The sequence below is a fragment of the Vigna angularis genome, chromosome 8 (assembly GCF_016808095.1).
Source record: "Vigna angularis cultivar LongXiaoDou No.4 chromosome 8, ASM1680809v1, whole genome shotgun sequence".
Lineage (NCBI taxonomy): Eukaryota > Viridiplantae > Streptophyta > Magnoliopsida > Fabales > Fabaceae > Vigna > Vigna angularis.
In genome coordinates this window covers 23,806,814-23,859,600 of record NC_068977.1, presented here as the reverse complement: position 1 = coordinate 23,859,600, position 52,787 = coordinate 23,806,814, and the positions used below count along the sequence as shown (strand labels likewise).

Below are 52,787 nucleotides of genomic sequence, written 5' to 3'. Positions count from 1 at the left end.
GTCCTGATTAATGTTACATCCTTAGTATATTTTATTTTAGTTTCGAGTCAAGTATGATAATACTTACGACTATTTGATTTGAAAAAAATTCAATTTGTTATTTATTATGTTAATAGTTGGATACCAAATTAAAATTATCTATAAAATTTTAAAAAACATACGAATATTTATGGATATTTAAATTTTAGTATAGATTTTTAAAATACAATTTTAAAAAGTTTCCAAAAAATATAAAATTTAATATAATTTAAATTGAAAATGCATTAGTTTTAATTATAATTATAATTAAATATAATGTAATAAAATTTAAATTTAATATTTTCATTAACGGATGTAAAAAAAATAATATAATATTTACATCAAACTTCTTTATAAATAAATATTAAAATATGTATTATTTATTATTTATAAATACTAAATATTCACATATTTTATCTACCGTACTTATTACATTAGTATTTTTATCATTCCATTATGAAAGTGACAAAGGATAAAGAAAAGTAATTAAAATTTTTTAATTTATTTTTTATTTAATATTTGCTAAGTATTTTTATCATTCCATCATGAAAGTGACAAAGGATAAAGAAAAGTAATTAAAATTTTTTAATTTATTTTTTATTTAATATTTGTTAAGTCATTTTTAATATAGTGGCTTGTAAATGTTAATTTAAAAAAAAAACTAAACGATGTTCTATGATAAAGTCTTCCATTAGAGTATCTAAGGTTAATTTGCTTTGCTGCTGCAACTTACATCTTTAAACAACTTTTTTTAAAACATTTTATCCTACAAAGGAAAATATTTTAAACATTAACATTTAAGTTAATTGTAAAATTTATAAAAATAAATAGCAATTTTAATATTAATGTCAAATTTTTGTGTAAAATATTTAAATTTATCTGACATGTAATATCACGAAATTAGATTAAGAAATTTATTTAAACAAGTGAATAATATAAGAAAGTTCGTTTTTTTTTTAATAATCTAATAGCATGTAATCACCACCATTAACTCTTTTCTATAATATGTCATTTACTCGATATCACTGTATTAAAAACTAAACAATACATTAAATATATTAATTTAGTATTTAATATATTTTATTAAATGTTTTAAATTTTAATTAATTATGAAATAGTTTTTGTGTTTTCAGTTGATTACGTTATTATTAAATTTTTTTTGTCTTGGTTAGCATTTATGACTTGCATGATGTAAAAAATAATTTAAATTTTAAATCACCTCCATGATGTAAAAAATAATTTAAATTTTAAATAACATATTTTAAAGTGAAAAAGAGAATCAGTAATCTCATTATCGTTTTTAGATTTTTTTAATGTTAAGTAATATAACGAAGGTACTTGATGTCGATTGTAGAACACAAAAATAAAAGTTTTATGTAAAAAAAAAAAGGAAAATACAACAAATAAATGAAAATATAATTAAAATATTTTAACGGCATGAAAAAGAAGAAGAGCAACTTAGACTGGTTACCAAAACAAACTGAATTATTTAATACTATAGAAGTAAATGAGAGTGTGTGATATAAAAAAGATATAGAAGAGAGAGGAAAAGCTGGGATATGGTAGAAAAAGCAAAGGAGAGAGAAGAAACAATACTAATTTTATAGCCACGTCAGTGATAATGCTAAATTTTATCATATTTTAAGCATCATTTTAGTAGCAAAATCAATTCCTTCCTAACTTATAACTTGCTTAATCCTCTTGTTTTGTCTTGTTTTCTAAATAATTGTGTTTTTGGCTACTTTGATGAACTTTCATCAATAATCCCTTATTTTGTAGCTAAAAATGAGCTTGGAAGACTCTCCAACAATGTATAAAACGAGACCAAGAAGCAAGCACATGCAGAAATGCGCAGCGCAAGAACGCTCGTCGCACGCCAGAAACGCTCGTCGCCAGAAAGAGGACGCTCGTCCAGGACGTTTAGAGGGAACGTTTGTCCAGAAAAAGAGAAAAGAGGACGCTCGTCCAAGAGCTCATGGAGGACGTTCGTCTAGAGAGTTAAGAGGATGCTCGTCCAGCGAAGACGTCCAGCGAGACACGCAGTGGACGCTCGTCCAGCTAGGCAGAAGTGGACTCTCGTCCAGCCAGGCAGAAGAGGACGCTCGTCCTGAGAGATGCGCAGTGGACGTTCGTCCAGCTAAGAGAGCAGAGGACGCTCGTCCAGCGAGAGAAGAGGCGCTCGTCCAGAGAGGCGCTCTGTGACGCTCGGCAACGAGAAGGGACGTTCGTCCATTTTCAGTGGACGCTCGTCCACTTTCAATTTTTCCAGAGAGTCTCGCGCCCGGGCGCGAAAATGGGGCGCCCAGGCGTGACTTTCCAGTGAGTCTCGCGCCCGGGCGCGAGACAGAAGGACGCCGGGCGCGACTTTTTCTGATGTGGCAGACCAGTCTATTTAACCCAGAAACGCGAAGGGGAAACGGTCTTTGGTTCTTTGGAGGTGCGATTTCACGGCTGGAGCTCATGGAGGGCGTGAGGAGCTTGTGGGAACATCTCCTCCTCTTCCTTTGGATCTTCTTCTTCTTCCATCTTCCATGTTTGTAAGCTTTAGGGTTCTCCATAGAAATGGAGAACCAAACCCATCTTTGTTGGGATTAGTTGTAGCCTTTGAATCTTATGTAATTGTTGAATGATTTGATTATATATATATGCCTTTTCTATCAATTGCTAGTATTCTTGTTTCCAATCTTAAAGCTTGCATGTAATGGGGACGTTCATGACTTGATTTTGGGGTTTTATGGATTATGGGGACGTAAGATGAAACCTAGAACTGAAATAGGAGTCCTTGTGGTTCATTGATTCTAGGGATGGAAGATGATTCACATGTTGTCTTAGATCCTAGCTCTTTAATGCGGGTTTGCTTGTTAGATTGTCCAAGGGATTGGAGTTTGATAAGGAAAACCTAGGCTCTTTCACCTAAGGGATTAGGGCTAGAGTGTTTTAGTGGATTGACTTTAGTAAATTGATAGAGAGGAGATAAAATTGGTCATACACAAGAGTGCATTGGTGAAAACTAACCTTAACAATGTCATTTCATACCATTTCTAGTCTTTTCCATTTCCAAGTGTCTTCAATACCAAAGTCCAACCTTGTAATTATGTATGAATTTATATTTCTGCACTTGTTCTGTAAATTGATGTTATGTTATTGAGTCTATATGAGTTGTTAATCGCACAATTCTCTAGTATTACGAGTCTCTTGGGAAAACGATACCCGGTCTTACCGGTTTATTACTTGAAACGATTCGGTGCACTTGCCGAAATCGAGCCCAACAAGGTTTTGGACTAACAAGTTTTTGGCGCCGTTGTCGGGGATTTGGGGATTGAACCCGAGTCCTAGCAACGACTAACAAGTTTTGGGTTATCAGTCAGCACATCGTTTCTACCAATTTAACGAAAGGGACATGATTCATACATTTTTTATAATTTTGGAATCCAATGTATGCACTTTTAAAACGGGGTACTAAACTGAAAAAAACCACTTAACATAGGGACCAAGTAAGCAATTAAGCCTAATTATTTTAATTTTGATGATTATTTAGATTTTTTAAGTGAGATTATTATGATACTTACATTCTTCTGTGTAACATCCCATTTTAATAGTATAATACTACAAAACTAAAACGTTACAAAGATGATGATAGAACAATTATATAAAACTAAAGCTTCCACAAAGACAAGATCTACACTTGTAGAACCATTTGACTTGCAATATGTTTTACTCTCACCTCTCGCTTGAGCAACTCAAAATAACTTTCCCTAAGATCACACCATATAGGAGATCATCGCAAAAGAGAAAACAACACATAGTTAGACAACAAAAAGCAAGGGTAAGCTAATGGTAAAACAATTCATCTTAATCAAATAAAATTCCATCATACATTATTTTACACAAACAAAATAAATATTCATCTTAAACCTGCCACATACTTAGACTTGACCATCCGGATATATAATATAAATGTCAAATTACGATGGTTCCTGCACTTGTAGTAGTAATACGGTTGGCTCAATCCAAGCTACCACACAAGGTTAATCCTTACAAAAGTCTTTGACCAAGGTAAAGTGTTACCAATAAGGAGTATTGGTAAATCTTGAAGAAATTTGTTTTGATGATGCTGCAAGAAGTTTTAGTTGAAGAAGATATTAGAATTTGTTAAAAGCAATTTGTAGAGATTAAATGTAGTAGGAAATTCTTGTAAACTTTGTAAACTTGCATTTTTAACTGCAATAATCGATTATGGAATGACAATAATCGATTATCACAGAGTCATACAGGAATAATCGATTATCACATCATATAATCGATTATCACTTTTTTGTAAACCCCATAACGGACACAAATAATCGATTATCACTTTTGATAATCGATTATCAGTGGCAGTTGGGAGATGTCTTTTCAGTTTTTGACCATGCACGAAACTAGGCTTATAAATAGATGTCTTCACAGCTCTTAGACAGAACTTTTCAATTGAGAGTATTAGAGCTTTGTGCCTAAGGGAAGCTCTCTGTGAGTGAAAAGGATATATGCCATTTTGAGAATACAGTTTGTCTGAGGAAGTTCTCAAAGTGATAGAGTGCTCTTGCCTGGTCTTGTGAATAGGAGAAGCTCGCGTTTTGTGTGTCAAAGGTCGGAGCGGTTCTCTTCAAGTTGGCTGAGCAGGTTCTTCCGTTCGTTTGTCGAAGGAAAGTGTTTTCTATTCTTTGCTTATTTTGATTATCTGATTGTAATTTGCAAACCATATTTTAGTGAAAAAAGGTTAATCACTATTCATAGTGATTAACGACTGGACGTAGAATCTTTTGATTCGAACCAGGATAAAAATTCTGTGTTGATTTTCTTGATCCCTAAACTCTTAGCATATATTTTAACTTGTGTTGTGATCGTTACATGCTTTCCGCTATCTATATTTTATTCCGCTGCCGCGACTCTATAACGGTACCGATTGTTCCGACAATTGGTATCAGAGCTTGCTTTGATAGTTTTTCAAATTTTTCGAAAATGGGCGGTCTTAACCAAGTTTATGCTGAGGGTGCTTCTATTGATAGACCTCCTTTGTTTACGGGGGAAAATTATGCGTTTTGGAAAATAAGAATGCAAATATTTTTGGAGTCTATTGACAGGGGTATTTGGGAAGTTGTTATGAATGGACCAATTGTTCCCACTATTTTTGTAAATGATATGCAGGTAGAAAAACCATTTTTACAGTGGACTATGGATGAAAATAGAATGGCACAATATGATGTTAGGGCTAGGAACATAATTTTATCTGCACTAACCCTTGATGATTTTTTCAAAGTTTCTGTTTATGAAAGTGCTCAGGAAATGTGGGAATTTTTAAGAGTTACTCATGATAAAGTCACAGATGTTGTTAAGTTGACGTTGTCTGATTCAAGCTCCTCAAGCTCAAACAATTCAAATAAGCAAGAAAATCTATGCTTAATGGCCAGCAATGAATCATCTAAAAGCCAACTCTTGAAGAAAAAGAAGGACAATCAAGGTTCCTCATCAAGCTTTAAATGTTATGGATGTGGTGAAAGAGGCCATATAAAAGTCGTTTGTCCAATTATCAAGAAATTTCACAAAAAGAAGAAGGTTCACATTGCTTGGGTTGATAATGACTCAAGTAGTTCAAGTGATTCTGTTGAAGAAACAAACTTATGTTTGACAGCTAATGTTGATGACACTGCAAGCCAAGTAAGTTGTTCTAATTCTGAATGTAGTGAATTTGATTTGCAAAAAGCTTTTCTTGAATTGCTTGATGAATCTGAAAAATTGAATGTTGCTCATAAAAATTTGAAAAAGGAATTTAAAGAATTGCGAATTAAATATGAGAAGGCATTAGATGAGGAAATAAGTTTGAGAAATAAAATTTGCAACTTGGAAATGAAAGAGTCTTCAAATGTTGAACATCCTGTTGAATGTCTTTCATGTAAGAGTTATATGCTTGATATTGATATTCTTGAAAATCTTCTTGAAGTTGAAACTAGAAATAATAATATTGAAATGCCTATAACTGTTAGAAAGGTTTATAAAAACAAAAGTGTTTTTAAAAGTAAGAACAAAATTAAAAGAACCCGTAGGGTATGGGTTGAAAAAGGAACTGTGTCTTATAGAAACCAAAATGTTGTCACATGCTTTTATTGTATGAAAAAGGGGCACACTTCTAACAAATGTAGAATTAAACATTTTGATGTTCCAAATGGAAAATATGTTTGGATTCCTCTTATAAAGTAAATTGTCTCTAACCTTAAAGGACCCAAATGAGATTATGGGGACCAAAACTCTATTGTTTGGTTTTGCAGGTTAATTTTTCAAAAGGAAAAGAAGACTCTATGGTATCCTGGTATTTTTTTAAGAGCTTTGAAATAATTTATGAATGTTAGATGTGTCTTAGGTTGAAAATTTGGCCCAAATTTGTGTTTTTCGGAAATTAACGTAAATAATCGATTACCAAGGGTAATAATCGATTATCTCATCCTCAAAAATTTGGATTTTGACAATTTGGTTCGCACATAATCGATTATTTAAAGTAATAATCGATTATCTTAAGTCACGGCGTAAAAAAAAAAAAAAAAACTTTTTAAATTTTTTTTTAGTCTTTTTTTAAAAGGGGATTATTACATTCAGGGGAAGATATATGAGTTTGTTAGATATCTTTTTTTTATCTCTATTATGGATTAATTAATATTGTTTGTACTTCTTAATTAGAGTTGAATTTCTGTTTTTCTTATATTCCATGAGGTATTCTATTCTTTCATGTTATGAAATTTCAATTTTATTTCTGTTTTGAAATGCATCAATTCTTTTGTTGAGGGGGAGAAAAATTTGAGGGGGAGTTTTTCCACTTTTTTACTTTTTGTTTATGATCAAAAAGGGGGAGAAAACTTCTAATTTAAGTAGTGCAGTTATTACTAACATGTTTGTAAGTATGAAATCTGTGCAGGAAATTAGAAATGCTTTTAACAAGAAGGTATTTTTTGATCATCATCAAAAAGGGGGAGATTGTTACCAATAAGGAGTATTGGTAAATCTTGAAGAAATTTGTTTTGATGATGCTGCAAGAAGTTTTAGTTGAAGAAGATATTAGAATTTGTTAAAAGCAATTTGTAGAGATTAAATGTAGTAGGAAATTCTTGTAAACTTTGTAAACTTGCATTTTTAACTGCAATAATCGATTATGGAATGACAATAATCGATTATCACAGAGTCATACAGGAATAATCGATTATCACATCATATAATCGATTATCACTTTTTTGTAAACCCCATAACGGACACAAATAATCGATTATCACTTTTGATAATCGATTATCAGTGGCAGTTGGGAGATGTCTTTTCAGTTTTTGACCATGCACGAAACTAGGCTTATAAATAGATGTCTTCACAGCTCTTAGACAGAACTTTTCAATTGAGAGTATTAGAGCTTTGTGCCTAAGGGAAGCTCTCTGTGAGTGAAAAGGATATATGCCATTTTGAGAATACAGTTTGTCTGAGGAAGTTCTCAAAGTGATAGAGTGCTCTTGCCTGGTCTTGTGAATAGGAGAAGCTCGCGTTTTGTGTGTCAAAGGTCGGAGCGGTTCTCTTCAAGTTGGCTGAGCAGGTTCTTCCGTTCGTTTGTCGAAGGAAAGTGTTTTCTATTCTTTGCTTATTTTGATTATCTGATTGTAATTTGCAAACCATATTTTAGTGAAAAAAGGTTAATCACTATTCATAGTGATTAACGACTGGACGTAGAATCTTTTGATTCGAACCAGGATAAAAATTCTGTGTTGATTTTCTTGATCCCTAAACTCTTAGCATATATTTTAACTTGTGTTGTGATCGTTACACGCTTTCCGCTATCTATATTTTATTCCGCTGCCGCGACTCTATGACGGTACCGATTGTTCCGACATAAAGTCCCTAGACTAGGACTTCCTACTACTCTCCACGACATAACCATTCATCTCTACTTAAGATTACGGTTATTGAGAGCGTCAGGATAAACTCCCAACTTAACTCTGACAATACTAACAACACTATAGGACACCCCTATGCAACCCCTCCATAAAGATCATGGAATTACGTCCATCAATCCCATTCACATTATTAATCACTTATTCATCATCATCATATATCCCACATACATATACATATATATACATATACATATACATATACATATATATATATATATATACATATATATATATATATACATATATATATATATACATATATATATATATATATATATATATATATACACACGCACTTCTTATAACATATCAAAACTCATATAAAACCATTTTAAATCCATCAAGGAAACCAAAACAGTGCATCAGAAAACACAGGACAAAACCAAGACTTAAAAACCCAGTGGCGCTTTGAGGGTGATCAAGGGCACTCGAGCGAGTTCTTCATGGAAAAAGAGGGACTCAGGGGGCGTTCAAGCCCAAAGTGGGCGCAAAAAGGGAGCTTAGGGGGCACTCAAGTCCCATGACAACAAACAACACACTTCGAAACTTGCCTTTGATGCACTTGAGCTTTGTTCTAATGATCAAATACATTCCTTACACCCTATAATCGATGAAAATCACATTTAAAATTAAAGAAAAGTACTCCTTTAATCATTAGACTCAAAACTAGGTGCACTCATTCATTTGATAACTCCAAAAGTGCAAAACTCGGATTTACACCTTCTACACCTTGTTTTCACAACCTAACAACTTGAACAAGTCCTAATAGACTCAAACACAAATTAAAAACCATCACCTTTAGCCTAAACCTTCTAATTCAAAATCGCATTACTACAAACCTCAAATTTTGCATTTAAAACTATCCAAAACACCAATAACGAACTATCCCTTAGTGTTAGGTCAAATTTCAACTAATTCCTACTTCTATCAAGTCTTAAATAAGATATACTCAAACCTGAAACATAAAGTTTCTAAATAAAAATCCTATCTCACAAATTTGCCTATTAAAACCTCTATTTTCAACCACAAAACCTATGTATTTGATAGCTTGATAATGCTAAATTTTACCATTATTTAAGCATCATTTTAGTAGCAAAATCAACTCCTTTCTAACTTATAACTTATTAAATCCTCTTCTTTTGTCTTGTTTTCTAAATAATTGTGTTTTTGGCTACTTTGATGTACTTTCATCAATAATCCCTTATTTTGTAGCTAAAAGTCAGAGTCTCCAACAAATTATAGAGATAAACCAACCACAAGGCACGCAGAAACGCTCGTCGCACACCAGAAACGCTCGTCGCCAGCAAGAGGACGCTCGTCCAGGACGTTTAGAGGGGACGCTCGTCCAGAAGAGAAAAGAGGACGCTCGTCCAGGAGCTCATGGAGGACGTTCGTCCAGAGAGTTAAGAGGACGCTCGTCCAGCGAAGACGTCCAGCGAGACACACAGTGGACGCTAGTCCAGAAGGCAGAAGAGCGGACGCTCGTCCAGCCAGGCAGAAGTGGACGCTCGTCCAGCCAGGCAGAAGAGGACGCTCGTCCTGAGAGATGCGCAATGCACGCTCGTCCAGCGAAGAAACGAGAGGACGCTCGTCCATGCAGAAGAGGACGTTCATCCAGCGAGCAAAAGAGGACGCTCGTCCAAGGAGGCGCTGACACTCGGCAGCGAGAAGTGGACGTTCGTCCACTTTCAGCTTCCAGAGAGTTTCACGCCCGGGCGTGAGAAATGGGGCGCCCGGGCGTGACTTTCCAGTGAGTCTCGCGCCCGGGCGCGAAACAGAGGGGCGCCGGGCGCGATTTTTACTGATGTGGCTGACAACTTATTTAACCCAGAAACACAAAGGAGAAACGGTCTTTGGTTCTTTGGAGGTGCGATTTCACGGCTGGAGCTCATGGAGGGCGTGAGGAGCTTGTGGGAACATCTCCTCCTCTTCCTTTGGGTCTCCTTCTTCTTCCATCTTCCATGTTTGTAAGCTTTAGGGTTCTCCATGGAAATGGAGAACCAAACCCATCTTGTTGGGATTAGTTGTAGCCTTTGAATTCTTGTGTAATTGTTGAATGATTTGATTATATATATGCCTTTTCTATCAATTGCTAGTATTCTTGTTTCCGATCTTAAAGCTTGCATGTAATGGGGACGTTCATGACTTGATTTTTTGGTTTTATGGATTATGGGGACGTAAGATGAAACCCAGAACTGAAATAGGAGTCCTTGTGGTTCATTGATTCTAGGGATAGAAGATGATTCACATGTTGTCTTAGATCCTAGCTCTTTAATGCGGGTTTGCTTGTTAGATTGTACAAGGGATTGGAGTTTGATAAGGAAAACCTAGGCTCTCTCACCTAAGGGATTAGGGCTAGAGTGTTTTAGTGGATTGACTTTAGTAAATTGATAGAGAGGAGATGAAATTGGTTATACACAAGAGTGCATTGGTGAAAACTAACCTTAACAATGTCATTTCATACCATTTCTAGTATTTTCCATTTCCAAGTACCTTCAATACCAAAGTCCAACCTTGTAATTACTTGTGAATTTATCTTTTTGCACATATTCTTAAATTGTTGTTATGTTCTTGAGTCTATATGAGTTGTTAATCGCACAATTCTCTAGTATTACGAGTCTCTTGGGAAAACGATACCCGGTCTTACCGATTTATTACTTGAAACGATTCGGTACACTTGTCGAAATCACGCCCAACAAGTTTTTGAGGCTAACATAGCTCCTTACTCCTTACCCTAACATCCAATTCCAATCATCAGATACAAATTAATAACATACAATTCACACATTCAATAATCATCAAAATCACATCACGTCAAACATTACATCAACATACCATAAACTAACATCATGCAAACACAATAAATACTATAACATATATCACAATTTCAATTAAATCATACTATTATCCAAATAATCACAAATTATACTTATAAATTAACAGTTAGTAATAAACACTAGCTTCCATTACCTTTTAGGAGCTCAAACCAGCTTCTAGAGAACCCTACTTTGCTCTCTCAGTTCAAAGAGACCAAAGAACACCTATAGACAACGAAAACATGATCGGGGTACACCATTAGAACCATTGATCAGTAGAGAATTGAAGGAAAGGCTCGAATCATACATCCGATAAAGAGAAACCTTACATGCATTGAAGAACATGAAACCAGAGAAAAAGTAAAAGGCTGACTTATTCTATTTGAGAAACTGATTGGGTAGACTTGAAGATCTCACCGTGAGGATCACACAGGCGGTCTCTGATCATCAAACAGATGAATAGGGTACAAGAACTCTTAGAGAGAAGGCAGGAGACTCTAGAAAAGTGGTTTCAAGAGAGATTGTATGTTTTAAAATAATGAAACTCGTTTATAAGAAAACTATTTCCAATAAAACCATTTAATATTAAAATAATTTAGTCTCCCTATTTTTACACTACCACCATTTCTAAAATGTCATTTTCTAGGTCTTCACATTCTCCCCAACAAGAAAAATTTTCGTCCTCGAAAATTCACTGATCAAGTAGAACAAAAACCTATTCTCCTCATTTTCTCTATCATAACCACATAACTTAACCTCTAACATGAAAACCTTGCCTCTATGTTAAAATACTCTAATGTTCACTGGTGTAGATTGGTCTAGCCATTATTCTCCAAAGAAATTCTCCCTCTAAACCTTAGTTTTGAAGGATTTTTTCCACATGATCGACCAAACAACATCTACCAAACTGAAAACCTACCCATCTATCTTCCACTGCCTCTTGTGAATTTCTTCTAAAACTTTCCACTAGCCTTGACTTTAGATCAACCTTTGACTAATATCCCTTGACCTTCTTTTGATTCCTCTAAGAAACACCCTACAACCGACTTGATTACTCATGACTTCAAACTTAACTACCAACTGTTATGCTCTTGATCCCTTTAAACACACCCATTCTAATGATTCCACATTGCTTTACTTATCTCCATTGAGTAACATAGTTTCCAACTATGCTATCCCATTATTAAGGTATAATTCTCCATCTTCACTTCTTTAACCCACCAATTGGATCCATTTTCATTTCTTGACCATTAGCTCGTAAACACGCATAAATATATATCCTTCACTACTTGAAATCTCTAGCTTGATCAATACCTAGCCATTTTATGATACATTTCAAATTAAGATTTTCCAAACTTCCTTTTCTCAACTATTTTGAGAAAGTCACTAGTTATAGTTTTTCAACTATACTAATGAAATCTTTTTACAACTTTACCTCAGACCCTACTCTTCCTAGTCTTAAACCAACTCTTACTCAATCCATACCAAACCAAGAACTTGAATCTTCTTTTTGTTTCTAGTCATAGTTAACACTTCCTCACCTCAAGATTCTGACCTCACTTGAAACCAAAACTCAGTTAATTTTCTTTGTCTCCTTGACCCACTTTCCCTGTTCAGCGTCCTATAACTCTTTATCACTCCAAATATGACACTACAGCTTGAAACTGTAGACTCACTTTATCCTCTCTATCTCATACCTATTTTCCCATTAATAATCTCATTTCTAGCTTTTGAAGGCATTGAACACTCCCAATCTATCCTCAAATAACAACATCACTACCTTCTTAAAGAAGTTCACTCTTCACAAACCACCAATCCATGATTATGAAAGCTCTTCACACATGCCACTTATTGATAAGAACATGCCCACTATCATCCGTTGCGCTACTCTGATTCCCATACTTCCTTATGAATCGTTTTTATTGAGAAGGACATTTTCTTCATAACAACTAGAACCTGATAACTAACACCTTTGAAAAACCTTCTTAAAAACTTCTATGATCTTACAAAAACTCTGAGAATTATTCTGTTCTATGATAACCTTGTCATTCTGTTTTCTTAAAACTGTTTTTATTCCTAGAAAATGGACATGCTAAAAGCCACTCCTAGCAGCCCATACTTATACTAAACGGTTTCAATCTGTCCTATACTTTTCTTTTGAGAAATATCAAACTTGTAGTTTTTCTTACGATTACACTGAGTTCAAACCACGACTTCTTCAACCAACCCATCACCTGCCTCATATACTCCACACCTTCCACAGGAATTACAAAAAAAAAAAGAAATTGTTACCACTATCTCTGTTTCAACACCACCAAAAACCCTTACACCACACAAAACCTGATCTTCTCTTCTTCACATATCCATGTTAAACTCTTTTGGTTCTCACAACCCTTTTTCTCCACTTTCTAACTTGATCCACAATTGATGTATAACCACTGACCTTCCTTCTTGAAACATGAAACTTCTCTAGAAGACCATAAACCACTAGAGAACGATTTGAAAACAACCAAACCTCCCTTGTGATCACACCCTAAACTTATGAAAGAACAACATCGTCTCTTCTTCACTAGTGTTTATCAGACATCCTGGATTCCCATAACACCAATTCTCATCTTTTGTTTAATCCCCACTTAATGTACCACCATTGTTTTCTTTCCCTTAAAACTAGAAATACTTTTGAAAGATCAAAATCCATTAGAACAAGACTTATAGACGACCCATTATCTCATAAGGTTAAGCTTCAACCTGCTAAGAGTTTACTCCACATAAACCTCCAATTTAAGCACTTTGATTACCTCGTCAAATGCCACATAACTTAGAAATCTTCACGGAACCACTACCACAACAAACCTTATCAACTTACCCTCAAACTTTCTTCAAGAATTTACCTTTTCAAATCTTAACCTTAGGATTTAGGGTTTAGGGTTTGGGTTTAGGGTTTAAGGTTTAGGGTCACTATATTCTATAACACAACATCCAACAACTACTTCTCTTTTGATTAAACTCAGTTGATCACTCAACACCCCCACATAACTACAACCGATGAAAATTGACTCTAACACAACCTGCAACTTCATATCTCTGAACATCTCTACCAACCTAAACTCCTTGACCATTTTAGATAACCACTTCAGTAACTTATATTGTAGACACCCCCTTTTTATCTATTTCAAGACCTTTCTTCTCCTTTTCTCATTCATAGTGCTCTTAATTCTCTAGCCTTACCTTTACTTACACAATTAACACTTTGATGTGCTTCTTCCTTTGTTACTTGAATTTTTTTATCTCAGCCCATGGTCAAACCTTTCTTCTATAAGAACCATTAATCTTAGAACATCATTCTAAACTTGAGTCTACAGTATCTACTTGTTGATAAAACTTAACCATCTCTTTCTGATTAGATACTTAACTTAAGACCGTTACAATACTTCATTTTTCTCAAAGACTTTATTTTCTTTCAACTTAGAAACTCGACCCTACACAACTACTCAACTTCTTCTTAACCTTATTCTTTTTTTTATAAAGATTGTTTCCCCTTGGCCCACTTCAAAATTCTTATTTATTTCTTAGACTAAACCTTAAACTTTCCACTACTTGTCTTCTTCAAATCTCAACATCGCTGATGTATCAAACCATGTTGCCTCCTCAAACATTGCCATACCAGTGCACACCAACACCTCCACTTCTTCTGACCTCTAACATTATTGGTATCTAAAACTAAGTTGATTTCTCAAACCTTACTATACTAATGCTTACAACAAAACTCCTCTTATTCTGACCTTTAAACTCAATTCTTCTTATTATATCTGATTCTCTTGACTTTGTTCTTGAAAACTCCCTTATAGAAAACATTACTTATGAACTCCAACATCTTAATCCATCCTTTGAACTCAAAAGTCCTAGTCTTCAAACACATTATCTTCGAGGCAAGAATTTTTCTTAAAGGCTTTAACGAATTCTAAATAAAGGCTTTAATAAGATGAGCGTCACTATAAACATCAACCTTTCTTTTCCAAAACCTTCAGAGTTAAGAAAGGAAAATCATCTTTGATATCAAGCCATGAGTGTGCACCCTCATTAGCTTTTAATTTTCTAGAATTAAGATAAAATAGTATAAATAGGATAAAAATAGGTTTTTGATAGAAATAATGTTAATTTTCCCTTTTCAGTTACATATATAGGTATTTTCCCATTTAGTAAAAATATTAAGAAAAATAAATAAAAACTTCTTTTTGCTTTTATAGGCTTTTAATTTGGTCAAAATAGGAGTTGGGCTGGTAATGGCTGGCTAATGATATCTTGGCTGAATTGAGATGGTCCATTATGGAGCTGGAAGTGCAACGTTTTGGGCTGAAGCTTAATGACGCTGCGCGTTGCTCCCTCCACCACCACCAACCGCTCCCTGCACCTCCCCATACCTTATTTGCCCTTCTATAAACGGATGTCAACATCCGTTTCACCTTCAACGGATGTTGACATCCGAAACATCCATTTACATATTTTATATTTTAGTTTATTATTTTTATTTAAAAAAAAACTTCAACGAATGTGGCCACATCCGTTTAATAGATTTTTAAAAAGTTTTTTATTTATTATTTAAATAATAATATATAAATTAAAATAATAATTATTATTTTATTAAATAAAATAAAATTAATTTATAAATAATTAAATAATAATTTTTAAAAAATTAAATAATATTTATATATTAATTTAAAATATAAAAAATTAAAAAACTAAAAACTAAAAAATAAAAAAAGGCAACGGATGTCGCCAGTTCCGTTTTAATATATTTATAACAAATTTTTTAATTATTATTTAAATAATAATACATAAATTAAAATTAATAATAATTATTTTATTAAATAAAAGAAAAATAATTTATAAATAATTAAGTAATAATTTTAAAATAATTAAATTATATTTATATATTAATTTAAAACAAAAAAATAAAAAAATTAAACTAGAAAACAAAAAAAGTAATGGATGTCGCCACATCCATTTTAATATATTTATAATAAATTTTTGAATTATTATTTAAAAAATAATACATAAATTAAAATTAATAATAATTATTTTATTAAATAAAATAAAATTAATTTATAAATAATTAAGTAATAATTTTAAAATAATTAAATAATATTTATATATTAATTTAAAATAAAAAAAATAAAAAAAAACTAAAAACTAAAAAACAAAAAAAGGCAACGGATGTCGCCACATCCATTAACGAATGTAGCACGTCCGTGGAAGAATTTTTTCTTCAATGGATGTTGACATCCGTTGAAGAAAATGGATGAGGTGTAGGATATTTTAAAATATGAAAGATAGTTTTAGAATTTTAAAGAAATGTAGTGGTACAGAGAGCAAAGTGGGATGGTACAGAGAGTAATCTTTTAGTAGAAAGGAAAGGAAACTCTATAAGAGTGATATTGGGCCAATGTTTAGGCATGGACTGAAGCCCTTTTGGTGGTTTAATGAAACGTAGTTTCATACTGCGTTGAGGCAAAGCAGATGGGGGTTTGCTACTTCATGCTTCATTCATGCAATAGAGAGGGCTTCTTTCCCCAAATTCTCTCATCCCTCAACCTAGGGTTCTTCAAGAACAGAAGAAGAGAAGTTTTGACGCAAGCTCCATGGGTCAAACCGGAAGCTCCAAGGCCCAAAGGAAGTAGGCCCAAAAACTAATCGGCTAGGAGAATGATCAGTCCGATGAAGCGTGCTGAGCTGGAAGCAAAGCAGTTTAGAGTTAGTTAGAGAAGAGGAACTCGAGAAGCTTCCAAAGTTAGTTTGTGATTCCTCCCCCTTTTCCCCTTTCTTTCTTTTTCGGTTTCTGACTTTCCCTATATAAGGGGAAGTCTTGTAAAGTGTAAATACGGGTAGTGGGTGTCAGACACTACTTAGACTAGGTTTTCTATTTCTCAGTTTCATGATTTCGTTTAGACTTTAAGCTTTCGTAGAAGTAGATATAATCTTTGCTTCAATGGAGTTCTTGGATCATTTCCATTGGGTGACAGGTAGTGGGATTATGAGAAACTCTGGTATCTTGTATTTCCATTTTCATGTTCTTGCAATGAGAATTCCAAATTTGATTCAGTTTACAGCCTTATTTTTTCATTAATTCCATTTACATTTCCTGCATTTGCGTTTACTGTTCTAGCACTTTCATTTTGCTAATTCTACATTACGAGTTCATATCTTTGTTTCTTGTTATGATTTCTAAACATTGTTTTTAAGTTTTTAGCATTTTATTACATTTAAGTTTCTAAACATTGTTTTTAACATGGTGATTCTGAATTTGATATTGTGTTAAAGTTGTCTCTTTCCTTTTATGTGTTAGAGTTAGGTTCCTATTAAGTAGATAATAATCATACTATGCTACAGTGTTTAGATGTTTTAATTTTAGCAAATTTTAGGTTGATTGCTTATTTTGTTTGGTAGTATGAATGAGAATCTGCAATATTCAGTCTCTATATTAGAGTCCACAAGACCCCAAAGTGGGCTTGTTTAACTAAGATGTCTTCTTGAGAGACAAATTGAGATTCACTCTCATCAAATAGATTATCAATCACTTATGCATCTTCATTATCAATATCACTCACATTATCAATCACTTATTCATCATCATTAAATATCCTACATAATCACACACACATATATATATATATATATATATATATATATATATATATCATTTAACATATAAAAACTCATATAAACCATTTCACATTCATCAAGAAAACAAAAATAGTGCATCAGAAAACACATGACACACCAAGACTTAAAATGCAAAAATTGGCTAGGGGACATTCAAACCCCAAAAAGGGGCGCCTAAGCTCCAAACTCACTAGAATAGGTGTCTAGAGGGCGCTCAGGAGCCCTCTAGCGAGTTCTTAATGAAAAAGGGAGCCCAGGGGCGGTCAAGCCTAAAGCTAGTGCAAAAAAGGGGATTAGAGGGTGCTCAAACCCTGTGACAACAAACAACAAACTTCGAAACTAGCCTTTGATGTACTTGAGCTTTGTTCTAATGATCAAATGGATTCCTTACACCCTATAATTGATGGAAAATCACATATAGAATTAAAGCAAAGTACTCCTTTAATCATTAGACTCAAAACTATGTGCACTCAACCATTTGACAACACGAAAAGTGCCTAAACTCGGATTTAGACCTTCTACACCTAGTTTCTACAACGTAACAACTTGAACAAGTCCTAATATATTCAAGCATAGATTAAAAACCATCACCTTTAGCACAAACCTACTAATTCAAAATCTCAGTACTCCAAACCTCAAATTTTGCACTTTAAACTATCCAAAACACTAACAAGGATTATCCATTAGTGCTAGATCAGATTTCAACTAATTCATACTTCTAACAAGTCTCAAATAACATATATTCAAACCTAAAATATCAGGTTTCTAAATCAAAACCCTATCTCAGAATTTTTCCTATTAATCACATACAATTCATACATTCAATAATCATCAAAATCACATCAAGTCAAACATTACATCAACATACCATCAACTAACATCATGCAAACGCTATAAATACTATAACATATATCACAATTTCAATTAAATCATATTATCATCCAAGTAATCATAAATCATACATAGAAATTAACAATTAGTAAGAAACATTAGCTTCCCTAATCTTTTAGGAGCTCAATCCAACTCTAGAGAACTCTACTCTACTCTCTCAACTCAAAGAGACCAAAAAACACCTACAGACAACGAAAACATAATCAAGGTATACCATTAAAACCACTGAGCAATAGAGCACTGAAGGGAAGGATCATATTATACATTCAATAGAGAGAAACCTCACATGCACTGAAGAATGTGAAAGTAGAGAAATAGTAGCAAATGAACTTACTCTATTTAAGATACTGATTAGATAGACTTGAAGATCTCACTGCAAAGATTACATAAGCGGTCTCTAATCTTCAAACAGATGAATAGGGTACAAGAACCCTTAGAGAGAAGATAAAAGACTCTAGAAAAGTGATTTCTAGAGAGATGGTGTGTTTTAAAATAATGAAACTCGTTTATAACAAAACTATTTACAATAAAATCATTTAATATTAAAATAATCGAGTTTTCGTATTTTTTACACCACCACCCGTTCTAAAATGTCATTTTATAGGTCTTCATATTTTGTATACATATAGTTTAAAGTCTCTTATATGTTTTTTAGTGTTTTTTTTAAGAAAATTGTTATACTCAGAAAATTTAACTTTTATTATTAAAAACTAATATAACTAATTTACTGTATGTGTTTGTTTAGATTTTTTCTAAATAGATATGTTTTGCATATTTTCAGTGTTATTTTTAGTTTAATAATTATTCATGTAATAATAAATAAATTGATGAATTTTGGATATAAAATTCATAACTATGACTAAGTTTATTTGAAAATAATTTTTTTTATTGATGTCATAAATTATATTTACTTCGGCCAAACTTGCAAAATAAATTTAGATATGCTTTCATAATTTTTGAAATTTGGAATGATTTTAATTTGGCTTAAATATGTTGTTGGTCCTTAAATTATCACCTCTTTTTAGTTTTCATCTCTTTTTCAAAATTTGATTAATTTTTGTCTCTCTTCTTTTAGAAAGTCATGTATTTAATCCTCATTGGTCATTGCCATTGATTTTTTCCTAATGTGACAAACAGTGAGTCATGTCTCGAATTTGTTTAAGACATATGTATTGTATCCCAAGGTCGACAAGATAACTCGGTAGCAAACAATGAGTCACATTCCCATCCCGATAAGGTAAGCAAGACACGAGCCCTATGCAGCGAAACGACAATGGTTATTTTGGACTTATGGCAACGATTTTAGAACTGAAGCATATTAAGGCGAAATAAAAAAAAGAAGGCTTTTAGCCTTCATTCAAAATCAAAGCCAAAAGTTGAAGATTCTCCTTCGGTTATAAGAAAATCGAAGCAGTAAAGAGAAAAAAATTAAAAAAAATGAAATAATTTTGGGTTTATGCTAGCGATTTCAACAACAACTACTACTATAGACCCTATTCTACTTTGGTTCCTAGATGCGCTGCCATATGTCCAATTTAATTTAAAATATTTGTTTAATGTAAAGGTTTATGGCCTTGGTTTGAGCTAAAATCGATGCCATATACCATTTTCTGCATCGATTTTTACTATAATCGTTGTCTAAGATCTATTCTCTTTTTTAGATGTGGTTTTGTTTTTGTGACATCCTACATCACAAAAATCACATAAACACCTGCATAATATATAAAATACGTACATCACAAATACATACTAAAATATATTTTTCAATAAAGTAAAGAGTTATAACCATATATATAGAAAGTCAATTTTCCCATATTCTAATATATAATATTATAACCTAACAACTACATACTATTGTACAAATATATGATATATTTTTCAAGGGTCTTCCTTATGAAATTAATGGACATGTTGGAAAGTGGAACAAGAGTCTTGAATCTTTGCATATAACACAATGAATTCAATTAGTATATATGATTTTCAAACGATGTACAAGTTTCTTTTACTAAATGAAAATATTATCGTTTCTCAGCCACTTGTAATATAGGCACAAATAGTTGTCGTCATCCAATTCATTATATAGTAATCGCGCTCATATAAGTCGGTTTGTCTATTAAACTACAATCTATCATGACAATAACAATTAATTAGTAAACATAGCTGGACAAAAAATTATAAGAAAGTATGGCCAAAGTATCGAACCTTGAGGGCCAACTGTCCAAGCTGTTTAACATTAGCACTTGATTTCCCTAACATCATATGCACTGCAAATGAATTATGAAAAAAAGAATGTTTTAGGATACACTTATATAACAAATAAAGTTCATAACATTAAGGTTCTTACCAATCTACTACTTAATTGAGATTTTGAAAGGAGACTTATGTAATGAGCAAAACCATGCAACAACGTTATCCGGTAGAGAAACCACAAGTAGCTGCCAATGTCGTTGGAAATAGATAATAACTAAATTGTTAAGTCTTAAAATCACAAATGAAACTTTCAAGTTAACAAACTACACTTACCCAACAAAATAAAGGACACAATATATCTTCTTGCCCCGTCCAAAGTAGTTGGTGATGTATTGTTGGATGTCACCAAATTTATTGCCTTCATGAGTGAGTTGGGGGTCAATGAATCCATAAACATCATTGAACCCCAAATTGTTACTGACACCAAACATATACATAAAAACAAAAATATTATTTCATATAAGTACCTACATAAATCAATTTTATATAAAGAATGGTTCCTAAACTTACATCATCCACAACTAAATCAGGGTAATATTCAATTCGTATTTCCTCAATGCAAATACAATGGGATGTCAGAGTGTCTATCAAATACAGTAGATCCCACGTAGTCGTCATTGACTCGTCTACAATGATGTTAATAAGTTGGTGTAATGCACCAAAAGGGTCGTCCTCAGATAAATGAACCTTCTTGTGTGTAGGAATTTCCTTTTCAAGCGTCTCTTGTAACATGGAAAAATATTTAAGTCTAAACATCAATAACATGTAAAGCTCAAAATTGAGAAGTGTTTAATGAGAGTCCATACCGTGGGGGGGGGGGGGAGGGGGGGGGGGGGGGGGGGGGGGGGGGGGGGGTCAGAAATAGAACCCACCAATAGTCTAAGTCAAGCGACAAAAGATTGAAATCCTTATGCCACAGTAAATATCTCATGTATAGGCACAAGAACTACCGTGACCTTGACTCATCATCCGATATCTCCATGCCATGTACAATAATGACTGCCTCAAACACTTTTCCATAAGCCACTAGTGTCTTCCCGGTACCTTCCAAAACATATAGCTGACATGGACGAGTGTAGTCCATGCGTCCCTTGGGACGACTGAAGTTGAATAACTACCTTTACCGTTTCTACCTGTTACACCCAATGTTAGCTTATATAAAGAAAACATAATGAATTTCATAAGTTTGCATAAAATTATTATTAATTTTACTTATGTGAAAAACAACATGTTCTCTTGGAGGAGATGCTTGCAGACGGATGCTATAACTATCAAATTGTTGTTGGAACTGACGTATACCCTTTCAGTCACTTAAAAATGACTTCATCATATATCTACGCCCTAACCTTCTTAGTGATCTCCTACGACAGCCTTTCTTCATAGTCAAACAATGTGAGAGTGGTAAAGTCCTCGCATTCGAGGAGCTCCCAAAATAATGTCAAATGCCAACGTCGATTCCAACAATATGCACTCTTTCAGGATGCTCCGGTCGTCCAATTGTTGTAGCAAGGATATCCTAACGACTTTTTGGAGTGAATTGGTTTCTCCTCAACCAAGGATAACTTGTAACATAAGAAAAAAACATTATTATTTAAAATAACATCTAATATGTATAATGACAATATTAACATTATAAGGAAAATGATATCTTACCATTCTTTCTAATAACTCTTTGTAGTGTGAGAAGAATGGGTAAGAGTCTGATGATTGTAAACGGACTAACTTTCATTTATCGTGACAAGATGGTGGTAAAGGAGGTTGGGGAAAAATCACCCTTAATTAAAACACTCTTTCAAAAATTGAGATACAATACTTTTTTTAAAAATTGAAACCCAATTCAAACAAAAAATTAAGAACATCGAGTTGAAAATTTTCAACCAAAATAAAAATTAAATTAGTAATTAAGCGTAGAAATAACCAGATTTACATTATAAGTGAATAAAACTTCTATTGTCAGCCTTGATTAATATCCCATTAGTATACGAAGTTGTCCACGAAGCTCTTTATTTCTGATTGTGTAAGTATTCTCTTTATCCAAACTTTCAAATAGGGTTTTGCAAAGGAAACAGCCACAAACTAACTAAGTTTGTGACTGTAAAGAAATAAAAATAACAATTGCGTACAAAAATAAAATTTGGAAAACGTAAAAATAACATTTACAAAAAATATCTGCCGTGGAATACTAGTTCTAGCATACAATCTGTTAGTTCTCGTCTCTAATCATAATAATTTAAAAGGAGTTTAGGTGCTTTTGTTGTTTATGCTTTGCTTTTTCAATGCATTAAAATGGTCACTTAAAACATTTAAAATATTTTAATAAAACGGAGTATTCGTGAATATCAAATCATTCAGATCAAATATATATCCATCAATATCTAAATACTTCTATAAATTATTTTAGCCTTGAAACTGGACCTGATTATGTTGAATCTTGATATTATAACTCACCTAGACTTTCTAAATATAATATATATATATATATATATAATTTTAGTTTTTATTTTTGTCTATTTTATTTTGATTTTTTTATGTTTATTTTAATTTGTCAATTTTTAATAATTTAATATTTTTTGTAATTGTGTTTAAATCATTAATAAAAATTATCATGTCAAATCAATAATGTAGGATTAATATCAGTATAAATATCACATGTCTAGCATCAGAATTAATCAAACATATCAAGTTTATATATATATATATATAAAAGTTATAGTTTCCTTTCATTTTATTTCCATTTAGTTAGTTTTACGTTTAGAAACATTCTTCCTTATTTGACTTGGAGTAGTCAACAAAGACGGAAATGAAGTCTTACGAACAATTGTGTACAGACTGTTAAATTGCTGGATAGTCATCACATTACAAATCATCATTTATAGTGCTTTTGTTCTTTCACTTATCAAAGTTCACAGCGTAGAAGAAAGTTCATATCTGGAAAACTGTAATGGCGTCTTTCTTACTAAAAGTATTGTTTGCATTATCAATGCTCGTTTTACATACTCAAGTGCGCATTCATGCATTCATGTCGTCATCACATGTGAAGTGCATAGAGAGGGAGAGAGAGTCACTTCTCAACTTCAAACAAGGTCTCACAGATCGTTCTGGCATGCTGTCCACATGGAGGGATGATGACAGTAACAGAGACTGCTGCAAATGGAGAGGCATTCAATGCAACAATGAAACAGGTGACGTACGGATTCTCGATCTTCGTGGTTCCAAAATTCATTTTTTGACAGGTTCAATCAGTCTTACTTCATTGATTGACTTAACAAACATGGAATATTTGGATCTTAGCAATAATTTTGATTATAGTAGAACGCATCTTCCTCAGCACATGGGCTCCTTCAAAAAATTAAGATATCTCAATCTATCAAATGTGAATTTTTATGGGAGGATTCCTTATGAACTGGGAAATCTGTCAAAGTTGCAGTATCTTGATCTGAAAGGAAATTCTCTCAATGGACCAATCCCTTCTCAACTAAGGAAACTTGCAAGTTTACAATATTTAGATCTAAGTGACAATTATTATCTTGAAGGAGAAATTCCTTATCAGCTAGGAAACCTCTCACAGTTGAAGTATCTTAATTTTGGGTTTACATTACTGTCTGGATCAATCCCTTTCAAGGTTGGAAATCTTCCTCTCTTGCATTCTCTTAGACTCGGTGGCAATTTTGATCTAACAGTTAATGGTGCAAAATGGCTATCTTCTCTCTCTTCATTAACAACTCTTGGTTTGGATTCATTGACTAATCTTGCTTACTCTCGTCACTGGCTACAAATGATCAGTGAGCTTATTACAAACTTGAGAGAGTTGAGTCTAGTCCGATGTAATCTTTTAGATAACAATGTTTCATCTTTGTTTCCTTCTCATACCAACCTTTCCACTTCTCTTTCCATCCTTGATCTCTCTGGTAATATGTTGACGTCATCAACAATTCAATTGTTGGTCAACCATAGCCATAATCTTCAAGAGCTTTATTTTCGTGAGAATAATGTTTTCTCCTTTCCTTATTATCTGAACTTTCCTTCTCTTGTGGTCCTTGATCTCTCTGTCAATAACCTCATATCATCAACGATTCTAGGAAATTTCAACTTCAGCTCCACACTACAAGAACTTTATCTGGTACAATGCAATCTTGCTGATGAAAATTTTCTTGTTCCATCTGCTTCCATAGGCAAGTCTTCAACTTCTCTTGTCACCCTTGATCTCTCCTTTAATGCATTGAAATCTACTACCATATTTCACTTGATTTCCAACTTCACCACCAATCTTCATGCACTTTCCCTTAACGGTAATTTGTTAGAAGGTCCCATTCCAGATGGATTTGGGAAAGCAATGAACTCTCTTGAAGTTGTTTCCCTTTCCTACAACAAACTGCATGGTCAGATCCCAGCATCCCTAGGAAATATATACACACTACAAGAGTTACACCTTAGAAGTAACAACTTGAATGGGAAAATTTCTGGCCTCATTAGAAACTCTTCAATGTTGTCATATTTGAGGCTATTAGATGTCTCCAGTAATAGGTTAACTGGAGAAATACCAGAAAGCATTGGGCTGCTGTATGAGTTGGAGATTCTTCACCTGCGGGAGAATAACTTCGAGGGTGATATATATGAATTTTATTTTACAAATTTGTCCAAATTGATGGATTTAGACTTATCACACAACTCATTGTCGCTAAAGTTCTCTACAACCTGGATTCCACCTTTCCAATTATTTAATTTGGAACTTGCTTCTTGCAAGTTGGGTCCTAGTTTTCCAAATTGGCTCCTGAATCAAACTTCCTTAAGCTTTCTAGATATTTCTGATGCTGAGATTGATGACTATGTACCAGTTTGGTTTTGGAACAAGTTACAATCTATAAGTACTTTGAACATATCTTACAACAGTCTCAAAGGTATAATCCCAAATTTATCAATCAAGCTTACCAAGGCAGACAGAAATACAGTAATTCTAAATTCTAATCAACTTGAAGGTGGAGTTCCTACTTTTTTTTCACAAGTTGGCTCCTTGGATCTTTCCCAAAATATGATTTCAGATTTGGATGGATTTGTATGTGGAAAAGGAGCAACTGCAAACATCAACATACTGGATTTATCAAAGAATCAAATAATGGGACAATTGCCGGACTGCTGGGAACGTCTAAGTTCTCTGGAATTTCTTGATCTAAGCAATAATAATTTGTCTGGGAAGATTCCAAAGTCAATGGGTGATCTTGTTAATTTGGGAGCTTTGCTCTTACGAAACAACAGTTTAACTGGGGAGCTACCACTCACATTGAAAAGTTACACTGATTTAGAGACATTAGACTTGAGCGAAAACTTGTTTCATGGTCTAATACCTTCATGGATCGGAGACAGTTTACAACACTTGAAAATCTTAAGTTTGCGATCGAATCGCTTCTTTGGAAGTGTTCCAGTACATCTCTGTCAGTTGAGGAAAATTCTTGTTTTTGATCTTTCAAGGAATAACTTGTCAGAAGGAATTCCAACATGCTTGAATAATTTTACTGCAATGATGGACAGAACAGTAGTAAACAGAGCTGAAATTATAGAAGGTACTTATGACTCTAATGTGTTATTGATGTGGAAAGGTAATGAACGCTTGTTTCTAAATCCCGAGTATCTTTTGAAGAGCATTGATCTCTCGAGTAATGATTTATCAGGTGAAATACCAAAAGAGGTTACAGAGTTACTTGGATTGGTTTCTTTGAACATATCAAGAAATAACCTAGATGGGGAAATTCCTTTTGACATTGGGAATTTAAATTCACTAGAATTTCTTGACTTATCAAGGAATCATTTGCATGGAAAAATTCCTTCTTCTATGGACAAAATTGATCGTCTTGCTGTGTTGAATTTATCAAACAATGATCTGAATGGAAGAATCCCTTGGGGAAGACAGTTGCAAACATTTGATGGCTCTAGTTTTGGAGGAAATCTTGGTCTTTGTGGTGAGCAACTAAACAAAAGTTGCCCTGGAGATAATACAACAGCACTGCCTCAAGGAGCAGAAGTTGATGATGAAGACGATGAAAATTCAATTTTCTATGGAGCATTATACATGAGTTTGGGAATAGGATTCTTCATAGGCTTTTGGAGCTTATTAGGGACAATGCTACTTTGGCAACCATGGAGAATTGCTTATGTGAGAGTCTTAAACAGACTGACAGACTATATACTTGTAGGGGTTGAATTGAACGTAGCCAACTGCAACAAGTGGCTCAAAAGATAACAGGTATGTTATTCCAATAACTTCTCTGTTTTAACTTGAAATGTTTATTTCTCTTCTTTATTAGTTAAATAAATCAATGTCTTCTTTTGCCATGGAAAGGGAGAATGTCTTTTTCAATACAAAAATGAACATCTTGGCATGAACCGAATTTTTAGAATTTACTCATTGCTTTCATCAATTTAAACATTAAGCAATAAATCCAATTCTTCTCTTCCGTGGCTTTACTTTGTAGTTTCTTTTCCAAAAGCTGATTATTCTTTTCTTGCTGTAAAGAATGTACAAAGGGCATGTTCTGTGTAGAGAAATTGTCTCCTTTCTAGATGACTTATCTTATGTTTAAACCTCTTAAAAGTGTACTCACAGTTATGCACAATTTTTAAGTGTAATGATTACCTATTTTTTCAGTTTTATTTAGTTTATTACAATAATTCAGTCTCTAATTTTGATACATTGCAAGTAAAATATTTTATCTAAATTATCCCAAAAAATTTGCAGTTTTGGAGGATTAGCTTCAAATTTCAATCTGAGATGAAAGCTTCATGAGTTGTTGGATGTAGGATATGCAGTATTGAGTTTACAATGTAAAACAAAATTTTCTCCTCCTTCTGTTTCTTCTGTTCCTTCTGCTAAGACTCTGCCTCCTACACTCAAGGGATGAATTGAATCTCCCCATCCAATCTCAACATGACAAGTTTATTTTGATCAATGAAACTAATAACATCGAGCCCCTTTCTCCTTAGGATTACTCAACTTAATCTAATTTGGAGTAACCATGCATCTTATAGACGTGTCAACGGTCTATAAAATTCCTAATAAAACTCTCAATCTCTGTAAGACTATTCATTGGTCTTGATAAATACAAAAAGAATATAAAACCAAATCATCAATCATAGAAATGATTAGTTGAATTCTGCCCTTCATGCTTACAAGTTTTCTTTCTGTTTTGGTAATTGGAATTGTTATAAGAATGCTAATTCTGATCTTATCAGGGGGAAATCAACCCCATAACTTATAACTCATCTTCTCATTTGTGGCATCAATATCCTTTCTCAAACTTAATATCGAAACGGTCCTATGAGATTTCTCATTTGTTGGCATTAGAGGTTCAATTCTTCATCTCTATATATCTATCTATCTATCTATAGACTCTCGTTAATTCACAAGAAAACTTAAAAAAAAAAAACAATTCTCTCACTTAACTAAAAGAGGAAACCAATCTTATTTACAAATATTCTGTTAAGGGGATAGACTCAAAAAGTATTATCGGACAATTTAAGAACAATCGATGCACCGAATCAGTTAAAGTTTAATGTGTTAACATGAAGTAGTAATAATATTATTTTAGTGTTCAAAGATATCTTTTAAAATGAAACATCTTTGTTTGAACCAAGAAGAAGGACTACAGTGTGAAGTATGAATGAACCATAAAACTCTCTCATTCATTATTGCAACCAAACTTGTTTTTGTTTCCATCAATGCTGACACTTACATGGAAAATTTGCAAAACGTTGGTAGTCAATTTGCAAAACGTTCACATTATAAGAAGAAATAAGAAAAGTTACGCTTACATTAATCGAAGATAATGAAATAAATTTGGTTTTTGAAACACTGATTTTGCATTACATTGTGAATCTCAATACAACTCCAGTAATTCATGCAGCTTTCATCATCTTCCATATACTGCAAATTCTGTGATACAATTCACAATACATACATTAATGTAGTCACGATGATGAAAATTTTGAGACTTAATTAAGAGGTTTAAACATCATAGAAGTTGTCCCAGAACTAGAAAACTTATCTAACCAGAACGCGCTATCTATAATTTATCATTTAATGCAAGTAAAAATAATGATTTTCTGGAAAACTACTATAAGTAGGGCACTAACTAATTAAAAAGAAAAATAGATTTGGACAAATTCAATGTTTAAACTTTAAATTAATGAAGACCGATTTGTGAGTGAGAGAGACACACACAGAAGTAATGAGATATAATGAAGTAAAACGATGCTAATCAGAAATAGAAAGAATAAAATTAATAAGTCTAACAACTTGATTAGTATGTAGATAAAAAATCTTATTATCTAAAAAAAGTACATTCTACATAAACAGAGAAATAATCACTAGCAAGTTCAAAGAAAGAATTTAATGGAATAACGTACCTTTTATCCTTTGAGCTGCCTATGGTACTTGTTAATGTTCAGTTCAACCATTACAAGAATGTAGTCTGTGAGTCTGTTCAAGAATCTCATATAAGAAATTCTCCAGGGTTGCCAAATTAGTATTGACCCTAACAAGCCCCAAAAGCCTACAAAGAATCCTACTCCCAAGTTCATATAAAATCCTCCATAGAAAATTGAATTGTCTTCTTCACCACCAGTGGCTGGTTCTTTAGGTTCTTGTGTCTTGTCTCCAGGACAACTTTTATTGAGTTGCTCACCACAAAGATCAACATTTCCTTCAAAACTAGAGCCATCAAAGGTTTGCAACTGTCTTCCCCAAGGGATTCTTCCACTCAGATTATTGTTTGATAAGTCTAACACACCAAGACGATCAATGTTGGAAAGAGTGGAAGGAATACTGCCTGACAAATTATTTCTTGATAAGTCCAGAAACTCTAGCAAATTTAAATTCCCAATCTCATAAGGAATTTCCCCATGAAAGTTGTTTCTTGATAAATTCAAAGAAATCAATCCAAGTAAATAGCCAATCTCTTTGGGTACTTCACCTGTTAAACTGTTACTCGAGAGGTCAATGCTCTTAAGAAGATTCTCTGGATTCCAAAACTCACGATCCTGATTTTTCCACGACAATAACAAGTAAGAGTCATAAATATCTGCATAAATTTCTTGAGTTGAAATTTTTCGTTTCCTTACAATTTCCCTCGGGATTACGATCCTTTCCATGAATGTGGTAAAATTTCTGAAACATGTTGGTATTTCACCTGACAAGTTATTCTTTGAGAGGTCAAAGACTTGAATTTGACTCAAATAGCAGAGTTGTACAGGAACACTTCCAAAGAAGTTATTTACTCGCAAGCTCAGGATTTTCAATTGTTGCATATTTTCCCCGATCCAAGAAGGTACTGGACCAGACAACAAATTTTTACTCACGTCTAATAAAGCTAAGTTTGAACAGTTCTTCAATGTGGGTGGTACTTCTCCAATAAAATCGTTGTTTCGTAGGACCAAAGCCTGCAAGTTAACGAGAGTACCCATGGACTGTGGAATCTTTCCAGATAATTTATTATTTCTTAGATCAAGAAATGCTAGTGAACTTAGATGTTCCCAACACTCAGGCAGCTGTCCCGTTATTTGATTATTTGATAAATCCAAAGTATTCATACCTTTTGTTACTCTATTTCTGCACAATAATGTATTTAAATCTGAAAACTTATTTCCTGACAAATCCAAGTATCGAGCGTGTGATAAAAAAGTAGGAATTACACCTTCAAGTTTATTTGAATTTAGAATTATTGCACTTAGACCATCCCTGAGAAACTTCATCGTTAAATTTGGAATCGAACCTTTGAGACTGTTGTAAGACATATTCAATTCTTCTATAAACTGTAACTTGTTCCAAAACCAATCTGGTACAAAGTCATCAATCCCCGCATCAGAAATATCAAGGAAGCTTAGTTGACTTTGAGTTTGGAGCCAGCTTGGGAAGCTAGGACCCAACTTGCATGAAGCCAGTCCCATGTTAAATAATTGGAAAGGTGGAAACCACGTTGTACCGAACGTCAATGACAATGAGTTGTCTGATAAGTCTAGGTCTAACAATTGGGACAAATTTGTGAGATGCAATTCATTGATATCGCCCTCCAAATAATTTTCCTCAAGATGAAGAGACTGCAACTGATGAAGCAACCCAATGCTTTCTGGTACTTTTCCAATTATCGAGTTATTAGATAAATCTAGCGTCTCAAGTGCAGGGTTGTTGCACCTTGAGGAATTCTGAATGAAGCTAGAAATTTTCCCACTCAAACTGTTACTGTTGAGGTATAATGTCTTTAATGTGCATATGTTCCCAAGGGAAGCTGGAATCTCGCCTTTCAGTTTGTTGGTGTCCAGTATGAGAACTTCAAGAGAGTTCATTACTTTCCCAAATGCATCTGGGATGGGACCTTCTATCAAGTTATTATAAAGGGAAAGGATTTCAAGATTGATGGTGAAGTTGAAAAGCCAATGAAATACAACGGATGATTTCAATAAATTATCCGAGAGATCAAGGGTGAGAAGAGAATGAGAATTTTTAACGTAAGCAGATGACATAAGAAAGCTTTTATCAGTGAGGCCGCATTCAGTCAACTTAAGTGCTTGCAGTTTGGTGCTGAAGTTGAGATTTTCTTGAAATATTGATGTCTGAGTCAGATTATTATAAGAGAGATCAAGGATCACAAGAGAAGGAAAGTTTAGATAGTGAGGAGACGACAGAACAATGTTATTACCAGAAAGATAAAGCTCTTGGAGATTAGGACTATAGTTGGACAACAATTGAAATGTTAATGACGTTAACTTATTAGAAGAGAGATCGAGGATGGAAAGTGAAGTGGAAATGTTGGAATGAGAAGGAAACAAAATTGAAATTTCACCATCTGAAAGTGCACAATTGTCTAGACGTAACTCTCTTAAGTTTGGAAGATGCTCACTGATAATTTGAAGCCAGGTCTTAGAGATGCCAAGATAAGGAAAGGAATGGAGACTGAGAGTTGTTAACGAAGAGAGAGAAGATATCCAATTTTCATCTTTTATTTTAAGACCATAACTTCCATCAAGTATAAGAGAATGCAAGAGAGGAAGATTTCCGACCTGAAACGGGAGTGCTCCGGAAAGCGAATTTCCTGACAGATCAAGATACCTCAAATGTGACAGACTTCCAAGTTGAGAAGGAATTGCTCCAGAAAGATTATTTCTTGAAAGATCGAGATATCTCAAATGTGACAAACTTGAAAGTTGAGAAGGGATCTCTCCATACATATCATCATTTTCACTTAGATCAAGATATTTCAGACTTGAAAGCTTCCCTAGTTGAGAAGGAACTTCTCCGTCAAGATCAGTTGTTTTAAGATCAAGATACTCTAATTTTGACAGATTTCCCAGTTCATAGGGAATTGTCCCTGAGAAACTTGTTTGTGACAGATTGAGATATCTTAAGCTTTGAAAGGAGCCGATGGATGGTGGAATTTGACCTTCAATGGAACGATCATTAAAGCTGAGATCCAAATATTCCAATTTATGCAAGCCAACCAATGAATCGATATCAATTGAACCTGACAAATAATGCGATTCTGAACCACGAAGATCAAGCATTTCTACGTGACCAGTTTCATTGTTGCATTCAATACCTTTCCATGTGCAACAATCTGTGTCATTTTGATCGTCCCTCCACGTGGACAGCAAGCCATAGTAATCTCGAACACTTTGTTTGAAATTGAGGAGTGTTTGTCTTTCCCTCTGTAAGCATTTAACTTGTGAACTCTGTGATAGAGAGTTGAATCCAAGAACGAATAGTTTGGTATGCAGAATGCACACAAACACTGCAAACAATATTTTGAGAAAGTAACTGCTCATTCCTGACATGAAATTTCTGCTATGCTCTAAACCTTGGTATGAATAAAAGATGAAACATCAGCATTAAAGTTATTATTTGCTCAGCAACAGGATTTAAGTAGTCGGCATAATAGAAGGAGGCTTAATTTCTAAGCCCTGTCTTTGTTCACTGTTCCAAGTCAAAGTCATGTAAGGAAAAAAGTTTGGAAGTAAAATTTTCTAAATGAAAGGAAAATCGAAGGAAACTCCTCAACAAAATGAGAATACAGGAATAAATATATGAAAATTGTTGGGATTTTGTCACTCAAATAACATTTGATTAAAGGAGTCAAATCACTTAAATAAAAATATATTTCTATGTTATTTTTAGGAAGATTTTATTTATTATTTAATTAATTAATTTAGGAGATATTTTTCCAAAGTTGATTACAAACGATGTAGTATAAATATTTATTGTTTATGCTCAATAAAATTATCAGTTTTTCTTTTATTCTTTTGTCTCTTATACTGTAAAACCACAACAATTGGTATCAGAGTCCATGGTTCAGGTCTAGTGACCAAAAAAAAAACAAAACATAAAAAAGAAAAAAACAAAAAAACTTCCCTTATAGGAGAGGTAGATGAACCATAACCCTTTGTTTGAGGGGAGGATATTGGGTACAAACAAAGTCCCACATCACATAAAATATGGAATACACATGGGTTTATATACACATAAGATACATCCCTTAGTAAGAGACCTTTTGGAACGGTACCAAAAGCAAATTCGTGAGGGCTTAGCCCAAAGCGGACAATATCTTACTAATGGGGTGACATATGGATATGCGTGTATATTAAACCTACACAACATTTGGTATCAATAGCAAAAAGGATCTTACGGGATATGAAGCCACATTGACTTCCTTGGAGTGATAGCTAAAATTATGAAAAACAAGAGAATGAAAGGCAAGAGCTTTGCTTTGAATTTGATTGATGAAGAGCAATTTGTTATGCACAAGGTTGAAGACAATATGCAGGTACAAGGGCTTCCCAAAATAGAAGAGAAATCACCCGTATAATGGGTGTTAAAGTTGGTGAAAGTCAAATTAAACCAGAAAAATTAGAGGAAGAAAAGCATCCTAAGACAACTCTTCCAAAGTAGAAGCTGAAAATGCGGAAAAGCCAAAAGATCAATTACAAATAGATGAGAAATTTGCAAAGACGTGAAGGCTAAGCAAGAAATTATGATTAGGACTTCCAAAAGTGAAAAAACTTTAGATGATACGGTCAAGGACGAAAAAACTTAGTATATGCTGACTTTGAGTCAAGGAGGAGATTGTTGGGATTTTGTGACTCAAACAACATTTGATTGAAGGAGTTAAATAAAAATGTATTTCTATCTTAATTTTAGGAAGATTTTATGCATTATTTAATTAATTAATTTAGGAGATATTTTTCCAAAGTTGGTTACAAATGATGTAGTATAAATATTTATTGTTTATGCTCAATAAAATTATCAGTTTTCCTTTTATTCTTTTGCCTCTTATACTGTAAAACCACAACAAAAATCACATTAACTTTTATATATATATATATATATATATATATATATATATTCAATTACAATGACTTTTATGAAATACTTATTAATTCTTATTCAGTAAAACATTTAAAATTTTATAAAATTATCATATAAACTAATTCATTTAAAAATAAAGCATACCAACTAAAACAGATAGAAGGTAATGCTGAGCGGCCCACCTTAACCATTTATTAGGCAAGAACATAGAGATTAAAAATAATTAATATTAAAAAATTAAGCAAATATGACTGTGGAAAAACTAAGTGTTTATTGTACTATTTTAATTTGGTTCACCATTTTGATTGATTGTTTTTGTTTGAAATAATTTATTATCTTGCATTTACTTTCTGACATTTATATCTTACTAGTTTATTTATTTTCTCGCTTGTTTATGTTTTTCAATATTTTCACTTCTTTGCAATATTTTTTTTTCAAAGTTATATTACTTTAATTCATCTGATATTTATAAAGTTGATTTACGATATAAATTATTTACAAATAATTTTTTTTTGTTGATATTCGAATTTTAAATGAAATTTATATTAAAAAAATTAGAAACTGAATTGTATTATATATATATATATATATATATAATATGTAGTTAAAATAATTACTATCATGCATAATAACTTATAAATTACTAGTTTTACTCTTTTTTAAAATATTTAAATAGGTTTAATAATTCAGGAGATTAATATTTTTAGGAGAATCTCAATTTCGTCGTGTTTTTTTTTTCGATTTCTCAATTGAGTTCTAATTTTGTGAAAATTGCAACAATTGGACCCAACGACGTTTGTGTGTAGTTGACGTGGTGCGCTGGAGTCCGTTTCTTAGTTGACGTGACTGACTGAAGTAGAGGCACCTTAATTGACGTGAATAATTGTATTTTTTTAAATACAAAGAAAAGAAAAGTAGGAATGAAATATTGGGATTGAGACTGAAATTGAATTTTGTCGAATTAGAGATTGGGAGAAGTTTGTTCTGACATTGTGGGATTCTTGTAGGGTTCGTGCAAACTTCAATCAATTTCACATATTGAAATATGAATTTGAGGATTTAGGGTTTAATTGAATTTGACATTAAAAGATAGCGTGCAGTTATCATCGTGGTCGGAGTTGTGAGACCTTCTTCTGCTGAAAAGGAAAGGAAAGACTGAGAAATATACACACACTCACTCTCTAACACTCTTCTCACACGCCACTCTTTGTTTCCCTCTGTGTTCATTGCGTCTTCATTCACGTTGTTCTCACTAGCTCTTTACCTACGTTTTTTTTCTTCTTCTGAATTTCGGGGTATAGATATGTGTGAGTAGTTAATTTTCTTTGGGTTAAATATGTTTTTTGTCCCTTAAGTATCACACGATTTTGGTTTTAGTCCCTACTCGAAACTTTGATGGTTTTTAGTTCTCGTAGTTTTGAAACTATTAATATTAGTCCTTAAAAATGGACGACGTTAAGTTTTAGTAGATGTGGCAAACGACGATGTCCAGCTGCGCTCTGCACTCTCTGCCACGTTGCTGGGCAATAAGAATCTCACACTAACGGTGATGTGACATGTCATTTTCTTTCTTTTTTTTTTGACAGAGTAACCTTTTGCCACATTTCTCACGTTGTGCCACATTTCTGAGATTGAAAGTGTCCTCCATTCACCACCCTCTTCTCCTCCTCTCCTCCACCACCGCGACCTTCCCTTTCAACTTCGTTCTCGCACAAGCCACTGCCACCAACGCAAGCCGCCTCCAACCGTGACAGAACTAATACAACAACCCTAAATCCTGCTCCAGATAAGAAACCCATCCAACAATTCACAACACCAATTTAAAAATATAATTTATATATTAAAAATTGTATTTATCGTAATGTAAAGTGGTTCTTAAAATCTGGAGATGTTAAATAGATGACGTCAGAAATTGATTGGAGGGTTTACCAAAAGGGGAAAACATTGTCTGAACTTGCATAAACAAGGCAACCCGATTAGGGTTCAAGGATTGAAGTGACCGGAATTTGAAGCATAAAACTGGTGATTCACGTGTTTCAGATTTATGTAGTATTGGACTTGTTAGTGACAGTAACAATTGAATGATCAGCAATGGCGAAAGTAGTGATCGGAGAAGAAACCCGACTCAAATTGGCGGAGGATCGCCTCAACCAATCCGCACTTCCATCGGAGGCACATTCTCCAATGCCATCTTTGTCACACTCTCACTCTCCTAAATATCTATCTAACTAACTACCACCTCCGATTTTACTTTTAGGTGGGTCTTCTAATCGGCAAGTTCAGCTCTGCTTTGGACCGCGCCTTCATCTTTGATTTGGTTCCCACCCCACTTCTACCACAATCACTCAGTATTTCGACGCACTCAAGGTGTTGGTTTCAACCCTTTCTTTTATCTTCCTAAAATGAAGCATTCAAGGTAAGCACTGTGTTGGAAGGTATTGGAGTGAGAGAGGACAATCGAGAGACTAACGTGAGATGAATCAGGCCCAACAGCTTCGCATCGTGTACCCAGCAGGAACGACCCACTAGACAGTGCTGCTGGAGGGCGTGGAGGGCGAGGGGCAGAAACAGGAAGCTTTTGGATCGCCGTAGAGGACGAAGTTAGGTTCAACTTGAAAAATAAAACAATCAACGTGGCACGACAGCTGACATCAAACCTGGCCTTGTCATTTGTCACATCAACTAAAATTTAACGTCATTCATTTTTAAAGACTAATACTAAGAGTTTCAAAACTATGAAGACTAAAAACCATCAAAGTTTTGAGTAGGGACTAAAACTAAAATCGTGTGATACTTAAGTGACGAAAAACATATTTAACCCATTTTCTTTTTGTAATTTTCGATTCGATTCGCTCTTTTCTCTGTGTCACTGTGCCCTAGCTTCCGCGAACGATCTGTGCTTGTGGATCTGATTTTATTCAATTGTTCTTTGTGAAGATCTGAATACGGTTCAGATTTTGATCTGTTCCTTTGTTTTGCGGGAATTTGAACGGAATTGAGGATTTGGTGGCGCCGGACGTAGTGGAAGGAGGGAGGAGTTCTGCGGCATTTGCATTTCAGCGAGGTAGCTTATTTTGGCTTTAACTGATTTTGTGTTTTTTTATTTTTATTTATTTTTTCTTGTGGCAGTGTGTGTTTGATGTGGATATGTTTCCTCTGTAGTGTGCTGCGTTGTGAAATGTGGCATTGCAACCACGGTTTTCTCCATCCACGTCAATTAAGAAAGGGAATCTAGCAACTCAGGTCAATCACGCACTAACACTTTTGAGTTCAATTTAATAATAAAGATCTAATTATTGTAATTTTTACAAAATTAAAATCTAATTAAAAAATCAAAAAAGAACAAAACGAAACTGAGATTCTTCTTAAAATTAAGAACTCCTAAATGATTAAACCATTTAAATAAATAACTTTTACTATAATTTTTTAAAAGTAATTTAATTTATATTTTCACTAGTGCAATACACAGAAATGGCATCGGTTAGTTTCGTTTATACGCACCGATTTTACAACCGGTGCATATAGAGGCGAGGTAAAAAGAATACGTTTAATGCCTCGGTTTTAAACCGGGTCAAAAAAGGATTTATTTTTGCCTCGGTTATCTTTTGAACCGAGTTAGTATCTTAAAAAATTTAATAAAAAAAATTTCAGAAAACTGCAGAACCATTTTCTGGGTCTTTTCCTCAATCCTTTAACACAGGAGCATGTCTCAATGAAGAATTCGAACTCAAGCATTTTCAGTTATAATTCCAAAACACAAACCAACTCCAAAAATCAGAATAAGATACATCACAGAGCAGATAAAACCACAAATCAGAGTAGGATACATCAATGAACAGATAAATCAAGCATAACAAATGGAAAAAAATGAAAGAAAATCGTTGCCATCCTCGGCCCCCATTTCCCAGCATCCTTCCTTCTCCCCCATTTCCAGTACAAAGAACTCTCCTTTTCAATCGGTAGAACCCAGCCTTCATCCTCATTGACGCTGCCATCCTCGGCCTTCGAAGCGGAGCCGGACGGTCCCACAACAGCTTCATCCACGGTGGTTGAGGGCTCGGAAGGGGGCTGGACCGAGTGCTAGGCTAGCGGCTCCACCACTGGCACCGGCCGTACCAGGCGGTCCACGAACAACACTAGATCTGAGATCGCGTCCGCTGGTGGAGTGAGATCGTGTCCGATTGGTGGTGGGGTTGGGGTTGCGGGGGGAGGAGTGACGGGTTGGGGTTGCGGGGTGGGAGGCGTGACGGGTTGGGGTTGCGGGGTGGGATGCAGCCATGGCAAAGCAACAGAGAGAAGAAGAAGAGGAACTGTGAGAAGGAGATTTGAGCGAGAAAGAAGAAGAGGAAAAGTGAGAAGGGTACCTTGAAAGGAGATCTGAGCGGCGGAGTGAAGGAGATCGCGTGAGCGAGAGAGAAGAAGAGGAAGAGTGAAGGAGAGAAAGAGTGAAGGAGATCGTGTGAGCGAGAGAGAAGAAGAGGAAGAGTGAAGGAGATCGCGTGAGAGAAGAGGAAGAGTCTGAGCGTGAGTGAGAGAGCAGAAGAGGAAGAGTTGTAATATGTATGAGTATATGCCTCGGTTAATATTTACCTAAGGTAAGAGAGGGATACTGACTCGGTTTTAAGATAACCGGTGCCTAAAGTTTTGAAAAATAATTAAAATTTAAAAATATATACGAGTTATATGTCTCGGTTGGTGCGTAACAGATGTTGAAAATCTTTTTGGCTTCGGTTCTACTGATACCCGAGGCATATAAGTTGTCTAAAACTACGAAAATGCCACCGCACTTTTATACGCTTCGGTTTCAATAAAACCAAGGCATATACCGCGCGTTAAAAAGCTTCTTTTTTTACTAGTGTTTTTTAAATTAAGATTCATATTATCATCAGATAAAATTTGCAATTGAAATATACTGTATATAAAAAACTATAAAAAAATTGAAGTCTTTTTAATGTTTTTAAACAACTTCCATTTGTTTATGATCTTTTAAAAGAATTGGCATTTAACATGGAAAAATATCTAAAAATAGAAGAGTTCAAAAGATTTTGTGGTTCTTAACAATATAATGATAGATTATAATATGTCCTAATTTTAATATTTAATAATAATATTATAATATAATAACATAATAATACTAATATAATAATAATTGAAATGTGATATAAATCCATAAATAAAAATTGAAAATATTATTAATAAAATTAAAATAAACTAAATAATAAAATATTCAAAATAATATTTCATTTAAAATTATAATGCACTGCTTAAATAATAATTTATAAAATGATTTCAATATAATAACTTTAAGATATTTTTATCATTTGTGGTTCACATTTTAAAAAAAAGAACTCAATTTTGAGTCTTAAACACAATAATACATTATAATACCTAATAATATTTAACAATAATATAATAACATAATAATATTAATATAATAATAATAATAATTGAAATAAGATATAAAATAATAAATAAATAATTAAATAATAATACCGTTAATAATCTGTATAATAAAATGTTAAAAATAATACTTGATTTCAAAATTACAATACAACTATTTCAATAACATATACAATAATTTATTATTAAAAAAAAAGAATTATGAATTTCAATATTTTTCTAAAATTAAGATTCACACTACAAACAATACAAAAAATTGAAATTCAAAATCTATATTAACAAATTTTAAATTTGAAATTCCGAACTCCAAAAACCTATGTAAAATATGGTAAAAAAGTTTATATTTAAAATTCAAAATAAGAAAAAAAAACTATAAAATAAATTATTTTTAATGGATCTTTTGATACCTCTCAACAATATAATAATATATTACAATGTGTAATAATATTTAAAAGCAATATATAAGATATTGTGTATGATAATAATAGTAATACTGATATAATAATATAATAATATAATAATAACAATTCATATGATATAAAATAATAAATAAATAATTGAATAGAGAGAGTTGTTAGTGAAGCGAGAGAAGATAACCAATTTTCATCTTTCATCTAAAAGAATGCAAAAGCGGAAGATTTTCAACTTTGAAAGGGAGTGTTCCGGAAAGCGAAATTACTGAAAGATCAAGATAACCCAAATGTGATAGATTTCCAAGTTGAGAACGAATCTTTCCACAGATGTAATAATTGTCATTTAGATCAAGATATCGCAGACTTGAAAGCTTCCATAGTTGAGATGGAATTTCTCCATCAATATCAGTTCCTTTAAGATACTCTAATTTTGAGAGATTTCCCCGTTCATAGTGAAAAAACGATTCTGATAGATTGAGATATACGCAGAAGGCACACAAACACTACGAACATAGTTTTAACTGTCCATCACAATTTTCTATATATGAAATATGAAATTTGTGTATGATATGAGTAAAGAACAAACACTACCAATTCTGATTTTTTTATATGTATTAAATGCTCCGCAACAGGGTTTAAGTAGTTGATTAATTTGCATGAATGAGGCTTGCTTTTTCTACGCCCTGTCTTTATTCACAATTACAAGTCAAGCAAGGAAGAAAGTTTCAAAGGTATAATTATAAAAATGAAAAGATAATCGATCAAATTATTGTGGTCACTTGCGTGACTGAATAATGGTATCGAACTATGAGACGCATCCGATTCCTTTATTACAATATGATGAGATTTGGAGATGGATCTTATCCCATTAATTTGAATTATTAGTGGTCCAAGGTCTTCACTATTATTTTTCCACACATTTGCAAAAATCAGCTATATAGTAATTCATTGTTACCAACCTTAGAATATCCAAGTCAATTTTTCTTTTCTTTATTTTCTAACACATAACATCGAGATGACATTAATAATAAGATTTTATCATTTTCTATATACATGTAGGAAATTAACTCACAAAGCTTCGTTGTTTGTACTTAGATATGGCAAAAGAAACTTATAGAGAATACACTCAAAGCTATATAGAGTAAGCTTACATGGGTAAGAAGAGAGAAAACTTATAGAGAATACACTCAAATCATTATTATCATAATTATATAAATGAATATAGATATTTTTTATTAATTTTATAAATAATTTTTTGTTATAAATAATTATTTTAGTTTATCAAAATAGTAAGTTTTAAAAATAATTAAATAAATAATAACGTTTAATTTACAAAATATTACTAACAGAATGAAATTAATAAGATAATTATTTTAATTAAAATATATATTTAATAAGATAATAACGTTTATGCTAATTTTAATTTATGGAAAACAAGTATTTTTACCTCTCTATTATATATATATATATATATATATATATATATATATATATATAAATAAAAGTATTCACATTAGTCAAAGAACATACCACCAATATAACAGGTTGTATGAGTAGTTTAGAAATAAGTAAAAATGTAAGAATAAACTGAAAATTATTAATGAAAAACTGATAGATATTAAATGAATTGTTTATAATTAATTAACATATTTTCTATACTTGACTCGCTCTTTATAAGATTAAAATGTAAATTTCCAGTATTACATTTTTTATATTAGTAAGTTTAATTTACATAAAACCTCATTTTTTTATCTTTCTAATGCGGTTATTTAACCAATTTGGTTCATAAATATTTAATATAATATATAATATATAATATATAATATATAATATATATAAGAGAGAATAAAATTATAATAAATTATGTATATATAAATTATATTGTTTCTAAAATGTAATTAAAGTTTTGCAGTGGGGCTAAACCCACTTTAACCTTGACCCTAACCCACTTGAGATGGGGGTTTTGGGGGATGGGGCTTTTTTCTGACCCCCTGCTTGAGGGGCTTCTTAAAATGGGCTTTTTCAATAATCGGTTGGGGTTGGCCTTAGGGCCATGGGCTTGACACCTCTACCTGGACACAAACATTAACAACATATTAATCTGACCACAACCGCATAAAATAAACGCAAGAAAAATGACCACAATCACACTCATCATGACGATAGAGACGAAAGCAACGCGATGGTGATAGTGAGGAACAAATGTAGTGCGATGGTTGTAACACCCAAATATTTTAAAAGGTATTACTGATAGTAGAGACTAAATTAATTTGATATCTCATATAAACAATCAAACTTTATTTCAATTACTCCAAAGTACAATACCAAACTTACAAACTTTAAACAATATAGTCTTCACCATTGAAATTTCAACTTATAAGTTTTACACAACATAATCTTCCCAATACAAATTTATTCTTTTCACAAAAATCCCTGAAAGTTTTTCCCCGCATCTCTCTCATCTCTAAGCTTTTTCAACCGCATCTGCAACATTATCTAATCACATATAACATGAGTTATATGATCATAGTACAAACAAATAAGGGTAAGCCAACCATATCATAAAATCATTAAACTTGTAATAAAAATATTATAATCGTGTATTTCTGCAATTGATAAAATATCATTATTCCGATGTCATTAATTCATCATTATCAAAATCATCTTTCTCATTTCCATAAATCTTACAAGTGTACCATGCTTACTCATGAAGCCTTATGGTCAGACCGCTCTCTGCCTGCTTCCTTAAGCCTCACTTATATACTATGTCTTAATTACTTTCTGAAGCCTTATGGTCAGACCACTTTCTGCCTGCTTTCATAAACCTCAGGTGTTACTTTGCTCATACCAAACTCTCATGGTATAACTCGAACATACTACTCCCGGTAGTAAACATCATTTCATAAGTAATGATTTCTCATATCCACTCCAACATTTCATAAAAACCAACAATTCATACCCTCTTATCCACCAAACTCAATCATGTTCATTCTTTAATCATGAATTCATAATAACCCGTTTTGGTATCAATAAATTAAACATATTGCCAGATATCATGCTTCATATTATAAACTCATTTTGCCCATAACGAGTATAACTCAACATATTTTCACCAAACAAAGATCATGGATCAACCAAAATACATCAACATATCTTAGGAACTACATATTAAAGTCTGGGCTCAATGTAATGATAAATAAAATATATATGAAATTTTTACCATGATAATATTATGCATCTACAATCAACTTGTTTTATTTTATTTTCATCCTAGTAGAGATTTTTCTTTACCCCAATTGGTCACCGGAGAGGACTCAGATGTCTGAACGCATCAAACTCACCTTCGACGCCAGCACATATGACTAGTCACAACTGACTGGACCAGGCCAGGGCTGCTCTATGATCAGGGATGTGCCAACTCAGGTTTTTAAGGTTCCTCTATCCTACCAACAAAGAAAGGCCCTCAATAATTAACAATTGATTTATTTAAATTATCTACCATGTTCTCTTATGCTCTAAATTTGAAATGCCAAATTTTAATGTGTTCACTTCCTCTCATAGCAACCTCAAATAATATCTGTACATCTATTTAACACCCATATATAAGCTATTTCAGAACCCTTACTTCAGACCTTCCAACAAGATCAATTTCAGCCAACAAACTCATTCAAAACAGATTAAATTCATCACATCACAACATGTACAATTTCACAGTTTCAGTTATCATACCCAATATAATAAAAGTCATAAAATAGTTTCACAAGAGCACACCAGTTCAACATTCATATGCAAATATTTTATAAAATAAATTCATACAAAAATAATTAGCTCCCATTACCATCAAAATAATATTAATATAAAAATTTAGGGGAATCAAGAAGTTGAATCTGGCAGAGCCGGTTAGACAACTTCTCATCCTTCCAGAAAGATGCAATAAAAAAATAGATAAAACAATAAAATTTCTGGGGAAACAAGAAGTTGAATCTGGCAGAGCCGGTTAGACAACTTCTAATCCATCCAAAAATACAATATAATTAAATAACAAGAACAATAACATGTCTGGGGAAACAAGAAGTTGAATCTGGCAGAGTCGGTTAGACAACTTCTAATCCTTCCAAAAATGCAATAAAATAAATAAGTAAAGCAATAAATAGTTTGGGGAAACAAGAAGTTGAATCTGGCAGAGCCGGTTAGACAACTTCTAATCCTTCCAAAATACAATAAAATAAATAAGTAAAGTAATAAATAGTTTGGGGAAACAAGAAGTTGAATCTGGCAGAGCCGGTTAGACAACTTCTAATCCTTCCAAAATACAATAAAAATAAATAAGGAAAGCAATAAAATGTTTGGGGAAACAAGAAATTGAATCTGGCAGGGCCGGTTAGACAATTTCTAATCCTTCCAAAATACAAAAAAATAAACAACTAATAACATACAAATGGCATAACATAATCAACATCACATTTTACAACTATCACACTTGGATATCATCACAGAAGCATACTCTTATTTAAATTTCAAGATCATACAGAAACAAAATACTCCATATTCAAGATTTAAGATCAGACAAAAGCAGAATATAGCATATTCCAGACTCAAGATAATACAAAAGGAAATACTCAAATTTAGCTCCCCTTACCTCTATTCCAGACTTAGTTTCCTCTTCTCAAACCGTTCTCCCGAAACTTCCAAAATTTCCCCTCTTCAACTAGAATTTCCTCCAACTCTCTTCTCTCACAATTTCTCTAGAATTTTGGTGCAAATCTTCAGCCTCCCCCCCCTTGGCTATTTATAGCCAAAAAAGTTTACTATTCATTTTTACTATTCATTTTTACTATTCACTTTTACTATTCATTTTTACTATTCAAAAATTATTTTTTATTCACCATTCTTATCTCTGAATGATTAATTCTACGTGGAGTGTTCTCTTCCACAATTTATTTTAATATATTTTTTTTTTAACTATTCACTATTCACTATTTACTATTTACTATTTACTATTTACTATTTACTATTTTCTATTTACTATTGACTATTCACTTTTCTTAAAAAAAATCCTAAATAAGTTATCAAAAATTTGAAGCTCTCCCTCTAGAATTACTATAATTTTATATCCAAAAATTTACATTTTTCTATCCATTAAAATTATTATTACTAATAACATGCTAAAATTTACTATTATAAATATTTTTTTTTCATGGGTCTTACAATGGTGACAACAAGGAACGAGCATAGAACGATGGCGATAAGAGGTGCAGAGCAGTGACGGTGGCGTTCATAGAAACGTAGTGAGTGAGCAGTGGTTTGCAAAGGAAGGAAAAAGAAAACTGTGGAAGTGGTAACCTTTGTTTCTTTCACAAATTTAACCCTAGGAAGACATATGGTAGTAGTTATCTCAATAACAGAAACAATATCTACTCTATGACTTCGATTATTCGTAAATTTGAAGCCTAAAGGTTGGTAATAAAATAAAAAATGATAAATTTTGATAATAATTTGGAATTTTTGATCAACCTTTTACCATCGGTTTTATAGAAAATCAAAGCAAAAAGATTATATGGCATCAGTTATGTAGAAAATCGAGACAATAGGTCTTATTCAAATTAATGGGGTTTATTTTTAGAAGTAATTAGATTAATTGTTATTTCCACATGATTTTAATTTTACACTATTTTATGATGGTATCAGAAGTTATTTTTTTCTTAAATTAATTAATTACTCGTGGCATCCGGAAATGGGTTTTACTAGGGGTGGACAAATAGAACTGAACTGTACTGCACTACTAAAATTTGTACTGAATTAAAAACTAATTTGTATAAAACAGTTTAGACAACTATTTTTTATTTTATCAAACTGGATTGAACTGAATTATACTACATTGTATTAAACTATAATATAAACTAAATTGAACTAATAACTATACTAATTTTAAACTGAATTGTAGTAATTTTAACACTGCACTAGTTCTAAAATCTTATTTTAACACTATTTAATAACAAAGTAAGTGTTAACTATGCAGAACTATATGACTTACTAAACCTAAGGGAAATGTAACAGAAGTTATCTCAAAAAGTTCTAATTGCTAAATATTAATATGCAAATTAGAACAAAATAATTATTAAAATTAACAAAATTAAAACTTTATTAACTAAAACGACACGTGAAATAAACTAATTAAAAATAAAAACAAAATTATATTTAAGCGCATGTTTTATTATCCAAAACCTTTTCTTAATGTGACATTATAAATATGGTATATTTTATGGCTTTATGACATTATGGTTATATTTAACAACCTGAAATAAAACTAAGGAAAAAAATCATTGAAGATTAATTACAAAAATAAAAATAAAAACGAATAACTCCTCTTTCATGGGAAAAAAAATTGAACCAACATTATTTTATTTTATTTACTATAAGGAAAAGTTTATTTTGACATGTAATGGTAGGCATTCCCGAAACTTAACTCTGGACAGTGGTAGACGACGACACCGCCGTTTTGGATCTGTGATACCAAGCATAGTTAATCGATCCAAGTATTGGTTTTGCAACGTTTTCTTGGCGAAAAGTAGTTGAATGAGAAGAGGAAAAAGTAGATACAATTTTCGTAGTTAACTAAACCGAAAATGTTATAAGTTCAGTTTTTTAAAACTAAACCATAAAACAGTATACTGAACTTTTAGTAAAAGTGGATCAGTTTTTCATAGTATAATATAGTATAATTAACTATAATACAGTACAGATCAGTTATTTTTGTCCAACCTGGATGTTACAATGAGAATCCTAATTTTGATCTTATCAAGATAATATGTGGTAGTCAACTTCATGACTTAGAGTTTCGACTTTTCATATTGATGTTTTCTTTTTTTATATATATGTACTTTTTCAATTTTGATTTGCATTTTTTAGACTTATGGCATATACTGGTTCTAAAAGTGTTCATCAACTCAGTAACTATCAGAAATTGTTTGTTGATGAGTTTATTTTACATATGGAGAGGAAATTGAAAGAGAATTTTGAAGAGAGAAAAATGAAAGAAAATGAAGATTTAAGGTATAGAGATAAAGAGGAAATGTCTGACTAATATTAGAAAAGATATACTTATACTATGATCAAAGAAAGAGAGATTGAGGAAACAAATTACAACAGAAAAAGAAATTAATGAGGCGTTCAAAGAGAAAAAAATAAAGGAGTTACGGGAAAAAGAAAATAAAGAAGAGAAGTTGAGAGAAAGAGAAAAGAAAGAATATGAGTTGAGAGAAAAAGAGATTCAAGAAAAAAATAAAGAAGAAAAGAGAAAAGAAGAAAAAAGTGACTAACAAAGATGAAGAAAAAAATGATAATAAAAATAATGACTCTTATGATGGTAAAAATACTGTTATATTGTTCATTCAACATGGGAAAAAGTTTTTTATGAGATGTCTCAACGATAAAACGTTATTTGATCTCAATCAATAAGTTGTTTTGCAAGGATTATAGTTCTGAATGGAAAATGAGTATAAGGAAAATCTTTGATTGAGATATTATGTTTCTTTTAGAGGAGAGTACACATGACATTGATATGATCATGAGGAGTCTTTTACATTTTATTTATAATTTTTCTTTAAATTAAATATAGAAAATAATAATTCATATAATCAAAATTAATTGTACCATTAGTGAGTATAGTTAATATGGAATTCTTAGGTCTTGCTTAATTCATTGTATAAAAGGATGTGCACTTAGCAATATAAGGAGACATATATAAATTAGATAGAAAATTGAGTTTTCTATTTGTTAGAGTTTTTTTTTTTTAATTTCGGTATTATAAGAATTCTAATTTTGATCTTGTTAAGGTAACATTTGGGGATCAACTTCTATGACTTATCATTTACTTTCTTATATTTTTTGAGTGTGTTGTCCATATCTTTCCAAATTGAATATGAGAATAGTGTTCTAATTTCTGATTATTTGATATTAGAGTTTTAGTTCTTTGTATCTATATCTATATCGGAAGCGGAAAATTTTAATACATGACACTGGTAAATTCACAAGAAAACTTAAAAAAAAGTTTAATTATCCCACTTAACTAAAAGAGGAAACCGAAAACCTATTTGAGACTAGATATTATGTTGGAGTAGATATTATATCAGATTTTATTATATCAATAATAATTATTGGATTATAGTTATAGATAATATATGATATACATAATGATTTTAAATTTCCGCCAGACCAATAATAGTTTCATTAAAAGGAAAATTTTTTAAAAAATTATCTACCAATTAACTATAAATTTATCAAGTGACAAATTTAGCACATATGAATCACCCATGCATATTGATGATGTGGGTGTTATTAGTAATTACGTTGCTCATGCACTTCGGTAATGTTCAATTAATTTAAAATAAATTGATATCTATTTTATATTTTTATTATCGTAGTTTTAATTTTTATCAATTGATATATATATATAACTTTTTTAATTTATATAATTTGTAAATAAATATAAAATTTTATAAATATAAATTGAAAGACATTTAAAAGATCCGACCGTTAAAGAGTCATAAAAAAGTTATACAGATACCCTATCAAAAAGATTTATAGGTGGCAATCTTAAATGTTGTTGACCGAAATGCGTGTTGGGCATCTAAAACTTCAATGAGAGGTAGACCTATTTTCCAAATCAAATAGCTTGCTTCTCAGACAGTGCTTTTTCAGCTTCTGCAGAATGCACGGATGAATATTATTAATTATTAGGCACGCGTACTTAGTCATTAATTAACGCAACACATGTTTTATTTCTTTTATAATACTCCTCTTTTTAGGTGATCATGGAACAAACAAGAGTGATTCTTTCTCTGTCTCCCTAACTTCATCCTGCATTTCCTAATTTTGTTTTAATCTCAACCAATTTTGTTTTAATTCTAACGTACCCTTACCTCTAAATCTATATCTGTCAGAGTCAGAAGCTTTGGTTTTATAAAATGTTGACCATTAAAATAAATTTGAACATTTCCTCCCCATCTCACCCCCAAACCCTACACCCCTTGATTGTTTCTTCTTTCTCCTTCTGGTCGTCCTCCCCTCCTCACCACTTTCCTCTTTTTTTTACCATTTTTTAACATATTGCGGTATTCCTTCCTTTCCTTCCTCCTTGTACGATCGAATATATGTTAGTATGTTGATTTGCATATTTTGTTCGCTGCTTCATCTTGCTGTTGACCATGTTTTTTCATTGTTTGATCTGTGTTAGGCGTTGAAAGTAGGGGAGATGCAGGATAAATCGCAAATGGAACTGCGGTTAACGGTCGCCGCACTACGAAGTGCGGATTTGGTGGCTTCGCAGTTGGATCTGCGGTTGATGGCAACCACAGGTGGATCTGCGGTTGGTTCACGGTGGTGCATGGCCGACGTACTTGGAAGTGCAGTTCTGGTCCTTGATTGTCTGCAGTTTGATATGCGATTAAGGCGAACCACTCGATCTGTGGTTGTTTGTTGCCTGGGTGTGTTATTTGTTTGTTGAGTTAGTATATTTTTTTTAAACAAATTTTTAGTTATGTTTGTAAAATATGAAATTTTAGTTGTGTTTGTTTGTTGAGTTAGTTTTTATGGTTAGGTTTAATATATTTTCGGATTATATTTTTAATTATTTTTTGTTTGTTAAATTTTTTTGAAATTGTTTATTTTTAAATTTTTATATATTATTTATTATGTATGCAATTTTATTCAATTTTAAATTTATATTAAATAATTTATTCAATTAAATAATTATTATTATTCGTAAATTTTATTTTCGTACATATTATTTTTTTTGTTATTATTTATAATTATTTAATTATTATTTAAATAATTTTATTGTTATTTTATTTAATTCTTTATTATTTTTTAGTTAACAAAGTCTAAAACTTAAAAAGATTTAGTAAAAAGAGTTAAAAATTAGGAGATAAAAATAATCTCTAAAGACAACATCCATTAAATCACAACAAAGAGTTAAAAAACGATGCAAAACAGTAAAATCACAGTTCGAAGTGCGTTTGCACTGAATCGTAGTTCGAAGTGCGGTTACGATGTTTAAATATTTAACTAAGACCTTCTTGTGGCCAGCTTCTTCCTCCTCGTCCAATATCCACAACACCAACACACAACACAACCACTACACTTTAAAACCTCAAAACTCTCAACCCAACAAATAATAAAATAGTGAAACAATGTTATTGTGCAAATGAAAAAACTGCGAGAAGGAAAATGGGGTGCATGTATACTACTAGGGTTTATACAATGAGCAGAAAAGTTGGTGGTTAGGAATATGGTTAGTAGTAAGGACATCATTATTTCATCATTACTTCTATTTTGACATTAATTAATGAAGGGTAGATATGTAAAATTCGGGGTACAGGATGAGGTTAGGAAGTTTCAGGGAGAATGACTCACCAAACAATAGGAAGCTCTTCTCCATACACTTTCTAATTTTCATCTTGCACCCTTGTAATTATCTTAATATCTTTTAGCTTGCACTATTAGATGAGAATTAATAAAAGTTAATGATGACATTAATGATTGCTTTCTGTTTTACTAACCAATTCAATTAATTCAGCAATGTATACCTGTATTCTCACGTTTTCGAAATATAGTTTGCAACGTACTCGTTTTGCTATGTATTTCTCTGATTTTGTCTCTACTTATGTTCATTCTACTTGCGGTCCCTATGGTTGTTGGTGGTTCCGGTGGCGATCCCGATGTGTTATTGGTGGTGGATCCAATGATGGTGCTATGTCCCGATGTATGGTGTTGTACTGCAGTTCAAAAGGCTTCATCCGAGATAAATTTTAAGTTACACTAGTAAAAAATTCGGTTTTTACAGCGCACATTATGCCACGGTTCACTAGAAACCGCAACATAATGGTGCGCGGTGGCAATTTTGTAAATAAATCGAACGAATATGCATTTGACGCCAACATATACGCCAGTCAACCATCCCCTTTGACGCCAATTTATTGCAGGGGCTGACTGAGTCAGAGAATTTCAGAAGTTACAGGGGGTATATGCCGCGGTTAAACATTGCATTTGAATAGATTGAATTTTCTTAGACTTTGAACTTTATTTGATGTTGAAATACATTTGAACATCTGTTTGTTATGTTCAAATTGAATTTGTGTACATGTTTTTATATGCAGGTCTGTTTTTGTGGTAGTGGATATCACAAAAACAGACCTGCAATTTTAAAAAACTGCAGGGGAATATGCCGCGGTTGTAACCACAACCGCGACATATAGTGTTTCGTTTTTTTTTAAAATGAGACATATGGCCGCGGTTAGTGCAAGAACCGCGGCATATACTGGAGTCTTTTGCCGCGGTTCAACCGCGGCATATAGTGGACAAATTTTTTTTAAAAAAAAAATGGATTTAGGTAGCGGTTCCTTGGACAACCGCGGCATATTCCGCAAACCTATATACCGCGGGCATAACCGCGGCCTAAAGTCTCTGACTTACTACCGCGGCTGAATATGCCGCGGTTCGTAAACCGCGATGTATAATGAAAAATAACCGCGATAAAGTCCCCTCGCTGCACTAGTGTTAGAATCTTTTAACCGAACTTCGAAATTCGGTTAAGTCTTCACCGACATTCGAACGTCGGTTGAGGCCTTCACACAATTTTAACCACGATGACAGCTTAAACGACATTCAAACACGAGTTAAGGCCTGCTGTAGTTCGAATTGCAGCATGTCCCAAACGGCATTTGACCATTAACGAGACCTTAACATAACTTCGAAATTTGATTAAGGCTAGCTGCACTACAAGTTTCAATTATATTTGTTTTGTTTCCTTTGTATTTTATGTGTTTTTTTTGTATTTTTTATGTGTTATTATGTGTTTTTTATTTATTTAATATTTGATTTGTTTTTTTATGTATATTGTGTTGTTGGACTGTAACATCCCAAAATTATACAGTCATCAACTATATAATAGAATATTTACATGTATTAATATAACAAAACAGTCTTACAGTTTAAGAAATCAAGATCGCAGGTGGCCGAACGGCATTACATAGATACATAAAATTTTACGAGCGTTCACTAAGTAATAAAAACGAACGGTTTACAAAAATAAATACCGAACGTTCAATATTCAATATAAATCAAAAAGGGCACTCGCTCTAAACGGCCCACTATACTAACTAGACTAAAACAACCGAACGTTCTACTGTTCGGCTTTCACTTCAATCTCCACTAAATTCTCTTCAGCCAGAATTCCTTCTTCAAGCGCTTCTTCCAGAGATGCATCTCCCTCTGCTCACATCCACACGGATGATCATTGCAAGGACAAGACGAACGTACAGATACAGACAACACAATGGAAAACGAAGGGTAAGCTTATTGAATTTAATTTAAGTAAATCATCATTTCATAACATATCAACCAAATCACTTAATTCACAACATATCCTTAAATCAATTCATTCATTAACTCAATCAAATTTCTGGTACTAGACAGACTGTCCGGACTGTATGAATTCTGTGTAGCTAAGGCGTTCGTGCACACAGGTGGAATAACTGGAATACTCATCAGTCGTCACCTGAGGTTAGTCCGTTCTGTCCAAGTTACAGTTATGGACTAAGACCTCCTGCCATTCCCACACATGACATACTCCTCTCTACTTGAGAACGAGCACTCACGGAATATCAGGATGAACCGCCATCTAAGCTTACCACATTCATACTTTACCATTCCAACTTTCAATACATATGAGTTGTTCCTCCCTCGAACGCTCGTTCAAATTCCACTTTCAATATTTCATTTAAGATACAGAGGAATCCTCGTTTCTGAACAAAAAGAAATGAACACCTATCCGCTGACGGACGTTATGACTACTTAAATCAGTTCAATGAACTGATTCTAGAAGAATCTGAATAATACTTAGAAAAATTTAAGTTCAATAACTCTAGGTCGAATCCAATGGATAGATACACCACAAGTTGTTTAGTTAAATAAACCGAGCGCGATTTAATTCAGGAGACAAACTGCCAGTCAATGACCGAACGCGGTAATAGGTACT

The 52,787-nt window shown here is 32.7% G+C and overlaps 2 protein-coding genes and 1 long non-coding RNA gene across 4 annotated transcripts; 2 read left to right on the top strand and 1 right to left on the bottom strand.

Moving 5' to 3' along the window:
* The first annotated feature begins 23,534 nt into the window (after positions 1–23,534).
* Positions 23,535–27,552, top strand: LOC108343959 (receptor-like protein EIX2). Its single transcript, XM_017582418.2, has 2 exons — positions 23,535–26,831; positions 27,324–27,552. Exon 1 carries the CDS (start codon positions 23,535–23,537, stop codon positions 26,826–26,828), a length of 3,294 nt encoding a protein of 1,097 aa, XP_017437907.1. The 3' UTR covers positions 26,829–26,831; positions 27,324–27,552.
* Positions 27,553–28,246: 694 nt separating this feature from the next.
* Positions 28,247–32,646, bottom strand: LOC108345168 (receptor-like protein EIX2). 2 transcript variants are annotated; one of them, XM_017583751.2, is made up of 2 exons: positions 28,991–32,646; positions 28,247–28,517 (listed from the first exon to the last, which is right to left on the bottom strand). In XM_017583751.2, exon 1 carries the CDS (start codon positions 32,408–32,410, stop codon positions 28,994–28,996), a length of 3,417 nt encoding a protein of 1,138 aa, XP_017439240.2. In that variant the 5' UTR covers positions 32,411–32,646; the 3' UTR covers positions 28,247–28,517; positions 28,991–28,993. The 2 variants fall into 2 exon arrangements, with proteins under 2 accessions (XP_017439240.2, XP_052723916.1); XM_052867956.1 differs by having other exon boundaries at positions 28,247–28,508.
* Positions 32,647–48,540: 15,894 nt separating this feature from the next.
* Positions 48,541–49,321, top strand: LOC128193585 (uncharacterized). Its single transcript, XR_008244914.1, has 2 exons — positions 48,541–48,864; positions 48,987–49,321. It is a non-coding gene; the product is annotated as an uncharacterized LOC128193585 (long non-coding RNA).
* The last annotated feature ends 3,466 nt before the right edge of the window (positions 49,322–52,787 follow it).

Coding starts and splice junctions, on each gene's coding strand:
- LOC108345168 (XM_017583751.2), bottom strand. CDS start 32,410: ATGTCAGGAATGAGCAGTTACTTTCTCAAAATATTGTTTGCAGTGTTT.
- LOC108343959 (XM_017582418.2), top strand. CDS start 23,535: ATGGCGTCTTTCTTACTAAAAGTATTGTTTGCATTATCAATGCTCGTT.